A 72089-nucleotide genomic window follows, 5' to 3' on the forward strand; every position below is an offset into this window, starting at 1 on the left:
TGCTGGGTCACCGCAGTGTGATTATGAAAGTCTCACTTTGCTGGTCTGCATCTGGCTCAGGATTCCTGTGCTCAAATAGGCATCCACTGCCTTCCTCCTCATTCACATCTCAGTGCCTCAGAGAGACCTCTCTTAATGAACCTCTCCACTACTGAAAAAAAGTATGTGCGTCAGGGTTGGGGGAGACAATTGTGTAGCAGGCAGAAGACAATTCTGAGAACAATTTTCTCTCCTTCCTCCTTTCCATGGTTTCCAGGAATCTAGCACAGGTCACCAGGCTCACATGGCAAATGCCTTTAACTGCTGAGCCATGTCACCCCCCATCTCCCTTTAGAGTATTTTTACTCGACTTCACGCTGTTACCTCCCTCTCCTTTTTACAGAAGTTATCACTATCTATAATTTGAGACCTGTGGTGGTCTGAGGGAGGACTACCCCATAGACTTGGGTCTCTGAACACTTATTTCCCAGCTGGGGGAGTCTGTGAACCTTTAGGAGGCAGAGCCTTGCTGGTGGAAGTGTATCACAAGGGGCAGGCTTTGAGAGCTTGTAGGCTTGCCCCACTTCCAGTTATTGCACTCTGCTTCCTACATATGGATAAGGATGTGATCTTTCAGCTTCTTGCCCTATCCTCCTGCTGCCACACTGCCTCTGTCATTAGGGACCCTCTTTCTGGAACTCTAAGCCAAAAAGATCCTTGTTCTATAAATTGCCTCAGTCATGGTATCTTTCATTTTGTTTTTAATTTCTCTGATGGGCTTGATGTTAACATTAAAACAGTTTCTGATTTTGACTCCTAATACAGTACATTGTTGCACACATTTACATAATATTTGCAGAATCTCTCTTTTCTAATTTTTTCATGCTGGTTGTGACCCGAAGGAAATTTCTTTATCTTTTTTTTGGTTTTTTTTTTTTTAAGAAAACAAACTATCTTTTTTTCATTTTACATACCAATCCCAGTTCCCACTCCCTCCCCGCCTACCATTCCCTTCACCTTCCTCCCCACCTCCACCTCCATCCACTCCTCAGAGAGGGCAATTTTTTTTTATTACAGCAACAGAAATGCAAGCACGATGTTTACATAAATCCATGGAGTTTACGTTTTAGTGGGGGAAGGACAGGTGACAATGCTCGTATGTAGAAAAAACAAAGGGCGATGCGATTCACAAACAGGGGGATTGCCCAAGCACAAGGTCTGAGTGACATGAAGGACTGAGTTATATGGAGACTTGCAGGAACAGACTAGCTAAGGGGGACAGAAAATGCAAAGCATGATTATACTGTTGTGAAAAGGCAAGAGGTTATCCCAATGAGTGAGGAGACAGAGGCGAGATGACACGGATGGGTGGCTTTGGAGGCTGTGGCTAAGAACTGGCTTTTATCCGAGTGAGATGGGAAATTGCCATAGGCTTTGAGCAGAGGAGTAACATGGCCTACTTTCAAAGGGTCATCCTGATGGTGGAATTTGCTCCAGTATGTGAAGCAAATATGGAAACTTCCAAGGGTGAGTAATTTTCCTACTCTAAAACCAAGAGTAAGTATAACTTAAGTGAAAGGCAAGGAAGGACAGTAACCTGACTGTTGGGGATGTGACTCTAAAGTTCTGAGGTGTGTTCCAGGCTGGAGGTATGAAGTTGTGAATTATCATGGTATTTGTGTTCTTTAATGTTAGAAATGCGGATAAGTTCCCTGAGGAGGGAATGTAGATAGAATGCTAAAGATCGAGGCCTGGAGCATGCTAACACTTAGAGACCAGGAGAAAGAGGAAAGCCCCAACAAGGAGGAGGAAAAGCGGGGGCAATAAGGTAGAACCAGAACTCTGTAAACAGTGCTGCTCTGGTTCGAATCTGAAATGACCTCAACGAGCTCAAAATACCCCCACCTGGTGGCACTATTTTGGGAGGCTGTGGAAACTGTGAAGAGGTTGGCCAGAAGGTCACAAAGGGCAGGACTTTGAAGGTTATGGCGTAGACCTTGGCTCTGCGATGTGAGCGCCACGTGAGCAGCGCTCTTCTGCCACGTGTTCCTCTGCGGCTGGGTCTTCTATCACATGTTCTTCCGAGGCAGGGATGTTCTGCCCATCCACATGGGGTCAAGCAACTATGGACTGAGCCCTCTGAACCAGGAGCTAAATCAAACCTCTTTACATGGTTTCTGTCTGGTATTTAGGTCAGGGAAATACAAAAGCAACCAAGAGTGTCTCAAGGCACAATGGGGGCTATAATGAGAAAAACTAAATGGTAAGAATTCAAGTTAGGACAGGTTGGTATGTCCTTCTGTGAGTTGATTTAGGCTTAACTCGCAAGGGCTTTCTAATTGAGCTGCCCGTAAATAGATCAAGTTGCCTTACGAAGTAATAAGTAAGGCCCTGGCTTCAATAAATCCTGGGAGATTGGTTGCTGGGTAGGTGAGACCTGGCCTCCTCAGGGCTCAGGCATCCTGAAGGGAGTTGGACTAGACAACTCTAATGCTCTTCTGAGAAGAGAACTGAAAGGGCTATTTGTTATACTGCAGGGGTTAGGGGGGTACTCAGTGGGAAAATAAGAAGCAGCAACTCCTGAGGGAGGAAGCAGCATGAGCAAAACTCCCAAGGTGGTGTGTGTGTGTGTGTGTGTGTGTGTGTGTGTGTGTGTAGTTGGGCTGGCCAGAAGGGAATGGAGTGTGAAGGACAAGGAGGGAGGTTAGGCTGGAGAAGGATGGAGGATTAGATAGTGGAGAGCTCCCGCAGGGCCCAAGACACTTGCCAGCACTTATTGAAGAAATGAAACATAAATAAAAGAGATTGTAGGAGCCAAAGGAGGTGCTGACTACTTGGTTCCCTTGAGCCAGTTTTCTTCTGACAACTTGGCCCAAGATTTGTTGAGGGCAGGCGTGCCCAATGTTCTGTGCTCTCTGTCCCAATCGGCACTGGGGAAGGTATCCAGAGATGTTTCCTTAATCACCAACCACATAGTTAGCTCCTTGAGAGTTCCAGGGCCCTTTCCTGGGGGCTAGTTCTACTGGTTCACTGCGAGGATGAGGGCAACAGCCTTTGGTAGAAGCAGTAGGTAACGTTGTTTATGAGATGCCACTGGATGGGTTCCTCCCGTCCATTAACAGGACTACTCCACAAACATGGCCCCTGGAATGCCTGGTGGACAGAACCTGGTGACCTTTCCTTTAGAGAACAATGAGGCCTGGGCCTTCTGAGGACTCCTATTGGTGGAGAGATGTGAATTTCTTCTCCCCAGAGCGATAGGGCTGGACGCTAAGGCTGACCTTTATGGATTCCCAAAAGGAGGACCTGAGCCTCCCTGGCAGTAAGTAAGGGACCTCTAGTCCCTGCCCCTCACTTTGTGCCCTTACACATGGGTGACAAATAGGGAAAATATTTTGCATGAACAAAGGAGTAGTGGCTGCTTGGAGTGTTAAGCAATTAGATGATAATCTTTTCTAGAAACATAGGACTCCTGAAATGTTGACTTAGCTCTTCCAATTTCTAGACCTAGTGTTTCTTATCTGTAAATAGCTAAAATGGTCCTTCAAGTAACTTGGAAGTCTAGCAAGAGAATGGGGGAGGGAGGGAAGGAATTGAGAGAGTAATGGTGATGAGGGCAAGAGAGGCATGAGGCCTTACCTGAGCACATTGGATTTCTTTCTCACTGCCTTAGTGTGGGTCTCCTTGTGCGTTGGATTCCTGGGGCTGTGTTCCTCGCTAATAGGCAGCTGCATACTCTTTCTGCATTGGAAGAAGAACTTGCAGAGAGAAGAACAAGCCCAGCAGTGGGTGGAAGTGATGAGAGCTGCCATGTTCACCTACAGCCCACTGTTGTACTGGATAAACAAGCGGCGTCACCACGGCATGAATACAGCCATTAACACTGGCCCTCCCTTTGCTGGCACCAAGACTGAGACCGAAGTTCAGAATTCAGATTCTTTATGGGAGCTGGATATCTCTGAAGGTGGGAACTGTATTGTGCAAGACAGCAGTCCTAGGGGTGAAACCTCTGGTCCATTGCAACATGCTTTGGTGGTTCCAAAGCAGCCCCAACCTTCAACAATGCCACAGCCTCGGACTGACTCCCTAATCCCACTACCCATTTTTCAAGAGGTGCCCTTTGCCCTGTCCCTCCGCAACCTGCCTCCCATGCTGAACCACTCTGTCTCCTACCCTTTGACCAACTGCCCTGAAAAGAAAGTTCATTTCTGTTCCCTCCCCATACTGGTCCAAGAAACAAACTGTTTTAATGCCAAGCCCTTTGCTTCAGAACTGTAGTCTCCTCTCATTGAGGCTGGGAGCTGCAGGTACCAAAGGCTCCTTTTGGTAGAAAGCAGAAATAACCTCAAGGAGTTGGTATTGGCAAAGAGGTTAGAGCCATCTGGACATCACATCAATAAATTTTTTTTTTAAAAAAGTCTAAGTCTCTCCCCTGTCTCATTAGTTCCTAGAAGGGCAATGTCTTTAGCATGTGACTATAGCACTTTGCAAATCAATCTGCTCACGAGTTTCACTGTTGCATGTTCCGGGAACTGAATGAAGGTTAACATTTGGGAGACATGCTGAACCAATACTTGTGGCTGGACTCAATATCCCTCCATCCAGTATTCAAGCCCAAATGAGTGCTAGGCTCTGACCTAGGTAGGCCTCCAGGCATTGCTGTTCAGCAGGGTGGGAAGCACAGGGGCCATAAGAGGAGAGTTGTTGAGGGCTGTGGTGACCCACGCTGGCTATGTCATAGGCCTAACAAATGCCATGACAGTATAGCTGGACTGTTTATTTGCCATGTATTGATTTTTAGCTGGCTGTCTTTGTCTCTTATTTCTAATATCCCCAAGAAAGGTGCCAACCAGCTGCTATTCAGATCCTCCTGTCAGGAGATGCAGACTCGGGTTCTCCGTGCATATGCCTTCACTGTTGCATGGCTAGCTAGCTCTCCAGTTCACATTTTCCTGGCATCTAACTTCCTAGTAATTCTACCATACCCCATGGTGTATTTGCTTAGCCATGTCTTGTTAGGACACTGGTTAAAAGCATTAGTGTGTGAAGGTTGTCATTAATTGACAGACTGGTTGGTCAGCGCATCTTCTAGAATTACACCTAGTTTGTATCTTATCCTTTCTTTCCTCTTCTTTCATCTTCTTTTTTTGAGATGGGGGCTCACCATATTCCAGGCTGGCTTGTGTATGTTAGGCTACCCTTAAACTCCTGATTCTCCTGCCTCAGTCTTCTGAGTGCTGGATTTCAGGTTTGCATCCTCATACTTGGCCTTATTGCTTATATCTTTAAATTTTTCTTTATGTGTATGGATGTTTTGCCTTCATGTATGTCTCTGCACACTGAAACCAGAAGAGGGCATTAGACTTCCTGGAATTGGAGTTACAGATAATTGTGGACCTCTCTGTGGGCGCTGGGAATTGAACCTGGGTCCTCTGGAAAACCAACCAGTGCTCTTAACCACTGAGCCACTTCTATAGCACCATTTATATATTTCCTATAGATAAACATGGCTCCTCAGAAGTGAAGATTCATTACATGGGAATGTTACTATCTTCTGCAAACAGGCCTTAAACGACTGACAATGATTAACATTACCTATAACACTACCAGTTTTAAGATTAGGATGGCTCAGCCACAGAATAGGAATTTCTCCTTTTCATCCCCTGCTCCCCCGGACCCCAGCACCAGGGATTGAACATGGATTTGTGCATGCCTGGCAAGAGCTCTATCACTGAACTATGTATCTCCAGACATCCTTTCACAAGGGAAATGAGTCAAACCCATGTTTGTAAATGGTGAGTGGAGGGGCCTCAGATTTTGTGTATGTATGGTAAGGGAGAGGATTCCCAGAACTTGATAAATATGTATTTATTTTTTTTTTGCGTGTATATAAAAGTCCCAGTCCTGTCTATACAAACTCTCTAGCAATGGGTTTTAGGCCCTTATCTTTCTTTTTTACTTCCTCCAATCCAATGGAACTTTTTTTTTTTTTAAAAAAAAACATGCTCTTTATATTGAATCTGAAAACATAAACAGGTCCACGTGGAGCTTCTGATGGGCACCAGTGCAGCCTCAGGCCTCGCCCCACCTTGCTCCCTCTCATCCTGAATCTGCCCAAAGCCTGAGCTCTGCAGCCTTCACTACTCAGGTCAAACACTGTAATCCTTTCATGTCTTCTTTGAAAAACAAAACAAGCAAACAAAAAACCAACAATGAATTTCATTAGGGATGCTTACCAGTGGCTACACTACTTACAAAAATAAATGTCCCATCCAGGACAACCATGAACTGCATTTAAGTCCTCAGGGAGGGGTGGGGGCCTCATGAGCTCCTTTCCTGACCCATGACCGGATGTTGGCAGGTCCAGTCTTTTGTAGGTGATCACAACTACAGTGGGTCTGAGAGCACAAAGCCATATCAAGTTCAATGTTAGTATTCTATACCCTCCCCTACTTCCTCCAGCTCGTGTATTCTGTCTACCCCTTCTACAATGGGCCTTGAGCCTGGAGAGGACATGTCTCAATTATGGATGGACATTCAACCCTCACTTTGGGTGGTTATGAGTCTCTATAGTACGGCCTATGACCTTCCCAGCCACAGGGTTTTAGTTGGGCTTATGATACTAGTCATGAGTTCCCTTAAGTGGGCACATCTTGCCTGGTGGTTGGTAGCACGGTACACAGGATCTACAGCTGACTGTTGATGGCTTTTCTCTCCCCGCAGCCTGGAGAGACCTCCATGCATTATGAGGGCTACCTATCCATTAGGAAGGAAGCTTCCTGCCCAGTTCCAACTTGATTTCTGTCCTGTGAACAGAGTATGTGGTATCTTCAGCAAAGGAGTGTTGCAGGCGGGTCCCACAAAGGGGTCTGGCAGGTAGCCAACAGCAGAGATAATTCTTGCAGGGTTTTTTTTTTTTTTTTTTTTTTTTTTGCTTCAGGAGCCTTCTTGACAAAACATGGTAATTCCTAAGGCAGAGTCTTGAATACTGTCTTGTGATACTATTAACTTTTGATTTCAAGAGGAGGCAGAAAGCAGTTCACAAAAATAGGGATTAAGACAGGTTTTTCTCCCTTTAATAATCAGGGAAATGGAAGATTTTAGTCAGACACAGTGAGAGAAAGGAAATGTTTTATTTAAATTAAAATGGCCATACTGATAGGAAGTCAGTAAAGCTCAAATGAAATCATGGAAACCTTGAATCCACTCCCTAAACAGAACCAAAATTGCTTATACATTACCAAAATAGCTCCATTAATATAAAGTAGACTTACATTTCTTAATATGAGAAAACAACAAGGTAGGTTAGGTTCATATAACAAACAATACATGCTCTCTCAAGTCTCAGGAATACCCAAATGTATTCTGGCTTGACTATGAGAGAAGGGACCACATCTAGATGGCTGGTAAGCAAGCCAATGAGGTGTGTAGCAAACAAAAGCTGTCACTAAAAACAACTCAACAGGCCATTATGAGTGTGAGCCTATCACAAACAAAATCTTCAACTGTGACCGCTGGGACCAGAGAGGGAGGCTGATAGGGCTGTGTGAAATGACAAAGAGAAGGCTATGGTGGAAGGGGAAAGAGCAGGCAGTGAAATCCGACTGTCCACTCCTCAGCTCTTTCGCATCAGACTCATTCAAGTGCCAAGCGTTGTTCTGCTTCTTAAATGTCACTGCAGTCATCTCTAAGCTAGGCCCTTTTTTTTGAGACAAGATCTCACTGTGTAACCCAGACTGGACTAGAACTCATTATTTTCCTGCCTCAGGCTCCCAGGGGCTGGAGTGATAAGCATGTACTACCACGAATAGCTTGAGGAAGATTATTCAGCAAATATAATGCTAGATGGTACACAGCAATGAAGCAAAGGGCCAAGGAACAATGCTTTAAGAAACTAAGGTGGTAAGCACTCAAGAGCTGCTGATTGGCAAGGCCACAGGATTTAAACCCAAAGCCAAACTCACCACCACCATCCGGTTCTTCTCTTAGAGGTGATCTGTGGCTGGTGAAGCCTGACTAAAACAAGGCACCGATGCACAAGTTAACAGCATACAAATGAAAACCCCAGTCTGCACTGAGTGATAGGCGTCTGAGGCTCCTAAGCCAGTGAGTCTCTCCAGTTTTTAGCAAAGGAGGATAAGATACCTACCTCTACCCTGGAGATCTGGTAATGCCTCAGGCAGGATGAGTTATCATAGGCTAGAGGACAGTAATGGATACCTCTGGTCAACTTGGTAGGGTAGGGTAGGGGACAATGCATGGCTCGGGGGTAAGGCTGGCAGACAAGCTTGAAGGAGGAAGAACAGAAGAAAGACCAAGAAACAAACCCTGCTTCTCCCCTGAAAGCATATACCACAAAGAGTTAAGGTGTCTTGAAAGTATCTGCCTACAAATAAAAACTTAAAACTAAAAAGGACAAGCTACATTACCCTCAGTATATATCATATAAATCAGTTCTCAAAAAAAAATACCTTCCAGGTACAGACATACTATTTATGTTACAATATATACAAATATAGCAGAATAATTCAATTTATTGCTAGAACTTTATTTGGTTATTACAAAATCTGTATGGGTATATACCTATATATTAAAAAGAGGGGAGTACAGAAGGCAGCCAGAAGAGCAAGAGTTACCTTCGAGTTACGAAAGTGCCAGGCTAATGTTGAAGTGTATTTTCAACCTTTCCAAGAAAGTGACAGCCTAGATGGGCAAGGCAAATGTTAAGGCAAAAACTTTAAAGAGGAAGAAACATGAGATAAGAAGACAAACACAAAAAAACTTTATCTTGCCTTCACTGAGTTTTAATATGTCTAGGGAAAAGAAGTCAACACCAAGATGAATAGCATGTAAAGGAAATAAAATACAAAAATAAACCAAAGCAAACCCAAACATCTTTAAAGGTTTAAGGGTACTAGACTATCCACAGCTGACGGGGCAACTGGAACACAATTACACAGGAATGATCAGTACTAAAGAAGCCCGCAGCACCGCAGCTTCTCCAGTGTTTCCCTGACTGGCTACGGTGAAGGGAGGTTCTGTGTGGTCTTCCTCTCATGTTGCCAGAGACACCTAAGAACAACACTGGAAGTGTTCTCAACATATAGTGACATTGGTGATTTCCTTCTAGTCAGACCTTTTGTGACTTGCTCACAAAGTATGCAAACGGGGAAGCATTGTACTTGTTTTTTAGATCTGGAAAAACTGCCAACATCACCGGAAGGCCCCTGCTCCAAGCCTGCTTGGCACTGTGGCATCCTCTGGACAGAGAACCTACAGCTACTTCTGAGTGGACACCGGTGAGCAGAGCATAGGATTTCACATTTCATTTGACTGCATTTGCCTTACAGTGTCCTGACAAGAAATAAAACAAGTTCTTGGTTAGCTCAGAGGTAAAATTCCAGATGGTGTTGTTTCCTGAGTCAAAACTCAGAGCTGTTCTCTAATGCTCTGCAACCACTTTGATATAGTGACCAGGGACATGAGCCTTTGCCTTCCAGACTGGAGATGGTGCCACAGGTAGGCAGTTACAACTTTAAGGTAGTCTTGAGTGTGTTGGTAGAGAAGACAAAATCTAGCCTGCTCGAGGGGAAAACGTAATTCCCCACCGAATAACCTTTATGCTCATAAACCTTGAGAGATAATTAAAAATGAGGGAAATCCCAACAAGACTTTTCTGATTTTTATGTTAGGAATAGAAGCAATAACCTGGAGTCTGATTTTCCTGCACCTGGAGCTGGCATCCTCTGCACAGCTTCCACTCAGTGAATTGATGCCCCAGCTCCCAGACCAAACAAACCGGATGGTGGCACCAAGGCCTTTGAGGGTTACCTGAACGAGATGTGAACAGCTTCAGCTGCCACTCAGAGCAGACTGTCAATCACACACAAATCATTTGTTCATCCTGTTCAAAGCCCTTCTTCTGACTCAATACAATATGCACAATCTTTCATTTTATGTATTTATAAACAGAAAAGACTCATCTTTCAAAGAAAAGACATATTCTGAGGCTCTATAAAGTGCAGCTAATTTAAGGCAAATTCATATGAAATATAAACAGTGACTTATTATCTCTATATATACACTTTGCAACTTTAAAAGATAAAGTCTCTTCCCCTCAAAAACAGGAAAGAGATAGAGGGCTTTATTATTTTTCTCCTGGCAACTTTTAAGTTACAAGATATTTCTGGCTTCAGGAAATCATAGATTTCCAAACATCATATTATAAGTATTTTTTTTAAAAAAATAACTTTTTTAAATAGCATTTTCAAACATGTTAAAAGGTGGCAATGTGTCTGCTACAACAGTGTGAAGGGCTGGAAGGCTGATGGATAAGTCAAGAGGATTTTTCTTTTAGGTAAGTAGATTTTAGGTAGTCCAGGGTACAAATCCATTTCAAAATATGCCTGTCGATACTAGATACCTAAAGCTACTCTTAGCTCTTGGAAGGAGTATCTTCCATCTCCATTGGAATCAAAGGCTCTCAAGCTCTCCGGTCTTGGCATGCCAGAACCTAGGGAATTCCAGATTTCCTGATAGGTCAGCATCCCATCCACCGCATCTTGACCAGCCTTGTGGAATAAATCCTGAAGGTCTGTTAAACAGGAATTAAAAAGCAGACATTAGATGTTTGTGCACACAGTTAAAAGTAGCTTCAGCTGTTTCCAAAGCATTAAAAGAAAAGCTACTTTGCCAGGTGTGGTGTCAAATACATTTAATTGTAGCATTTGGGAGTGGGTGGGTAGAGGCAGGCAGATCTCTTTGGATTTGAGAATAGCCTACATAGTAAGTTCCAGGCCAGCCAAGGATACATGGTGAGATCTTTTCACCATGCAAACAAACCTTTCCCCTACAAAACAAAACAGCTCTCCCAACTTTGCTTCAAAAAATGTTCTTTGGGGCTGGAGAGATGGATCAGAGTCAAGTTTCCCATCAGGTCCAGGGGACCAAACGCCCTCTTTTAGTCTCCAAGTACACCCCCTCCAATACCTAACAGTTAGTTTCCTTCCTCTTCTCTCTGCCCCTCTTTCTCTCTCTCATACATACACACCAGAACTAGTTGCAGATTTTGACTACAAAAGATAAGATTTATGATCTCATTAAATCAGAATGACCAGGCGGGAAGATGGCTCAGTGGTTGAAGTGCTTGGCATCAAGCAAGAAGACCAGAGTTTGGATACCCAGAATAGAGGCAAGTGCTATGAGGGCATAATAGCCTTTCTGTAATCCAGCCTCAGAAAATGGTGACAGGATCCCCAGAGCAAGCTGGCTATGGAGACTGGCCCTACCGACCAACTCTGAGTTTGGCAACAATAAATATTTTTTTAATATTCATTTTATTTATTATGTATACAATATTCTGTCTACGTGTATGCCTTCAAATCAGAAGAGGGCACCAGACCTCATTACAGAGGGTTGTGAACCACCATGTGGTTGCTGGGATTTGAACTCAGGACCTTCAGAAGAGCAGGCAATGCTCTTAACTGCTGAGCCATCTCTACAGCCCCAAGTAAAGAATTTTTAAACATTTAGTGACCAAATGTTAAATAAGAGTCATATGTTTAACAAGTCTGAGGTGTTTTGGGGAGTGTTAATTTGCAGGACACAATTGTACTGGCACATGCACGTACACTTTGTGGTGGATGTGCTTCTGGGGGTGTTAGTCTGCAGGACACAATTGGACTGGCACATAACATGTACACTTTGCAGGGCATGTGTCCCTATGCCACACACTAGCAAATGCTGCACTTTGCTTTGGATTTGAGACTATTATATGCTGTGAACTGCAGTGTTTTTATTGTATATACCAAGTTTTCTCTTCTTATAGAAACATAATGGTTTGTAGAAAACAAAGGCTTTTAATATTTTCTTGCTATTATTCTTTAGCATGTATCAAATCAGTACATCTTTTGATTGCATTGTGTTAGAATGTTTGATTTTTAAAATTGCTATTTGAGTTGCTGACTTGAGTTTCCAATTTCTGAAATGGTCCTAAAGATACTTTTGCTATATTGTACTACATATTTATGTGAGCTGCATTCTCAGTACTGCTGATTATAAAATACAAAGATCAACCAACTTTGAAAAACACTGAAGTGTATCAAATATGGTTGGCTACAGATTTTCATGTTACCTAGTAGGACTCTTTCTACTATGTAGCATTGTCTTTCTGGATCCAGAAATTAAGTAGCTCAAGAATCAGGGACTTGAGAGAAAGATAAACACAGGAGGGAGGAGGGTAAAATAGGTAAGGATATCTGAAAAAGTCAAAAGGAATCATACTATTAACTACTTATCTAAACAAACCCTATAATATACATATGTCTTGTGTAAATATACATATATAGTTTGAATAAAATTTTCTCACCTGGGCTGATAATGCTCTCTCCAAAAGCCAAAGACCATCTAGAAAAACCTCAACATCAGGCATAAGAAGTTCTTTTTTGGTTGGTCGGTTTTGTTCAAGGACTCCCCAAAACATACAGGCTATTGCCACTGCTCTTGGTTGCCTTCCTCCCACCCCAGAGGTGGATGGTAATCCATAATGCTGAAAACACTGTGCACTTCAGATGCAGAGTCCAAAAGCCCTTGAGGTGGAACTGACCCAAAAGCCTCCTTCCTAAGGATTAGCTTTTTTAGTACCAGAGGTGCCAATTAAGCTTCCAAAGGAAGGAAGCCACCAAGAGTGCTACCCTGCTTTGATGCCTATGAAACACAATGATGACCAGCATGGCATAAGAACCTCAAGAGTGCTGTAGTGGCATGGATACCTTGCCAATAACCATCAGCTCTCTAACTCGACTTAATAATAGCTGCTTAAGTTAGGAGGGAAATTATGCCTAACATTGGAAACTTAGTCAACTACCTATGATGCGGGAGAATTGTCTGTATTCTGTCAATCATATTTTAATAAAATGCTGATTGGCCAGGCAGGCAGTATAGGCGGGAAACCAGACAGGAAGTAGGGGTGGAGCAAAGAGACTGGGAGTATTCTGGGAAGCAGGAAGCTCCCTCCTCCATTCTTGCCCAGACCACCGAAGAGGCATCATGTGAGCTGTCACACTGAGAAAGGTACTGAGCCGTGTGGCTAACATAGATAATGGATTAATATAAATTACAAGGACTAATAAGAAGCCTGACCTAATGGGCCAATCAGTTTATAATCTTATGGAGTCCTGTGTGTGATTTTCCTTGGGGTATGCCGGCTGTGGGGTACCAAGTGGGACAGAAACCCCAACTAGCCAGCCCTCATGTTACATACCTAGGCCTAGTTAAGTTACAGACTTTGGAGGAGAACCTCTAACCAGCATAATTCCTAACAATACACAGGTAAGGGTAGTAGAAATTTCCTTTATCAAGGATAGTTCTATTGGCAACAAGCAGAAAGCATTAGTGAAAACTACAACCAATAAAAATGCAGAGTTGTGAAGCCCAGTCCCAATGGGTACAAAACAACTCCCATATCTAAGGCTCAGGGAACACTGCAGAAGACACACCATAAAGTCTTTTTTTTCTTCTGGTTTTTTGAGACAGGGTTTCTCTGTAGCTTTGGAACCTTGGAACCTGTCCTGGAACTAGCTGTTGTAGACCAGGCTACAACACAGAGAGATCCGCCTGCCTCTGCCTCCTGAGTGCTGGGATATAGGCATGCACCACCACCGCCCGGCTTTATAAAGTCTTACCAATAGACATGTTTAAATATGAACTGAACAAGGACAACAACAGACATGCCAAAGTGGATGGGGAAAGCCCACGAAGCTTCAACCATACAAAAGAACTCCAGGCAACTAAGGAGTGCAGAGAGTAGGAGAAATAGACTTTCCAGGGAAGAGCACACCAATTGGTTATCTAAGACCAAATGGTCACTCCTGAAAACACACACATGAGTAACATTATACAGACTGAGCAGGTTATATTTAGAAACACACACACACACACACACACACACACACACGCAACAATTAATGAATAAAAGAGGCCATAAAGTTGAAAGAGAGCAAGGAGGGGAATATGGGAGGTTTTGGAGGGAGGAAAGAAAAGGAGGAGTTGATGCAATTATAATCCAAAAATAAAAGAAATTAAAAAAAGATCAAGATCACAAACTACTTTATGGCCACTAGCACAGCCACCATCAAGAAACGTAGGGAAAGTGGACTGATTCATTATACATGGCTACTGGTAGACACATTCTGAACAATGGTTTGGCAGTTCAAGAATTAGGTGACCTAGAAGCTGAAAAAACCTTCGACAAAATACAACACCCCTTCATGATAAAAGACTTGGAGAGAGCAGGGATACAAAGGACATACCTAAACATAATAAAGGCGATATACAGCAAGCCACAGCCAACATCAAACTAAATGGAGAGAAACTCCCAGCGATCCCACTGAAATCAGGAATAAGAAAAGGTTTGTCCACTCTTTCCATATCTATTCAATATAGTACTTGAGGTTCTAGCTAAAACAACAGAAGGAGATCAAGAGAATGCAAATTGGAAAAGAAGGATTCAAACTCTCACTGGGCTCCTGGAGCCAGAAGAGCAGATGGGACACTTCCTCCCAGTGCCCAACACTAGATGGAAAGTCTTTTTCTTTCTTTCTTTCTTTCTTTCTTTCTTTCTTTCTTTCTTTCTTTCTTTTCTTCCTTCCTTTTTTTTTTTAAAAGAAAATAACTTATTTATCTAGTGTGGTGTCACATGCCTTTAATCCCAGCACTTGGGAGGCAGAGGCAGCCAGCCTGATCTACAGAGTAAGTTCCAGGATAGCCAGGGCTGTTACACAGAGAATCTCGCAAAACACAAAACAAAAAATGACTTATTTAACTTTATTGTACGTGTACTGGTGTGAAGGTGTCAGATCCTCTGGAACTGGAGTTACAGACAGTTGTGAGCTGCCATGTGGGTGCTGGGAATTGAACCCTCATCTTCTGGAAGAGCAGCCAGTGCTCTTAACCACTGAGCCATCTCTCCAGCCCCAGAAATTCTTTTTAATAGAGAGTAAATACAATGACTACCCTTACTCTCCAGAAGACAAAGGAAAACTACCAGAGGCAGGAGAAAAGAACATTTAAGCGTTAATGAATTGCAGCATGTAAGCAACTCATTCATTCAGTTACACAATCATGTCTACCAGGCTCTGAGCTGCAGGTTAGGGAGTGAAGAGGACAGATACTTTACTCATGGAAGCTAAATTTTGTTTCTTCCCAGGGAACTTCAATAGAGTAGCATATGCAAAGCAGGAACAAACGAAACAAATCGTAATGTATAGGAAGTGTCTATTCCAGGCCTGGGACACAATGCACAAGGGCATCTAAGGTAAAGTGAAGAGCCAGTGAAAGGTATGTGACCAGAACTGGGTGATTTTCCAGACAGCCTAAGAACCACAGGAGGCCTCAATTTTACAATGAAGAGTAGAAGGCCTTACTGAAACAAGGCAAACATCATCCTGTGAAACTCATGGGTATTTATTTTGCTCATTGCCCTCCAAGAGGGCCCTGAAAACAGTCAACTTTGACTTATTTTGCTAATCTCAGAATTGTTTTGGCTTTTTTATGTTCTCTGCATTAGACAACATATCCACGAGGAAAGAAAAGACTTTCTTTGGAGACACATTCTTACTATATATACCACAAGCTGGCCTCAATTTCTTTATCTTTGTGCCTCAGCCTCCTGAGTGCTGGTATTAGAGACCTGTGCCACTGTGTCTGGCTCAGACTGTATCTTACAGTGTATCCCCATTCTTTGACTGAACACCTTAAAAAACATTGAAAGACACTATGGAGGCTTTGGAGACAGCCTCAGTTTGAATTCTGTCTCAACCAATTAGCTGCTGTTCAGACTTCTGTAGCTGGCCCAATAATATTACATATAAAATGTGTGTGTAATGTGTTCCTGTGTGTTTGCAGGCACGTGGAGGCCAGAGGACAACTTCAGCTGTCACTCCTCAGACAATGTGTACCTTCTAAAAATTGGTATTATGTGTGGGCATATACATGTCACGTGTGAAGGTCAGAGGACAACTCCAGAGTCATCTCTCCTCTCTCACCTTAGTTGGTTCTGGGGTTTGCACTTAGGTCACCAGGCTATAAATGCTGTTACCCACTGAGCCATCTCTCTGGTCCCTGTTCACCTTTTTGTTTTTGAGAAAGTATTTCTCACTAGCTTGGAACTCAACAAGCAGGTTAGGCTGGCTGGACACTGAGCCCCCAGGATCCGCTGTCTCCACATGCCCAGTGTGTGCCACCACTCCTGTTTTATGTGTGTTTGTTTACACGTGTTCTGGGAACCGAACTCAGTCTCTACCACCTGAGCCATCTCTCCAGTCCATCAGATAGGCTTTTATTTTTAAACAAGAAAACATTAAAAAACTATAACAGTTACAGTGTTGAACATTTCCATCATTAACGTTACCTTTGATGCTAGAAATCCCTGGTAGGGAGATAGGTTTTAGCTGGGTCTCAATTTGGTCTCCAAGAAAGTGTGAAAATTTTGGCAGCGTTGACGGATCTGATGTGAAGTTCTGTACTTGCTCTGTGACAAACATACACACTTTTATTACAATCAGTTCTAACACCAAATTAAACTAGTATTGAACGTCACCTTTTAGGACAATAGCACACATATTCAACTTCAGAGTAGCTGAGAGTTAAAGGCATGGACTGAGGGATGTTTGTGGACAAGTCAGGAGGAATCAGTACTACATTAAGGTCTGAAAAAGAACCGTGCACAGTTTGAGTAGCCCTAATCTGAAATGCCCCCAAATTGAAAGCTTTCAGAGTATAGACACAGGTGGAAAATTCCACACAACTTCATGTGATGGTCACAGTCAATTAAAGGTGACCTAATAATACAAATAAAATTAACACCATGCCACATGTATATGGATAATGCATATATGAAATATGAATGAATTTTTTTTTCGAGATGGTTTTTCTGTGTAGCCTTGGCTGTCCTGGAACTTACTCTGTAGACCAGAACTAACAGAGATCTGCTTGCCTCTGTCTCCCGAGTGCTGGGAATAAAGGCGTGTACCACCACTGCCGAGCATGAATGATTTTTGTAACTCAAAGATAACCTGCTAATACCCCCCAAAAGGAAAGAACCCCAAATTGATAATACTTTAGGCCCCATAAGTAAGAATAGGATATTATTAGATAAGGAATACTCAAGCTATAGTACAGCCTCCATCATTTATGCTAGATACTAAGACTTTAGTTGGATAAGTCTTTTGACTTTTTGGGAAACAGGCTGTTAAGTCTGATCTGGGGGCCTGAGCCATGTTACCATAAGATAATGTTAAGGGAAGGCCTTCAATGTATTTCTGTTTCTTACAGGAGAGAATCTAAGGGAATATCTCCTACATCTCCAAAGCTGAAGAATGCTTGAGGCGGGGAGTTTAAAGCCAATACTGTCTAATACCGTGTTCTATCCTCACAAGGCCTAAATCAGTAGATGGTTAATTAATGCATCTGATAATATTGATTGTGTCCTTACCTACAGCCAAGTGGCCTAAAAATGGAATAATTTCATCATTACATGTTAATGACTTTCAGGAGGACTAATATTTATTTTTAAGTAAATTTTATGCACTCACAATAACAGAAACATAACATTTAGGGCTGGTTTAATATAAGCTATGACAGTAACATTTTTGCCTATAATTGGATGCAGACAGCATGGAGAAGTCTATTTCCAGCTAAACATTACCCGTTCTCCCCTTAATAGACTGGAGTACAAATCAAGTACAAAATGGGCTTTTGCTAAATGAAAGTGAAGTGCATCAGCCTCATCTCTGTGCGCTCAGGCATCACTCACTCGCTTTCATCAGTGCTGGCGGACACCGTCCCTACTCCCTGTGCGGGAGGCAGGCAGGCTGCCCAAGCCTGCGTGAAATATTCAGAAGCCAGCTGGCTGCTCACCTCCCTCTGCGGTCTCCGGAGCCCTGTTGCTTCCAGGTTTGTTTGTGAGAGCACTGATCAGCTGCAGTTTTTCTCGCAGCTTGGACACCTGAGAATTTGAATTATCTTCTTTCTGCTCAAAACAAAGATCAGAGAGATTTAAGGTAGAAGTGACTCCTAACTGGAGACTCGGCTGTATTCCCAGAACACATTTCGCATGGAGAGTCTGACCTTTACCAGGATCCCTCTAAAGTCAGTAATGGATGGGCAAACACTGGGCTGTCTTTGGGGCAGCACTGATGAGTGTGTAGCTGGATTTATGCTAGACCATTAAGGACACATTATGTTCTCCACGATCTGTTTCACCATGAACATCCCATTGACAGGGGAAGGCACGCACGTGTCAGCAGAAAAGAAAGATTTTCTTCTCTCAGTGAAGAAAATGTGCCCTTTCTCAGGTGTCCATGCCACACCTGCTTCCTAGAAGATGGGGGCGACTGTTTCCTGGAGCTATTTTACACTAACTAAAAAATGGCCTCAGATATCACCTTATGATCACGTCATCTGAAGCAAAACTTAAAAAAAAAAAAGGCAGAGGAACTCAATCAAACCACAAGCTTTTTTACAGGATCCGGCCAGTACCCCTACTGTAAAGATCCAACTGGTGGCAGGAACTGTCAGAGACAAGAAAAAGGAGTTGGGATATTTCTAATTTAAACTGTTACCCGAGTTTGCCTTCTTTCCAACTAAATCTAGAATGGCATATAAAAAAATAGATTTAACTGCAAAGAGGAAAGCCTGCTTTTCCTGTGGCTAGTGTCTGCTTACTGTATGAAAAGGCCTGGTCCTATGTTTAGGAGAACCACTGCATCTCATTTCTTATACTCAGAGTTTATACATCCCTTTCCTATCTTTACTCCTACCCTACTAGTTACTGTGCAGTGAATACTTAGTTTATTTAGGGAAATACAATATGGACATATGAATGAAACTAGATACTAAATGTTTACTGCCAGGAGAAAATGAATCTGGCTAGGATGCTTTGATGAACTAACATGAAGAGACTGATCAACTGGCATAAAACGCAAAGGATCTAAAAGTGAAGCCAAGAGATTTAGGCAGAAATACAGTGCTATGTTCTGACCTGACTGTTAAAATGTGACTTACTATGGAAATCATGCTGTGGGATGTTCTTCTGTATACGTGTTGCTTTTATTGGTTGGTGAAAAAAGCTGTTTTGGCCAATGGCTTAGCAGAGCAAAGTCAGGTGGGAAATCCTAACAGAGATATAGAGAGAAAGTAGGTGGAGTCAAAGAGGCACCATGGAGCTGCTGAAGGAGACAGAAGCCGGATCCTTACCAGTAAGCCACAACCTCATGCCGATATACAGATTAATAAAAATGGTTAATTTAAGAGGTAAGAGTTATTTAATAAGAAGCCCAAGCTAATAGGCCAAGCAGTGTTGTAATTAATATACTTTCTGTGTGATTATTCAAGTGAGTAGTCACTGCCTACAAATTGCGTGCCAACTGTGGGGCAACTAAATCCACATAAAAACTGAGAGAGCTTGGGAAGGAATTCTAGACACAAAAGAACAGAGTTAAGCACAGCTTCTTGGTAGCTGCATTTTTTTCAGATAGGCTCTGTTTGCTGGCAGCAAGCAGAGGTGCAGCTCCTCTAAGAGAAGGCTTCCTGACTCAGTATTAGCAGTAAAAACTGCATGGCTTCTTTAAGAAATGGCAGCTTCCTGATTTGTGCTGGTAGCGTGAACTCTGGCTCCTTAATGAGGTCCTGCACTTAAATGGGGTTTGTAAGCAGCATGCTACAACTTGCTTAATGGTAACATAGACGTGCTGCATCCCTGGAGCTGGGGCAATGAGCACGGCTCGCAGGCAGAGGCAGTGAACGTACCTCCACCATATTAAAAGGCCAAGAGAGGCGGAACCAGCATCCAGGGCTGCCGCAATCACACTGCTTAACATTTTAAAACGTTACTTGTCAGAAAAGAATTTCAGATATAAAACAGGACAAATTCAGACATAAAAGACCTCTAAACGAGACACAGTGTGTTTAAAAAATGTACGTAGGTTTGAGAGAGGAAAAAGTATATAGACAGTTATAAAAAAATAGTTTTAAAAAATAAAACAAGTCTTTACAGTGATAGCAAAAGTAATATAAAAAGAGTACAAACAGTCATAGATTAAAGGAGTAAAGAAAAATAAGTCACATAAAGATGGAATATATACCGAGAGTCTGGATTATGTATATTATTGTGTTTTCTTTGACTTTTTTGGCTGCAGAGAGTTATATGATTGTGGGGGCTGATAAATTAAACCAACACATATATTTTAAAAGTATCTTGACTTGGAAATTTGGGTCTAAGGATATGTTGCTTTGGAAAACAGGTTCTGCTTTTGTTTCTACAAAGGATGGGAACCTGTGGATTCCTACCAAACTAATGTGGTTTGATGGAACAAGATCCCCCTGATAGGTCTCCATGATCCCTAAAAATACTTTGCCCAACAAAGAACAGGAAGTAGTTTGGAGAGAACAACTCCCAAATTCCCAAAATGACTGTTTATAAATTATTGTTTTCATTTAAAGAGGGTTGATTATACATGATTAAAGTTCAGAGTCAATTTCTAAAAAAAAAGTGGGGGGATATTATATGGAGATGAATACTTTGCAGTGGTATGGATCTTGGTCTACTGGTAGAAATTTAAGGTTGATTTTGTTACACTGTGTTTATGTATTTATGCTCTTGTTTAAGGTAAATACCTATATAATATGGCATTTAAAATGTTTTAAGAACTCAGACTTTTTTTCAACAGTGAGACATATCTGCTTCTGGCAGCACCAATTACTTCAGAGAGGTTGATGGGCATTGAAGAAACTTATTATGGAATTTGCCTTCAATGTGACAAGGCTAGCCATTTGGGCAAGAAACTGCTCTTGCCCGGACTGCTTTATGGTATGCTATATGAATTGGATAAAAGATAAATTAGATATGAAACTTTAGATTCACAAAGACAGGATATTATTTTCCTTAATTTGACAAATATAAATGGACTAAATATTATAACTATAATTCTTGCTTGATACCTGTTTTGTTATATGTAATTTTACTATGTTAAAGTTAAAACCTTCCTTTTTATTTAAATAGAAAAGGGGAAAAGGGGAAATGATGTGGGATATCCTTCTGTATGTGTTGTTTTTATTAGTTGATGAATAAAGCTGTTTTGGTCAATGGTTTAGCAGAGCAAAACTAGGCAGGAAATCTGAACAGAAATACACACACACACACACACACACACACACACACACACACACACAGTAGGCAGAGTCATGGAGACATCACGTAGCTGCTGAAGGAGACAGATGCTGGAACCTTACTGGTAGGCTACAGCCTTGGGGTGGATACATAGATTAATAAATGGGTTAATTTAAGATGTAAGAGTTAGTTAATAAGAAGCCTGGGCTAATAGGTCAAGTAGTATTGTAATTAACATAGTTTCTGTGTGATTATTTGGATCTGAGCAGTTGGGAAATGAGCAAGCAGTCTCTATCTACACCCAGAGTTTACACATCCCTATCTTTACTCCTACTAGCTACTGTGCAGTGGATACTTAGTTTATTTAGGGAAATACAATACGGACATATGAATGAAACTAAGATGCTAAATGCTTTGATGAACTAATATGAAGAGACTGATCAAATGGCATGAAGTTATAAGACACAAAGGATCTAAAAGTGAAGCCAAGAGATTTAGGCAGAAATGCAGTACTGCGTTCTGACCTGACTGCTAAAATGTGACTTACTATGGAAATCACTACTAATTTCTAATAGTAACCATCTGTTATTTTGTGTGTGTATGTTCAACCTTTAAATCTGGCTCTTACTATCTTCTTGTCATTCTCTAAGAGAGGTTTCTAAGATTGAGAAATGCACAGAAACAGTTTAAAAACTTAATAAAAGCCTACCTTATGATGCATCAAAATCTTAAATATACACAACTTTACCTAGATACTTGCTAAGGATAAAACTGCTAGCTAAAATTACTAAGGATGAAAAAGTAGATAGAAAGCTTTCCATCAAAAGCTTGCACAATATGACTTCAGCCACGTTCATCTCCTATGAACTTCCTATCCTCTGAACTCAAATACTGTGTGTATCTCAGATGACGCTGTAGTCACTGTCACCTCTTCCTGGCTTTCTCTTCATCTCAGCAGGACTTAAAAGGCTTACGAAAGTGTTGAGAATGCAATTTAAAGGTGAAATGAGTTTTAAGCTGGACACCATTTTTAGATTATCTATGCCTCTGTCCCTTATCATTAGTTTAGATAACTGTGCTAAACTAGAGTTTCCTGGGAAGAGGAAACCTCAGCTGAGGAACTGCCTCCGTTAGACTGGCCTGTGAACAGTATATGGGACATTTTCTTAATTGCTAATTGAGGAAGGAGAGCCCAACCCACTGAAGGTGGTGAAACCCCTAGGCAGGTGGGCCTGAACTGTACAGAAAAGGAGCTGAGCAAGCCAGAGGAAACAACCCGGTAAGTGGTGTTCCTCCGTAGTTTCTGCTTCAAGCTCTTGCTTTGGCTTCCCTTGATAATGGACTGTAACCCATGTGATGTAATACACCTTCCTCCCCGTGTTGTTTTTGATCGTGGTCACAGTAATAAAAGCAGACGAGGACAATAACTGTCTTAGCTTAAAAGCCGTTTCCTTAGGAAAGCCCACCTAATCCCTACGCTTTCCTGCTGTAGTACTTACCAGACTGGCAATTAAGAATCTGTTCAGTTTTGTGGGCTGTCCCACGAAAGGGGCCACATATCTGCCTTACTCACTGTGGCCATCCCAGCTCCCAGTAAAGTCTGAGCACAAGGTAGGTGTCTGATGTCCTATTCATCCACTCACTAATATCCTAATGTACTAACCGCTCTGCCCTGGAATTTACCACAAGAGATCAAATGCTCCTCTTAGAGGGAACAGCATACAGATTCTGATGCTTTTGTTTTACTTTATGGGAGCTTCCTGTTTACTGTTATGCTCTGGGCCTTTACAGTATCAGTTCTGTTGTTCACCAAAGACTTCCTTTTCAGAGTGGCAGCCCTATTACTCACCTTAGAGGGTAAAGAAAAGAGAAGAAAAGGTTAAAGAGAAACATTAAAACTTGAATGACATGAAATACTTTCGTGTGTCTGTATGGTGTACGTATGTGTTCGTATGAGTGTGTGCGTGCACGTGTGTGTGCGTATAGGCAGAGGCTGACAATCATCAGTCACTGAAACTGGAGCTTGCCATTTTGAGTAAGGTGGCTGGCCAATGAGCTCCAGGAATCTGTCTGTCTATGTTTCCCCCCAGAACTAATGGGTTTCAGATTCATGCCAGGGTGTCCAGCTTTTATGTGGGTGCTGGGGGTCTGAACTCAGGTCTTCAAGCTTGTGTGGCAGGCACTTTATCAATTGAGCCATCTCTCCAACTGACACTTACTTAATACTTCTTAATCAAATCGGTCAAGTTTCTTGAAAGGATCTGAACCACTTTAAACACAGATGGAAAAGGAGTAGGAGAACAGAAGAGAGTGGAGACGGCACAAGAAGATATAGTGGAAACAGAGGCTTCCAAATGTCTTAGTCACAAACTTAAAAACTGAAGTATAAAAGGCAACAGAACTTCTACCCAGATCCAGGCTTGGTCTGATGCTTTGGAAGAAATAGCAGGACAGATGGCTACTATTACCAACTATCTTTGCTGGATTAAAAATAAGAAGGGGGTTGGGGTGGTAAGTTTTCACAGTAAGCCTTGAAAACCCTGCAAGGCACATTATTCAACAAATCATTCAAAGTTCTCAGTTCCTACTTAGCTTAGCTGAGTTCAAAAGGGCTTTAAGAACTAGGACTCCTTTAATCTTCACAGCTTTGTAGTAAATTACACACTCTTGTAAAGCAGGCTGGCCAGGCGGAGGGGTACAGGTATTCCTACCCCACCTTTCAAAGCCATACTCGGGCAGCTTGCCAAAGCTCGCTGTGGCAGAGCCAGTTCAAGTATTCCTTACCATGTGCCAGGGCTTGATTTTACGTGTGGGTTAGCTTCCAGCTTTAGTGGTTACTTGAATTTACACTATAGCTTCCTGTATTTGGTTTCCATCAAAAAAAGTATCATGTCTTTGTTCTATTGAACTTTTAAAAGTGAGACCTATCATTGTTAACAAAACGATCCACGTGAATCCCAGTACGACATACAGATGAAAAACAGACTCTGTTCATGAGTTATGGAAAGCAGTGACCCTCAGAGCCAGCAAGCATCCACCACCACCACCTGGCCTGACTTCACTTCTTAAAAAAAGTTTTAATTAGCAAATATTACTTCTACATCATGATGGGTTTCATTATATTTTACCCATATACATAATATATTTATCAGCATCACCCCATCCACTCCCCCATTAGCCCTTCTGTGTTCCTCCCACGCCTGCTGATCTCCTCCTCCCCCATCTAATTCCCCTTCTCCTTTCATGTTTTTCCTGTATGACCCAATTGGTTTCATTAGGGTTTGTTTATAGAAGCAAATTCATCTGTTTTAAATGATTTTCCTAACATTATATGCAAAAGGTTTCCTCTACTATGCAGACAGGTGCAGGATGAATCTGAAAGCCAAGTTCAAGGTTAAAAAAAAATGGCACAAGATTGTTGTATCTACCACTTTTACTACTTCTAACACCTGAAGAGACAAGAAAAGAAAGAAAAGGGAAGGAAAGGAAAACAAGACTTCTTTTGGAAAAACATCCAAGTTTCCCTACCTGAAGGGCCATTGGCAACACTGTAAAAGTGCATTCCTGCCAACAAGCTGTAGTAAGTTGAGTGATTACACTGACCCTTGATCTCACCCCTTTCAGACACGCATACCCTGTGCACTTCAGAGAGCTGATATATGGATGTAAGCGTACATAAGTTAAGCATAAAACAAATGTATAGCATCTTAAGTATGCCAGACACTGCTCACACAAGGAGGGGGAATATCATCTATGTACAGACAACACACACCAACACAGAGCATGCCACAGCAGATCTGAAAAGGCTTACCACGCTGGAGGTCAGGTTTGCTCTTTTTTCTGCCTTGTTCAGCGCAATCACATCACTTTCTACCAGGCTGAGCCTCTGTGTCAGATTACCGAGTGTCTCGTTCATCCCCTCGAATTTAAGGTCACTCTGTCTCTGGTATGCCACTACAGTATTGTTGATCTCTTCTAAGGAGTTTTGAAGGTACAGGATATCCTAGGGTTGAAATAAACAAATTGTGGGATCCTAAATACTGCAGTTAGACAAGCAGGATAGGAGCAATGCAACAACCTTTGCATCAAGGAGGTAAGATACTTTTCCTGGCTGTGGAACTGCCTGAAACTGCTTTGCTCTTTGTTCTATCAACAATTTGCCCTCTCTTGCATTGCTTGGCCTCAGCTAGGCAGGAAGGGGAAGAAGAGAAGTGTCTGCAAGCTCCCAGTCCAATCCCTCAAAGTGGCGAGTTTGGGAATTAATTTCCTGATGTTTACCTCACTTGCTGGCAGGAAAGCATATTGGGTTATTAACTGAAGTCCCATTAACTTAATTGGTCAGAACAAAACTACCTTAGGAACAATACCAATTACTGAATTGGCTCATGTAACAAAAGCACAGCAAGTAGTGCATTATTTAGTACAAGATTCAATTATTTTTATTGACATCGTCTAGTACTGATTGCTACTTAAAAAGGAATGATGACTATAGGTTTTGAAGGGCATTAAACTCTGGACAGAAAATCTTCCTAGAGGAGCTTTCCTTTATTCTCTTTAATGTGATTCTGAACCCAGTATCCCTGCCTCTTCCTCTCCAGCCTTTTCTCTTTAGACTTTAAAAAACACCAATTTCAAGGATATGTTTCTCAACATTCTTACCAGAGTTTTCTATGGTTCAAACCAGTCATCACTTTGGATGTTGCCTTGATTACTATATGACATAGAGCTTCAGGATAACCTGATCATTTTATGTCTTTCAAGATGTGAAGAGGAATTTACTTCACTGGTTGACATACAAGGCAGAAAGCAGAGTGCCACAGAAGAGGCAGGACTCCCAAGTACCAGCACATATCTTTATTGCTCAGTTCTCAGACAGGAAGGTGATGTATGAGGCACCTTCTGAGGCAACCTACTCGGGCACTGTATGCTAAGCCCACATTCCTCACACTGCCTCTATAGCCCACCCAAGCAAAAAGTACCTGTTTTGAACTTTCACTGTGGGTTTTATTGTCAAGTTCTGATGTAGCTGAAGATGGTGGCATGATTTGGTTGCTTCCATTGGTCTCCTTTAAGAAATGTTAACACAAATGGAAGTTAGTACATATGCAACAATTAACTACTAGGTTACTTAACCATCTCAGATGGTCTCGGAACCGTCTTGCCTCCCTAGGATGTAGCTATGGATTAATCTACAGTAGTTCCCCAAAGCTTATATTAGGACCCATATGAAAGGTGTCATGGCTATCATGAATTCTGAGAGTGTTCAGCCTGAAGTAGAGGCTGGATAGCAGCACCCAGATTACTCCAGGAACCTGAGCTCCTGCTAGTATGCCTCTCAGTTTCCTACTGGGATGAATTCTTTAGAAACTCCTCTCTCCTCTCCTCATTACCTGTACTGCACGGGAACTGCATAATCAAGGGCACAGCCAGTGAACGAGCACACGACTGGTTTCCTTTAATACACACTGATGTCTGTATCAGAGGCTGAGTCTTCCCTTTTCTCCCCGCTGCTCTCGTCTCTCTTTGCATACACTTAAGTATAACATGCTTAGATACATTTTCACCCTTTACTGGGGAAAAACTGTAAAGCTGATTCTTTTGCAGCCCACAGCTATGGTTTAGTACAATGTGCTAGTAGGAAGATCACTACTGACCGTCACGGGAAGTTAAAAGATGCCGATCCAATTACAATGATGTAATTGGCAAAACAGTGTTCCTTAAAATTTGAACTCCTAGGTATTTACCAACTTTGCTTTCATACAAATTGAAGGTAAAATTAAAAAGAAAAAGATGTAACACCCATGGTTCTAGGAAGCAGACGGTATACAATTAGGAAAAAGTATTTTAGGAAATGGGTCATTACTTGAGAGCATGTGCAAGATAAAGGAAATGGTGAGTTATGTCTTTATTACTATGGGTCACAGAGGTCTTCAGTTACCATATTTACAAAAGACCTAGCTTTCAATCCTATTTACCTTCACGGTTTGACGTACAGATGGCAGACCAATAAGTACACATTGCTTGTTGGAGATTTTTTGTTTTGTTTGGTTATTGTTTTTTTAAAGCAGGCAGAATAGGATCTGCTTAGTTCTCTGGGATCACGACTCTGACACAGGAAACGGTGAGCAGGCGCATGCTGCCTTTCTCTCATGTTTACAGAACTTACCAGACTGCTCTGCAGTGATTCCAAGGTTTTCTTGTGTTCATCCACAGTTTTCTGTATTGCCTCCACAGCAAGATGGACACTGTTTAAAGTATTGCCAATGGAAGCTACGCTCTGAATAGAAACAATGTAGGAATATCAGTTTTCCCTTTTAAGAGCTTTTTTAGTAAGTATAACAGACATGCAATACATTCACATACCCAAAATGCGTAATAAATCTGTGAAGCTATTTCCATAATAGAAGCAATAGACATTACCCCACCTCAATTTCTTCATGCCTTTCTGTAACTTCCCAAGACAACCAACCATTTATTTACTTTCTGTTACTATATCAGTTTGCATTTTCTAGAACTTTACATAAATGAATATATACTTTAAAAACTTTTTTAGTTTGTCTTCTTTTACTAAGTGCAACTGAGATTCATTTATGCCTAAGCTGCTCAGCATGTTACATGCCATTGTATGGTTTTATCAACTTGTTTATTAACCAATTAATGAATGTTTAGCTATTTTCAGGATTCGACTACTACAAATAAGGCTGCGATAAACATTCATGTGGAAGTCTACATGTAGACTTGTGCCCTCATCTCCCTTCATACTTTCGCATCATCACAATACACAGATCAACAGCTGTGCAGATCTGTCTTAACTTACAAACTAGCCTTTAAAATGGTTGTGCCATTTTACAGTCTCATTAATGGTTTAACTGCTCCATACATCCACAAATACAGGTGATGTTAATTTAAAAAATTTCCCATTCTAATGGCAATGTAGTGGTATGCTGTGATTTTAATTTACACTAAAGCACTAATTAAATATAAATCAGTATTTTAATTATTTCAACTATATTCAAACTATGAATTCCATGTAATTTATACTGAAACAATTAGCAAAGGTAGAAACATTCATTCTTTCTATGATTAGTTTCCCATATATAAAAATCAAGCCATTTTCTCAATTAAGAAAATCCACAATCTTCCCTAAATAAAATACATTTTCCTAAAAAATTATTTATAATGGTCAAATACTGGAAAAGAAACACTTAAAGAATAATCTGGGACTCACAGACAATAGGTCCACCTCTAAACTATGTATGTTAAACACCCTGCAGGCAAGCAGATAACCAGTCAATGCTGTTGACTGTCAACAGTCAGAAGTATTAAGTGAAGACTTTTGAGCAAAATTGAGTGGTATGATTTTTGGCTCTAGGAAACCCATCTGGTAGTAAGATTCTATCAGCAATGAATGCGGTTAGGTAACTACTTATTGTTAAGAATATTTCTTAAGATGAGCCTCTCCGCCAACACAAATAACTCCAATCAGACCAAATCAGACCGAATAAAAGATGCCCACATTTAATGCAGTGCTCCTGGGTGGCACCAAGAAAGCATGGCGAGGGGAAGAGAGAGAAGGGCAGACCACACAAAACCCGGAGACCACGTGTACGTTCTCTGGGGGAGCAGTTTAAGTAGCCTGTAGGCGTGGTCTTGACCTTCCCTGGGGAGGAGTCACTGTTTGGCAGGCTTTCTTGGAGATCGAGTTTGGACTAAGGCAACTCCCAGGGGAGGGGGCTTGAAATGGAGCTCTTGCCCAGTATTCCAAACATGGGTGCCGGGGCTGGGATAAGGTCTCCATTCAACTATAATATTCCAGACTCTTTGTATAAAGGGGTGTCAGTGAACTGGGGTGATGCTTTTGACCAAACACTTACTTTGCTCATATTAGTCCTAAAGAACTCAAGTATGCAGAGGGCATGATTCAGAAGTCATCTTTAAAATAAATTAAGAAATTATGCACATTTGTATGAGTGTATGTGTAGGTATGTGCATGTGAATGCAAGTGCCCATGGAGGTCAAAAGATGTTACTGCATCCTCTGGAGCTAGAGGTACAGGAACCAAACTCTGGTCCTTGGCAAGAGCTGTACGTGCTCTTAACCGATGATCTATCTCTTCAGCTGTCATGAGTTACTTTTTTAAAAAGTCCAAAAGAATGTTATTATTTGGTGGGTTTTATCCTTTTATTATGACATACTGACGATTTACAATGTAACAACAGTACTTTTAACCAAAGTTATTGTATTGTTTTGAGGTGCTCTCATATAGCCCAGGCTTGCCATATAGCAAAGGATGACTTTGAACTTACGATCTTCCTGCCTCTACCTTCCACATGCTGGGATTATAGGTCTATATCACCACAACTGGTTTTATGAGGTGCTGAGGATCAAATCTAGGGCTTTGTGCATGCTAGGCAAGCACTCACTCAACAGAGCTGCATCCCCAGCCTCCAAGGTAACATTTTAAAATCACACTGAAACAAGAATTCAAGGAAACAGGAGTTGGTAGCATTTTCAATATTTAAAAAATCACATAGCATAAATGAAAGCTAGCTAGGTTTTTGTTGTTATTGTTTTGTTTTTTGCTAGCTAGGTTTTGGAGATGAACTACAATTTTGAAACTGAAACATAGTTTAAAATAAAAGCAGAACCCAGCAGGATTTGCAAAGAGCTAACTAACATTTGGGGTAGTCTCTAAGTTACTATGCTACATAAACACTGTTGTTGCAAAAAGCTGCCAGACTCTCAAAGACACCTACTGTTAGAGAATCCTCACTGGCTGGCTGGTTGGCTGAGCCTGTCAGGACACAGGGAGATAGTGAGCTCTTGTTTGGGGGTTGTTTTTTAGGAAAGCAGCTGACAGATCATGTAAATCCTAGAATGAAACTCTGAAACTAGTATTCCTACCAACTGCAAAGTGCCTGGTACACACTGGAGAAAGCTCCACAAGTGTTTATTGAATTAATGAGAGCAAGAACAAGCCAGTATCCTTTTCTGAAGTAAGTCTGCCAAGTTGCTTCTGTAAGGCTACAGGGGCCTGCTTTTTCCTTCTTGGTCCCTGGGAATGATGGCAAGAATCTGCTTCATTAAAGTTGCCTCAATCTTTTTAATTTAAATGTTGAGAGCAGATGGCCATACTAATGAGCAAATTACAGGAACTGAGCACACAATGCTGTGGCTGTAAAACATCAAGTTTTATTTCTGTTTGTGGTTTAGCAATTTTTCACTTTGTGTAACAATCTAGGTATTTATGGACCAAGCCTGGAATATGATTGAATCAAACATCACAGGCTGACTTTTAAAAGTCAAGGACCCTAGATTTAAAAGAGCCCACAGTGCAAGGGCTCTTATTCCTAAAACCCTTCTTTTGTTTTTTGTTATTGGGGTCGCTCTTGTGTTCAATCGGAAACGATGTTCTCCCTTCCAATCTCTCTCCACTCTCCCCATTCAGCCCCAGGCATTCCTGAGTCTCATCCTTCTGAATTCCACTTATCTGCTGTTAACTCTACACAGCAGGGGTCTTAAACAAACAGAAATTATGAACAGCTGTTTGCACAGGCACTGAGGTCTACAGTGTACATACAAGTGATTGTTTAGGACGTATATAGACACCTTTAGAAAATAATAACAAACTGTTTCCAAAGTATTTTTTTCTCAAATTATACCCAACAGTGTTTACAAGTACCCTTTGTCACACAGCTGCTCCTTAATTTCTAATTTATGCATCTCATCTTAGATCATCTTTAAACAGCAAAACAAAACAAACAACTCAACTCCTTCCCAATCATGGAAAAGTTGATGTTTAGAGCAACTCTCATCCACAACTGGTCTGGGCTCCTGAAGACAGTGTAACAACAAACTGAAAAGTAAACTGCTACCTGCTAACATGGTGGTCCCAGCAGAGCAACTTGAGAACACAGACAGACAAAGGGGGATAAACTGTATAAACCATAAAGTAACCTGTTAAAAATTAAAGTCCCAACTAGCAAAGTTGTTTTGAACTCCACAGGACCCAATGGTATACTTCACACTCTTATTTTGGAGCAGCCGATATCAAATGCCAGGTTTTCAAAGTGAACTCTTAATTCCAGCATTAGGTAGTGTCCAAACACAGCACTTACCTTCTGAAGTCCCTCCACAGTGCTAGGCAGGCTAAGTAAGTCTGCAGCCGACTTGACATTGGCTTTCAGGTGGTTTACTGCAGAACTCAACAGAGAAATCTGAAAAGGATTAATAAACAAAGAAAACAGAATTTGTAGAGTATGCGCTTCCTTCACAAGCTCTACAGCTCACAGGTCAAGGTACCTGTCAGCTCTCAGGAGCAGAGGAACTACAGTGTTTTGGGAAGAGCTGAGAATCAGGAAGCAAGAGGCAGAGCCATGTGCCATTCTTTACCTTGGTCCTAGCAGCTGCAGGGCCCAGACTCTTAAATAACTCAAAAGAGGCAGTGATTACCATACAATTCTTCAATAGTTGAACAGGAAAAAACTGATGATCAAGGACCACTTCAAAACTTCACTTTGGTAAAAGAGAACACCTATTTAACTGAACTTTTGTTCCTGTCCGAGTGGGAACATATATTATAAAGTAAAAGCCCATCATCACAAAATATAGTCCACAGAACTGTATCCTGACAACTTGAATAGCACTTTCAACTACTCAGGGACTTGATTTTGGTTTAATAATGTGATTAATATTTCAAACTCAATAGCTCAACCAAAGCATTACTTTGTACCCTGAAGGAGCTCAATAAATACCCACTGACTCACTGAAGGATGCAATGAATGTATTAAAACAGGAATTGAATCAAAATAAAATGTGGCTTCCTTTCTAAGGGTAGGATTTAAGTATCTGGACTCCTATCTGAATGGGGACTGGGGGAACCTATGTAACATGCAATTTCAGGCTCAGAGTTCGCATTCTAATAAGTCTTGCAGTGTGACTCAAAACACTCTTCAAAGAGTCTTGGTGCCAGACTGCTTTCTTATTCTAAATTTTAGGCTGAGAACAAAGGTCTACCAACAACTGTACTAAAGAGTGGCTTCATAAACACCCAACTTTCTGGGTACTTGCGACAGGCCAAGCTGTGGTGGCACCGGAGGATGTGAGACACAGCGGGTCAGATTCCTTTTCATTCCTTCAACACGTTCTTGGCATTTGCTTTGTGCTGACACCTTAGCTGCAACCCTAGGGATTCAGCCAGAACATTCTGACACACAGAGTCTGAGATAATGAAGGGTTACTGTATTAGGCCACTAAGTTTGAAGATTAAATGTAACCCAGCACCAGACGATCAATATAGGTCCCAAGAGTTAAGTGACACGTGACTAGAGCTCGGCCAGCTACCTGGCACAAATGATCAAGCCAGCGGCATTTCTTTAGGAGGGAAACTGAGTGCTTACACATGCCATCCTCCCTAAGAGTTCTCAACTACATGGATCACTCACTAATGTTCTAACTCTATCCATTCCAAAACAAAAAGGTGAGACACCTCAGCCCACATGAGAAATACTTTTAGAAAGCTATAACCTCATAGAGTAGCAATTGCATCAGGAAGATTTTTCTGTTTGTTTGTTTTTTGCCATTCCTTTAAGAAGCTATGGACAATAATACCGAGGCTTCAAAGAACATAAGGAAACAGGCATTCTCGTGCACCATTCATGGGAATGTGAACCAGAAAAGGATTGTTCTGAAGGAATAGCCCTCAAAACCTGAAATGTTTACATATTTTGCTCAGTACCTTCATTTCTAGAAAACCATTCTGAAGATTACTTGTGCACAGCCACAAAGAAATATGCACACGTCTTTATCTGAACCAGTGGATGTGTAGATATATTCATGAATAAAGAATGCTGGAGTGCACCACATAGCGAATGTCTCCATTTATTCCCATACTCTTAGTATAGAACCCACGAGCTGATCCATATTAAAAGCTATGATAGTTTTACAAGTACATATGAGGTGCAGACTGTTACTGACACAAGACAACATGTACAAATGTGAAGGGAAGGGACTCCTCTCCTAGGTATGGTTTACAATTATTCTACATGCCCTATTATGTAATATCTTTCAGACACTAGTGAATAAACTCCTTTCACTGACAACTGGCCAGATCCCAAAGGGATAATAACACACTGCACTCTAGGTGATCTGGGCAGAAACTATTCTGTCCAACATCCTGAAGCTATGGCAGAGCTAGTCACAACTATCTTAGGAACATAATGGTCTCAGAGAAGGTGAGTGAGGCTGCTGGAAGCTGCCATTTCACTTAACACCAGAGAACTAATGAAAGCCAACCCAGGAGGACTAGGTTAGGTCGTCTTCTCTCTGCGTCACAAACACTGTAGGTCTAGGCTCTAGAGCGCCAGCTGCATCCCTGAGGGAGTGTGCTCTGGAGAGCTTACTGTCAACTCTGCAGTTGCTGGTCACATAAACAGTGTTTTTCTCATTTAAAGGACCTGGACCACTGGCTCAGTTATACACCCCAGACCTCTGCTCTACAGTAGAGCCAAACTGTGTGGGAAACTACAGTAAACATACATGTACAATGGGTGTACAATGGGACTGGAGAGACAAGGGGGTACTCTCCCATTGTCTCTGACCTCAAACAGATACATTTGAGAATGTGAGATTGGATTCAAGCATTACAGAACAACAAACATCACATTTTACAATCTGAAGACCTAAAAACTGAGTTACAGGAAAAAAAAAACACATTCTAACCAAAAAATGAGTTATGACTTCTATGCATATTATACGATTTTTTTTAAATCAGCAAAAATAAAAATAGCCACTGTAGACTCTTTGTTTAACATAAATTTTATACTTCAAAAGTAGAAATGCTATTTTTTTCTTTAGGATTAAACTTAATGTTCTTTAAATAGAGAGAAAAAAGTTGAGAAAACAGATTACAAAAGATAAATGATTATGAGTAGGAACTCCCTACAGTGAGTTCTGTCCTAGAACTCACTGTGTAGTCTAGGTTGGTCTTAAACTCAAGAGATCTTCTTGCCTCTGTCTCCAAATTGCTGCAATTAAAGATGTTCCCCTGGCCCTACTAATTCCTATAAAAATGGGAGGAAGGGCTGGAGAGATGGTTCGGTGGTTAAGAGCTCTGCCTGCTCTTCTAAAGGTCCTGAGTTCAATTCCCAGCAACCACATGGTGGCTCACAACCATCTGTAATGAGACCTGGTGCCCTTTTCTGGCCTGCAGGGATACATGCAGGCAGAGTACTGTATACATAATAAAAAATAAATAAATGGGAGGAAAACAGATTTCCAAGAGTTAAGTATTTCACTGCTAGACTGCTACACAGCTGTGACCTTGGGTAAGCTCTTTTACCTCTTTTGAGTCTCAATTTTTGTTTTCTTCCCACCAACCCCCAATTCTGAGACAGGGTTTCTCTGTGAAACAGCCCCGGCTGTCCTGGAACTCACTCTGTAGACCAGGCTGGCCTCAAACTCAGAGATGTGCCTGCCTCTGCTTCCGGAGTTCTGGGATCAAAGGCATGAGTCACCACCATCCAGCAAATTTCAATTTTCTTATCTGTAAACTGGGGTTAACACTTTTTACATCATGTGACTTAGGACATAGAGAAAGGAGCTCATACATGCAGTACAGCCAACAGAGTGGCCTGCACAAAGAAAACATTTAATGTATGACAGTTATTACCATCACCACCCAGATTTTCATCACTATGCCTGAGGCTGACTACAGAGTCCAATTCCTTTTGTTTTTTTAATTTTATTGATTTTTATTGAGCTCTCCTTTTTTCTCTGCTCCCCTCCCTGCCTCTCCCCTCCCCTTCAACCCCATGCTCCCAATTTACTCAGGAGATTTTGTCTTTTTCTACTTTCCATGTAGATTAGATCTAGATATGTCTCTTTTAGGGTCCTCATTGTTGTCTATGTTCTCTGGGATTGTGAATTGTGGGCTGATTTTCTTTGCTTTATGTTTAAAACCACTTATGAGTGAATACATGTGATAATTGTCTTTCTGGGTCCGGGTTACCTCACAGAGTACAATTCCTAATGCAATTAGATGCATATGCAGTCGACCAGTACACAAGTGCTTAAAAGAGAGCAGTGGGAACTAAGAAGGGCACCTAAGGTCCTCGGCAATGCTTATTGATTTACGTTATCTCTGGCTTCTTTCTGTGCCCAACTAGGGCTATAAGGAAGGACTAAAATTTCCTCCATACGCAGCCTTTACACTTATCTATCCTTTTATAAATGCAGTCCATTCTTGTTAGTGGGTAGTTATCTTTTGAAAAGCTACTGCCAACGTTGAATTAATGAATGCTAAGCCACTGTTCCTAGGTGTGGGGGCTTGGTTCCTGTCAGCTCCTCGGTCACATTTTTAGTAGCTTATCAATATAATATATAATCTTGTTTTACACGTGTTCCTGTTTAAACATCTTAATTAATGATACTGCCGACTTATTAACACTGAACACACAGCTAACAGCACTGAAAGTGATGCCTGAAAGCAGCCTACCTAACGATGAAATCAACAACAAAGGGCACAAAAATGTGAAAAGTTACAAGAAATATACCACAGAACCCAACCTATTTACAGCACGAGAACAGAACAAGAAAGCAGGGTGCTGCCTTGCTCCCCTCCAGTGTCTGGGGGTGACTCAAAGTTATTGCTGCTGTGCATACAGCAGTGGATGATCAAAAAAGCCTCATACTTACAGATTCTGAGGTTACAAATAGATTTTAACATGTAGATAAAATTATAAGGATCAGCTGTTCTGTTCTACTGAGTGTAACTGCCTCTTTCTCCACCTGGTCCACTGTTCCCTTCAGGGCTTAGCCTAGTGTTTCTGGGAAAGCTGACCCCAGTCTGGGGTGGACATTCATCTTTATGCCCTCAGCATTTGAACCATATGCTTCATGTCAAACTGTTTACTTTCCTATCTTCTCTTTGTCCATAAGATCACTGGGGTAAGGAATCACATCTTTTTTTTTAATTTTAATCTATTATAGTCTGAATGTTGTAGCTCTCTTAATAGTTTCACGATCAAAATCTCCAAGGTGGAGGCAGTAGAGGTGGGGCCCTCCAGGTACAATAGGGGAGGGCTCTACCCTCATGAAGAGCCCAGTGATGCTTCTTTGCCCTTCTGTGAATGAAGACATAATAAGAAGACACCATGCATGAAGCAGACAATGAGCCTTCACCAGAGACCAAATCTGCTGACATTCTGATCCTGGACTCTTGGACCTCCAGAACCGTGAGTAATAAGTTCCTATTGTTTATAAGTTACCTAGTCTAAAGCATTTTGTTAGAGCAGCCTGAGCAGACTAAGACGGAGCCAAAGGCCCAACTCCATAAAAGCAGCTCTGTGAACATCTGTTCTCCACAGCATGGGAGGCCCTTAAACCGCCAGGAGGAGTGGGCATGATATCAGAGGCTTCATGAATCAAACAGAAGTATAAATGAAGTTTCACGTACTAGCTTAAAGACTTTCAAGGGAAAGTTGGATTTTAACTTCCCCAACCAGATGACCTTCTTTTCCCAACCCAAATTAACCTCAGCTTACTTGGTGTTAGGAATAGTTCTCGTTAAGCAAAAGAATAGATTCTCTTGTTGTTAAGTAACTTTCAATTGTTTAAAAATGCTACTAGAAGCACCTGAAATTGACAGTTACCACTAGCTATAGAAACATGATTGAATATTATTTTTACTTTTACTCCTACTTTGCCGCAGGACAACTGCTGCTTACTTGATAGAGCACCGGATGTACAGCAGTAACTTTAGACTGCTAGGCTAAACAACTTCCGGCTCTGCTCCACCTGCATCCATCCTCTGGGTCTAGGCTAGCAGAGGACTCCTCTGCACTAGGTTGGTTTTATAACTCAACCTAGCATTTTGTGAAGCGTGGGGCTACCCATCTGCAAAGCGTTTCAGTCTGACCTTCCCCAGTTCCACACACAAAGCCCTAGGGCTTCTTACACCAGCCCAGCACCCGTTTTCTCCCTGAGCAGCCCTAGAACGCCAGTGTGCGAGGAGGGGATGGGAAATAGACAGCTATTCTTTGCATGGTCTTGCCATGCAAAGCAGTGTCATCCTTGTCTGAGATGGTTGACTCTGTCCTGCCACGTGGAACCCACAGGTTGCCCAGGAGAAATGCTCGTTCTCTCGGAGCCTCAGTTCTCCTCTCACCTGATGTCAGCCCCGTCCGTACTGTGCAGGTGCTATGTGAGTGTAGGACCACAGCTGACTCTAGTCTTTGTGTATGAAAGGAATGAATATCTGCTTTTCTTTAATAGCTGAGAGCCTAGAATAAATGATAACTGGTAAGTAGCAGTTGCTACCACCCATCGATTATTTCCTGTGTTATTAAAAATAAAATAAAATAGAGCCAGAGGTAGTGGCTCATATAATCTTAGCACTCAGGCCAGCACGGCGTACACAATGAAACTCTGTCTCAAATCCAAAACCAAAATAAAACCCCCAAATAGGAATGAGCAGGATATACAATGCCATAAGGCACCGAACATTTTCCAGGTGAGCCACTGCTTTCAGAAAATTTCATTTTAGCTACTAATGGTGTCTTAGTCTACTTCCTGTGGCCACTGTTAAATACCAGAGAGTGGGTGACTTATAAACGGGCTTGTGTGGCTCAATTCAGAACACATGACTGCATCTGAGGAGGGTATTTTTGCTTCATCACAGCACAGTGGAGAGCTTCACGTGCATGCGATAAGAACAAACAAGTGTGACAGCACAGGCTTCTCTTTTTCTTCTAGGACCATTTTGTGGTAAATGTTAATTACTCACGAAAGGCTCCACTTCCATATACACTTGACACGTGAACTGGGAGACACATTTAAACCACAGCATCTTGTCATGCATGTCTACTGGGCCAGGTAGACATTCTTACTGTAGGTTCCAAGTAGAAGCCGCTTTCCTAGACCACTGAGTTTCAATCTTCAACACTAACTATCCTTCTCCCAGAATGTGGCTGAAAGATGCAACTTGATAAATATTTACAGGCCCTTTTATCCTAACAGGCTTCCTACTGGCTCATTCTAGTACTCTGTGGACTCCATCCTCAAAAGAATGTTCTCTTAATCCCAACAAAGATGACAAACCTAATTTTAAGTATTTTGCATGTATATCACTCATTTGGTGCTTGAGTTTTCTTCTCAATGACAGTATTTTTTCCCAACTAAACTAAAAACAATAACAAAAAGCCAAACTAAAACAGCAACAAACAAATCAACCCAAAGTCCAGACCTGAGAATGGGGCTAAGATCCCAGTGGAGTAACGCTAACTACCTGTGAGAATCTTGGTCAGCATCCTTAGACTAAACACTTTTCTTGTAGATTCTTTCTTTTGGGACAGTGCCTACTGAGCTATGCACAACTCTGAGGCTGAACAAGTTTGTCTAGACTTGCTTGTATGGCCAAAGCATTTACCCGACTCTATGACTGTTTCTAAGCTAGTCTGGCTGACTGTGAGCTGTTGTAGATCTGACTTCCCACCTACAACATTATAATCTAGCGCTAAACCTCTAAGTGTGTAAGCTCTCTGAAACAAAATGCATCTACTAACAGTAGGTGATCCCCTTTCCCTGGTAATTAAGATGGTACTTCTTATTTGATACCTACACTACTCTGTAGAAAAAACTGGCTCAAGTATTTATAACTCCCTCTATAATGCTCTACCTCTGTAGAACTCCGTGCATGTGTAAGAAGAATTAACATTTAAATACTTGGTAAATGCATTTTAAATTTTGGTAAATAATTACTATTTTAACATGTTCTGCTCACAACAGGCAAACTCCAATTTAAGAAGACAAAACCTGAATTTATAAATTTATACTAAATGCCAATCACAGCTTACACAGGAATAAAGTCACACTTTTGCTACCTGTTTGTTCATTTCTGTGATGTTGATCCAGACTCTGCTCAAGCCAAGCTCCCCAGATTCAATCTTCTCAAGTTGTTTCTGTTTGCTGAGAAGTTCCTCATTAAGTTTGGGGATTTCCTGGAATGAGCTTTTCTGATTAGATTCCACTGAAAGCAAAATAAGAACAACTGTAAATAAATATCACATTCCCTCTGGTCCCAAGATGGGAGAAAGAAAAGGATCAGAGGGCAGGAAGAAGAAAGATTAGTGAAATTAGAAAATGCAAATTCTGGGATGATAATGACTTAACCCAGTTACCTAACTACACTGGAAAAAGAGAAGGGAGGCCAGAGCTACGCTGTTATTTACATAAGTGTGTGTGTGTGTTTAATTTTATTTATTTATTTGGTTTTTTTGAGACAAGGTTTCTCTGTAGCTTTGGAGCCTGTCCTGGAACTTGCTCTGTAGACCAGGCTGGCCTCGAACTCACAGAGATCAGCCTACCTCTGCCTCCTGAGTGCTGGGATTAAAGGTGTGCGCCACCACCACCTGGCATAAATGTGTATTTTTAACACTAAACCTTAAGTTAGGTTACTTGGCTCAATGACAGAAGTCTTGTTTGGTATGTGCAAGGCACTGGGTTCTATCTCCAGGACCACAAAACAACAAGGATAACGAAGACAGGTGTCTAAAAACTGTAACAAAAACCATGAGCAGAAAGGGTTAGATGATTTCAACTTTATAACTTATTATTATTTTGAGTAAATTATTCGATTTCTTTATCTGGAGCAGTGTTTAAGCTCCACTTCCCAAGAGTGTCAGAGTGACGCGAGAGAAAGGAAAGCATTTGCACAACTGGGCAGGCATACAGTAGGTGGTAAATAAATGTTAAGTCTGACCAGTTTCCAGATTAGTCAGTTACGACTTACAACTCCTACCCGTGGATGCTCAAGGTCATTAGAAACTACACCTCTAAATGTTTATTTTCTTCTACTTTAAGTTGGCCGACCGTGAGGTGGTATTCAGATACCGAAGTGAGGGCTAAGATTTTTATTTTTTCATAAATAGCAGTGTTTTCATAAACGAACACAAAAGCTCAAGAAGAAAGGAAGATAAACACGTTAGATGACGCGGAGGGGGACATTAGGGCTGTGAAACGACAACTCCTGTGTGGTTAAGGGATTCGAAGCCTGAGGCAGAGGCAAAAATGCATTCTCGTCTTTCTTTAAAAAGCATTTTTCCTCTTAATGGAAAATAAAATATTGATAATGGCTGTTCCTCCAGAATAAAACCTACATCATTTTTCTTCAGGTCACAGACTTCCTGATTAGTTACAATATATATATTTTAAAACCAACACTGGATACGGGGCCAATACAAAATCATTTATTAAAACGAGAGTTCCAAGACTTGTGAAGTCTGTTTCTGTATGGTCTGCATTCAGAATATCATCTTAGGCACTCAGTAAACACTTGTTACCTAAATAAGCCTGGTCTTTGCTGGCCTCCCAACTACATTTCTCAGTACTTTACCCTCCTGGTCAATCCAACAAAGAAAACTCAAAAAGTAAAACACCAAGACAGCAAGCACACTTAACAGCAACAAAATTCCATGGAAAGTGAGGACAGTGGTGATATCCCTTTAAGCAAGCCCACTGTGGAACAACTCAGAATAATGAAATTAGGTATTTTCATTTATTTTTTAGAAGTAGCTGCCAAAGGACTGCATTCTAAGTAACAGACTTCCCTAAGTGCTTTTAGTGTAGCATTTGATTTACACGTTTGCAGAACATATCCATCTCTGGCGGTAATAATATTTCACTGCTCATTCTAACTAATGCAGCTCTGTGTCACTGAATTGCTTATTCGGTTTCTGCTGGGTTGTAAAGAAGAGCCCATCCTACAAATGCCTTCCATGCTCAGGTGGTCAAACGTCCTCAGGAGGGAGGGTCTCTCTTTCCTAAAGTCTCTATGCAATAAATAGAATTTAGAGGTGGAAGAAGTAGGACAAAGACATAAATAATCCGAGTTACAACTATCAGCTAATGAACACATAAAGCTGCCAAGCCTGAGTCTTGGATCCTGAGGAGTCTATGAGCCAAGAGGGGATCATAATCATTATCTGACGTGGGCTTTTTAGGAGAGACAAGCCAAGTTAGGCACTTCTGTTACATAAATGGAAGCATGGCAAACAAACAACTTATGATTACTTATTCATGTTCTTTCACCATGAAAAGCAACTCATTTAAAATTTAATATGTGGAATCTCAAAAGAATTTACCTAGTTTTTATTTTTTCATTTTTTTATGATTAGGAAATGGAAATTTCTACATACACCCTTCCAACAACACAACATAGACAATGTCGATAGTAATGTTTTGCATTCATACAATAGCCTTATAATTTGCAATAAATTTTTTTAAAATATTTATTATTTATGTATACAATATTCTGTCTGTGTGTATGTCTGCAGACCAGAAGAGGGCACCAGACCTCATTACAGGTGGTTGTGAGCCACCATGTGGTTGCCAGGAATTGAACTCAGGACCTTTAGAAGAGCAGGCAATGCTCTTAACCACTGAGCCATCTCTCCAGCCCCCAATAAATTTTTATGTAATTATCATCAAATGACATGTTATTGAGCCTCTATTGTGTGCCGGTTCTGTACTTGACACTATCTAATACAAAAGACTTTGAAGTTCTCAGTCTAGAGGTGAAGGGAGGATTACTATAAATGTTCATAGATATGATTACAGAGTAATGACCAAAGTGCTTTGGTGGCAGAAATACATCTTTGTGTGTCACGGGTAAGAAAATACATCAGATAGACAGTGATTGTTGTAATTTTAGAGTGAGTAACAAGAAGCAGTCAAACCACGTGCTCACAGGACCAATCCTCTTTTTGGTATGCTCAAGATGTCGGGGACACATCTTTGTGCCTGTAGTCACACAAAAGCATCTAACATGTTGTACAAGAGGTCAAGCTACTACTTTTCCTGCGTGACCAAAAAAGGAGATGCCTGATATAAGGGTACTTTCCTTCTCTTCCAAGTTCTTTTCCTTTTCTCTAATGTTTCATCACTGACAAAGAGAAAGCACTGGAGATAAAATTTTGCTTTGAATAACTGTGGAAGTCTTTTGAAATAATTGTTTCTGGAAAAAGGAATACTGAATTAAGTTTCAAGGCCAGGGGCTGGGGAGATAGTTCAGTGGTTAAAAGCACTGGCTGCTCTTCCAGAAGACCTGCGTTCAGTTCAGTTTCAAGCAAGTTCACAACAGCCTGTAACTCTGGCTCCAGAGGATCTGACAGTCTTCTGACCTCTATGACACTGCATGTATGGTATACAGACACATGCAGACAAAATATTCACACATAAAAAATGCATGGCTTAAAGAAAAAAAGTGTTTCAAGGACTCCAGGATAAAGCTATTCCTTGACTGCAAAGAAAAGGTAAGTCATTGTCTTTGCTTTCTGTTCAGGTACTTTCTCAATATCCCTGCTCTTCGAAGCTTTCTTGGATAAAAAACAAAGGGCTCTGATTTCTCAAAAGGCATTAAAGTTAAGCAAACAGGTGTCTTATCTGAGTCAGTGAGCTCCACTGTTTTGTTGATATAAGAAGAAAAAAGAATCAACTTACTGAGATGTGTTTAAAGTAGAAGCATACTTTTAAAAATATGATTATTTAAATGTAGTAAAATTATTCTATCTAGTTAAAATAACTGTTCTTTCTTTAAAACAAACAAACAAACAAACATAGTGAGCTGTCGGGTGGTAGTGACACACACCTTTAATCCCAACACTCAGGAGGCAGAGGCTTGTGGACACCTCTGGAGTTCAAGGCCAGCCTGGTCTACAGAGTGAGCTCCAGGATGATGTGGGCTATTACACAGAGAAAACCTGTCTTGAAAAACAAAAACCAAAACCAAAATACAAAAACAAAAGAAATAAAACACACACACACATACACACCTAGCGAGGAATCAGCCCATAGCAGTCCAGCTTATGGCACGAGTATGCCAGACCCCAGTCTTCCCTCCCTCTGGAAGTCCTTATTTATCTTTCCTTCTTGTTCTTGTGTGTAATTGTGGTGGTGGTGTTCTTGTGCCATAGCATGCATGTGGAGGTAAGAGTATACCTCAAGAGAGTAGTTCTCTCCTTCTACCATCGGGCTCCAGAGGAAACTCAGGTCATCAGGCTTGATGGTAAGCACCCTTACCCACTAAACAATCTCACTGACTACTGGCATTTCCACTGTGGCAAGTCAAAGCCAACAAAACAACTGGATTGACAATTCCAGTTTTACTGCTTTACTCGGCTGGCTACCACACGCAGTTTGGGCTCCAGGAAAATCTTCCTCAATGATAGGAAGCTGACCCCCAACAGTCTAGGCATATGGAGTTGTATCACCTGAAAACACTCTTTTTAGGGGCTAGCACTAACAAACTATCAGGTCTACTTCAGGTCTACTACATGTCTCACATTTTCCAAACAAGGAGATCCATGGCAAGTCCAGCTAAGGTATAAGTTACCTTGGTTTCTTGTAAATACAGAATAGCTGCAGCAGGGAATCTCCAGAGGGCAGAACTGAGCAATGTATGAAATGTATAAACACATAATCACTGTGTGATCAAAGCAAGGTGTGGCACAAGCCTAGGTCAACTAATCACTGAGAGCTGATGGGACAGAAAGGTGTGACAGTGTCACGTACAGTTCAACACGGTTTCCAAGTTATGATTATTATTTACATACAAAGAAAATATAGGCTTAAAAAAATTCGCAATATTGCAAAAACAAGAAAACACATTGAGAAACTCTACAGAATGTACATTCTTTTTTTGTGCTGTACTTTGATTCAAAGCACATATAGGTCAGGATGATTCTGGCAAAGGATTGTGGGCTTAGCCAATTGCATTCCTAAACCAGAAATTCAGAAGAAAATCAAAGTAGATATTAAAACATTTTAAAAAGCATCATCATGAGAGACACCAACAACACTCCGAGGAGTAGCTGTCACTAGGTCAAGTCCAAAGCTCGAATGGCTGTCAGTCAAGAGAAGCTGAGTGAAGGAAAGCAGGAGGATGTGATTTTCTAGGCTTAATATGGCTTTCCCAGGCTTAGGAGGCAAAGTAAGGGCTCAAATTCCGGTTCTGGAGTCAGAGTTCTTTGAGGAGCTGTGGTCAGTTTCCTGATGTGCTATTGCTGTTGAGGTCTGTGATTAAGCTGAAACTTGTTCCTTAGCTTAGAAAATCAACTCTTGAAATCCAGAACCAAAAATTAGACTGTTGTTAAAAGGAGAAAATTTGTTAAGTTAAACCTGTTGAAACCACTCTGCAAGCACAGAAAAAGCAGTTTGTATGCATAAAACTGGACTTCATTATTAGAACACAGGATGTTTTCTAACTTGAGAAGTCTCTTAACCAAAAACCTCATTCACAAGACAAATATCTGTTAGCTGTGTTGTATTCAAGGTAAGGACTGTTATGATTACTATACTTTTTCATGAATGTGTAATGTACTTCAAAGGATAAAAGAGTTTCCTAAAACTTTAAAATGGTGACATGCATGGTATCTGAAGTTTTTTCCCTCTGCAACAGATGTCACAAACAAGCATCCTATGGAAAGAAGTCTACTGGCTAACTACTCGTTTTTGCTTTGTGCTTGAACACCACACACACACACACACACACACACACACACACAATCAGCTCTTCCAACATCTACTGAACTTTTCATAGACTACTGACCCAAGCTGTACAGAAGGAATTAGTGGGCCCTTTGTAGACATTTGTCAAGCGTTCACAGGTCCTGGAACAGTAATGTAGTACAGCAAGCTAAACATATGGATTTGGGCATAAAGGGCAAGAGGACCAGGTAAACACCAAACTGCTAAACAAGCTACTTAATTGTTCTAAGCTTGTTTTTGTTTTGTTTTGTTTTTCAAGACAGGGTTTTTCTGTGTAACCTTGGCTGTCCTGGAACTTGTTTTGTAGACTAGGCTGGCCTTGAATTCACAGTGATCTGCCTGCCTCTGCCTCCCAAGAGCTCTGGGATTAAAGGTGTGCACCACCATGTATGTCCAGTTTGTTTTTTTGCTTTTAACTTTTTTTTCTTTTTTTTTTTTTTTTTTAAATTGTCTCCAAGGTCCCTTAGAGCAGCCCATACAGGTAACAGGCTGCATACACTACCAAGGAGGCTGCTGTTTGCAACCACTGCACACCATGCTTTTAACTTTTTATTACATATTCATTCATTCATTTAGTATGCGTATGTGGGTGGGTGGATGAGTACATGTCACAGTGTGTCTGCGGAAGTCAAAAGACAACTTGCAAGAGTCAGTGCTCTCCTTCCAGCACACATGATCCCTGAGACTGAACTCAGGAGATTAGGTTCGGTAGCAAGTGCCTACACCTGTGGAGTCATCTTGCGTACCCAGCTTCTGTTTTTTTCTTTTAGAACACAAACAGTAATACTCATCTTTACCAGCATGTGTATGGAGATAGATAGATAGATAGACAGACAGACAGACAGACAGATAAAGAGAGAGAGCAAAAACAATGCCCACATCAGAGGACAGTTTAGGGGGATGGTTTACTTGTGACTTGGCACAAGCAGACAGTCCACAAATGGTGGCTCTTACAGTGACTGTTGTCCAGTCCTATGTTCTTACACAGTGTTCTGAAAGAGGAAATCATCTGACAGATGCTTCCACATTTCAGTCAACCGGTCCTGTGAGGTAGAAGGAAACAGCATGATGTTTCATCAGCTGCTCCATAATGGGAGCTCAGGCTACAGGTGGGGTCTAAACAAGGCTCTGGGCTCCTGGTCTACAGCTCATCCTCTGTGCACTGAGTTGACTACAATGTCGTAATTTCAGACTCCTGACGGCACATAGCACGGAATTTGTTCACAGGTTGAAAACAAATAAGTGTTACTACAGTTGAGCTGACAGTTCAGAAAGTCTATAGAACAAAATGTGTAATTGCCTCCCAGAATGGGCAAATTCCTCATTCAGCACGGACCAATTTTTGCTAAAACTTGAAAACCACTTGACCACTTACTTGTTCTAAATTTTTCCTTGAGGGCGTCCAGATCCTCCTTGAGAGCCACCTGCATCCACACCAAGCCGACACAGGCCACGACACAGGCCGCGAGGATGACAAAAGCACAGAGGGGATAGCAGATCTTGCAGCATCGTAAGTACTCTCCCCTGTCACCAGAATACATTCAGTGTGAGCAAGAACGCCGTTGTGAGAACAGCTTTACTAGCGACAGTATGTGTTGCCATGCGACTATCTTCTCTAACGAGTAACCAGTAGATTTACCAGGGGACACAGGATAATACATTCATATCTAATAGCAGGAGGTTGAAAATGACTGAATAATATGACCGATGGAAAGTTCTATTGGGTACAAAGGTTTCAAACCACACAGGGAACAAGGAGTTCCCATGGCTCATGGGAAGTATCTGTGGGCTCTGGATCACTGCAGTCAATTCTGGAGGGAGGTCTTTGGCACTGAACTCAGTTTGGAAAGTCTGAAAAGACAAGCAGGCATAGTGGCACATGCCTGTTATCCAAATATCTGGGAGGCTGAGGTAGAAGGATTGCAAGTTCTATGACAGCTTGAGCAAGTTAGTAAAATCCTACTTTACAAAACAGTGGGGAGAGTTTGCTTGGTGGTAGAGAATGTGCTTTTCTACTGCATATGAGAACCTAGCTCAGTCCTTAGTATTGAGGGAAAAAAAAGATGCTGGGTGGTGGTGGTGCACGCTTTTAATCCTAGACCTTGGGAGGCAGAGGCAGGTGGATCTCTGAGTTCAAGGCCAGCCTGGTCCACAAAGCTAGTTCTAGGACAGCCAGGGCTGTAGGGTTGTTACATGTGTTACACAGAGAAACCCTGCCTTGAGAAAACAAAACAAAACAAAAAGAGTGGATGGAAAGAAGGGTAAAAATGAGTGTCTATGTAATTCTATCCCTGCACTGTAATTTACCTATCTCTTTCTCAAATATGTGCTCACTTACCCCAGGACACCTTGTTTCATTTATTAAAACTTCATAAACTTTTGACCAAATTTTACAGCAAATGGAAGGAAAGAAACAAGACCTGTTGGGTTAAGTGGATACCTGATATTCTTTAGCCTGCTGCCTTAGGAAGACAGAAATAGAAACATGCTAGATTTCACACCAAACTTCGCCTAGCCTTCAGGCCTAAACTAACCCCACAGGGTATCAGATGACCTTCACAACACAACACAAAACACAAACCCAATGGTCATTAACTACCCTCTGACAAAGTCAGGTAAGGAAACCAAAGTCTTAACAAAAAAGACACAGTGATTATGAAAAAAGACAGAGATTTGAACACACTAAAAGACCAGAACCTTTTGGCACCCAGCTCTGTCTAGCATTTGTTTCCATATCCCAACAGAACCCCCTTTTCTTTCAGTCTGGTCTCTGACAGGGCCCAAACACTGGGGTTTCCTTTAGCTGCCTCACAAACCCCAATCCTAAAAGCTCATTTGTCTGAAGGTTCATACTTTCTACAGTACGCCCCTCACCATATTCTCCCATCACCAATATCAAGCTTATTAAGAAACCACGAAATAATTATCAGTCTTAAGGTCCCTTGACCTACTTTTTAAAAGTACCTCGCCTCCAGGGTCCCTCTTCCCTGTCCATTAGTAACCTTTTACTCCTTCTTGGGCTATGGGCCCATTCCCCAAGTTCACACTTCCACCCTGGATTTGGAGATCTTGCGAGACATTAGATTTGAACTTGCCTTCTCCAACACCCTTTCTCCCTCTTTGTTTTCCAAGGCCTCCGTTTGCTTCCCAAGGCCTCTCCTCTCCTCATCTATTTGCCCAGCTTAGTGCAGGAGGCCTTTTGCCCATCTCAGTCTTCACCAACCACCCTTCCACTCACTTGACAAAACGAGAGCGATTTCCAATCGCTCCGAACTCCTCTTCTTCCTCTGAGCTGGTCTCCGACTCTGAGTCAGGGGGTTCAGTGCGAAGTAGGCGGTGGCTGCTTGGACCTTTCTTGGGCTTCTTTCTCCGACTGTCACCAGCCAGGCCGATCAGCGCATTAAGCTCTTTGCGTTTTTTCATCTTTTTGTGCGGGGTGAGTGGAGCGCCCACTCCTGAGCTGCCAGGTTCGTACCCGACGCCCAACTCTCTCGCTGTCTTGGAACTGCCTTCCAGGGTTGGAAATCCTGGGCCAGAGCCCCCTGATCACTCCCACCCAGAGGTGGGACTGACCAGATCTACTGGGGGCTGGAGAATGGACCCCAGAGGAAATTGGACGCAGATGGATGGGGGAAGTTACATAGAGATGGCCAAGGAACTGGTGATCAAATGGATAAATTCCTGGAACAACTATTACCTGCCAAAAGGAAAATAAAACAAAACAACCCGCTAGGTCAAGAACAAGACTCTTAGCCCTGTAGGCAGCCAGTATTTCTAGGAGTGCTCTAGAAGCTGAGAAAAGATACACAAAACTAAGGTACTCTGGATCTCTGGGACAAGATTTCCAAGGCAGAGGGAAAATAAACTTGTTCTCGAACGGGAGGACAGGAGACTTTGCAGAGCAGGCAGTGGGTACTCGCTAATCCGTGGCTGGAGAGGTGGCGGCAGGAGAGGGCACTGACACTGCCTGGGCGCCTTAGAAAACGCCCAGGCCAGGAAGCCGGCTGGGATTAGGGATGATCACCTTTTTGTTACTTCTGTCCTGAGTTTGAAAGACCGGCGAGAGAGGAGCCGGAGCCTGGGTAAACTCCAGCCTGCTGTCGGGGCCTTGGGGGGCGCGGTGTTGAGGTGATACCACCGCTCGGTCAGCCTGAAGTGCTCCGAGGGTGAGGTGTTCCACCGCCGGCGACTTCCGCAACTCACACACGCCGCGGCCAGCCCAGCCGCACCTCCGGCCCCTGCTCCGGCCGCGGCTGCTCAGGACGCGCAGGCGGTGGTGGCGGCGGCGGCCGCAGGCAGCAGACCCGGGCCATCGCTCCAGCCCCAGCTCACTTCCCTTTTGGCAGCGGCCCCGGGCACAGCCTGCCAGTAAGCCGCGCCCCCATTGGGCGCTCCTGGTGACGTCAATCAGGAGAGCGAGAGCGGTGCTGGGGAGGTGGAGAGTTAAAGGGGCCGCGGCTCCGGCCCGGGTTGGGTCTGATGTCAGGTTAGATAGGTCCCGCCTTCTGGACTAGGGACCGAGGGAGTCTGTAGTTCTCTCGAGCGGAGGCGGAATTTTGCCTGCCGAGGGGCTCTCTATCAGCTGAAAAGTTCTTCAGAGGCTCCACTCCTCTTAGGCTGTCTAGGCTTGCAGTTTTAATGGCCCAGCTGAATAATTCATCCGTCCGTCCGTCCATCCGTCCATCCATCAACAAAAGCAACATTTCAAGCCTGTTCTAGTTATGGGGATGCTGCAATAAACAGAATAACCAACGTCTTTGCTTTCCCTGAATAGAATTATAGAATTGCCAATTTTAGCAAATAAAACACAGAGCACTAGTAAGATTAGAATACCAGATAAACAGCTTTTGTGTGTGTATGTGTGTGTGTGTGTAGTCCGGGCCAGCCTTAAGTTTGCAGAAATCTGTCTGCCTTCGTCTCTTGAATGCTGGCTGGAATTAAAGGTGTGCATTGCTGTGCCTGGATTAGCTATTTTTTTTAAATTATAAGAGCCCTCCAATATCTACAACAATCTCATATTAAAAATAATTGAGCTGGGCAGTGGTGGCACACGCCTCTTTTAATCCCAGCACTCTGGAGGCAGAGGAAGGCAGATTTCTGAGTTCAAAGCCAACCTGGTTTACAGAGTGAGTTCTGGGACAGCCCAGAAGTAACACAGAGAAACCTTGTCTTGGAAAAAAAAATCAATAAGCAATTCTTATTTATTTGAAATTCAAATTCAATATTTTATCTGCCTATTCACTCCAGCATGTAGTCCAGCATGAAACAACAGTAGGTACACACATTACATGTTAGAAATCCAGGAGTGTTATGAGGGAAACAGAAAAAGGAGTGCTTTTTTTTTTTTTTTTTTTAAATAAAGGGATCTTTGGGCAGAGGTCCTCAGGAAGTAAGGGAGTGAGCAAAACAGTGGTTTCAGGAAGGCATGTCAGAAACATATAGTTTGGCAAAAAGAGTGATAGGAAATGAAGTTAGAGAGACATCAGGGTTAGACCTTGCAGGGTCTTACAGGAGTTTGAGAAACCATTGAGGAACATACACTGACTTTTCAGTTTATAAAAGATGACTCTGGCTACTGTGTGGAAAAAATGGAGGAGGAGGAGGGGAGTAGGAGAAAGAGGAGGAAGAGGAGGAAGCAGAGCAGGAGGAGGAGAAAGAGAAGGACCCAGGAATTTCTCCAGCTTGGCTAGAGATGAAGAGGTTAGACGGGGATGGGGAGGATGGGGTAGTGGGGAGGGTGGGGAGTGGAGTGGGTGGGGGATTGGGGAGTTGGGGGATGGGAGGGTGGAAAGAGTGGGGTGGGTGGAGGAGTGGGGGGTTGGCAGTAGTGGAGATGGCTAGTATTTAGTATGCTTCTTGAAGAGAGAGCTAGGATTTTTTTTGGTGAATTAGATGAAAGGGATTAAAAAAATGGGTGGGAGGAGCCATGGGTGACTCTGGAAGCTTGCAATGGTGCAATGGGAAGAGCTTTGTCATTTGTTGAGAGGGAGAAGGTTTGGGACAAACTCAAGAAGTCAAGCTGATATCCACATTTGGACTCCAGTAGACTGCTTGATCGTTCCAGAAGGAATTCTGGGTAGATACTGGCCTGAAATATGAGCTAGAAACTCATCAGTCGTCAATGATATTTGTAACATAGTGCTTTGAGCTACCTGGAAGAAAACGGCAATCACACTACCCTTACTAAAGATTCTCGCCTACAGCTTAGATGTGTGTCTTGATTTGTCTTTAATTGCTTAACCCAGCAAAATGCACCTAATTACAACCTCCCAATAGATATGCGATGGCAAGTTTACATAAGAGAACGGTTGCACGGATCTGGGGCCAGAGCTCTGTGATCATGAGATCTGGGGTAAAATCCCACCTGTAATACCAACTCTGTCCAGATGGCGGCTGCTTGACTTTCCTGGGCTGTACCCCCACTCTGCACCTGAAATAAACATCGACGTCACAGGGTAGACAGCAAGAGACGGTGACTGTGGTGACGCTTTTGTGGTACGGATCCTCCATTTTTATTGTTCCTTCTTGTTTCTAGAGCTGCTCTGACCAAGTATAGCAGCTAGTATCCATATATGCCAAAGGTCCAGGCAAATGTACATTTTAGCTCTCTTAAAATGAAATGAAAATGCTCCATTTGTTTCCTTGGCACCACTGGCTCATTGTCTAGTAGCCGTATGTGGCCAGTGACTATAGGGAAGCACAGGCTCATCTCATTCTACCATCATAAATAGTTTTATGGGTCAGCTCTTCCCTGGTGATTCCCTGATGGACTGGAAATGGACAGATGGGGTTCATCTGTCATCAACTTCATGAACCGTTTCATAGACACATCCTACCTACGGTCACCAGAGGTAAGCGAGGTACCTCTTCAGGGTGGAGGGTTTTCTGTTGTAGAGGTTACATCCGTACCGAGGGAACTGTGACTGAGGATCTCAGGACAATGGGACAGAGCCAAGGATGTTCTGGTGGAGCCGGTCCTTCTGCTGAGTCTGCTTTTGGTTTCTCTGCCTGTTTGCTCTTCTGTCTATCTCTGTTCTGGAGACCACGCCTCTGTGTTGGGCAAACATCCCCCAGGATCCTGAGTCACCCTCTAACACTGCATGCCTGCTAGTTCTTTCTTCCAGAGCACTGGGCTACTTCTCTGATCACTTTCCTCAGAGATGGGACCCTCATGTCCAGGGATCAAGCCAACAACCTCAGAACCAGGGCTCCTGTCCCGGGTGGCCCATGCTGCCCTGCTTCACTGCACTAGGACTTTACAAGGCAGTGACCGTTTCTCCTTTAGGGATGCTCATTCTGTCACCCCAATCCTCTGGATTTCTGTTGGCCTATTTAAAACTTGTCTGAAAAGCAATGTGTGTAGTGGTGGCAATGGTGCCACTGCTGTTCTGAGGCCTCAACATTTTTGTCTGTAAAATGGGATCACTAATATTTCTTGCCCAGTCTTCAATTTAGTACTCTCTTGATGAGGCAGCGGCATAAAAATGCTTTGTATGCCATGATGTGACATGTAAGGTGGGTGACTGTTATCTGCCACATGCTTCTAGCAGTTCTGGGCTGGGGGACAAGGGGCAAGATCATTGTGGTCAAAATCACAGCCTGTGCAAATGGTGAATCCATACCTAAGAGCCATGATACCTTGGAAGACTCCCCAGAGGGAATCTTTTTCATTTGGGGAGGACGAGAGTGGGCAGCGTGCCCAGGATTCTGGTCACAAGTTGGATGCAGGTCTCCCGATTCCTGGGCTGAAGCTCTTCAAGATCTTAGAATCCTCTTCCCAGGACCTAAGTCTTCATCTGAATGCGCCACTGGCAGCTGTGTGATCTTAGACAAATCTCTAAGCCTCTCTGAGCTTCAATATCTATTTCTGTCAAGTGGTTTTAATTAATAGCACTCACGATTAGCTACATAAGTTGTGAGGAATAAAGCATTTTTATTTCAGGCCTTAGTTTGAAAAAGGAGACAAGCTTTCCTCTTCCTGTAGTTTTCTCGGGCTGTCAAGCATGCTTTCCTCTTCCTGTAGTTTTTCTCGGGCTGTCAAGCGTTTATCACTCTCTGTTTAGTGCTGTCACCCGGGTGATATGACTTGGGCGCAGAGTGTGGACAGTTACAGGACTCTGTCCTGTGCCTGGGCAGACACACCTTCCCTTTCTCTCCCTCTTCCTACACCGAGGCCCCACAGGAGTAGAAGGAAGGAGTGTCTGGGGAGCAGGGAAGGTCTAGCTCAGAGGTAGAGGTTTAGAAGTGATAAAAGTCAGCTCTTTGTACGAGCCAAGGCTTTAAATAACCCTGTGTACACACAAAGCACACTCGGGGATACAATAATTCCCAGATGGTCACACAGAACACTAAGCCTGTGCTGGTCACACACTCAGCAAGCAGGTCTTGACTGTGCCTAGCCCACGGGGTAGCTGTGCCAAAAGTCATGTGTCTGGCACATTATAAATGTCCACAAACATCAGCTGCTCCATTAATGTGAACATAAATTATTAAATATATTGTCCATTCATCAAACGTGATTTGGATGACACTTCCATTGTGGGGATACATCTCTGTTTACCTAACATAAAGAGAAACTGCCTATGGCTGCAAAATCCCCATTGGCATTGTCTTTCCTGATGCTTTGCTATGGATGTAGTGGGAGGAAGCAATAGAGAGGAACATGTGTAAGAACTTAGGTATTAGTCCCCACAGTAAGTGAATCTTCCTTAGATAAACATCTTATCTTTGATCTGTGATGCAAATAAGACTTGTCAGGGAACACACAACAAATCAATGGCTGCCCCTGGAGTCTGACTTTTCGCACCTGGTACAGCAGAGATTGTTGCCTGGCACCTTTGTCTGCCGCTCATCTAAAAATATACCAGCAGCTGAAGCCTCTTACCTTTCCCAGGATGGCCTCAACCCCCTCTTGTCTTTTTCCCCCTCCTGTGCCAACAGCTGCATCCTCTACCCAGATGATGGGCCTAAGGACAATGGGAAGAGGAAGGACTGAATGGTAGGAAAGTGACCAAGCACTAAGCTAAACAAAGGCTTCTCCCGTGGACCCCAGGCAGCTGGAAGCAGCTGCCGGTTCCCAGCATTATTGGGGCCGGCAGGAGGACTGCCCTTTTCTAGGTACAGCCTTCTTTGAATTGCTGCAAGCTTCTGGGCCTCTGTTCAGCATTAGCTATGGTCTCCCCATCTATGAACCGTGTTTTTGGCATCTAGAGCGGAGTCCAGTGGGGGAATCTCAGGGACTGCTGGCTGAAGTGACTAACTGGAGTAGGTGAGACTAAAGAATGTCCAGGTGTTGGTGTTGGTCTTAAAGGTCCCATCTGCCTGTGGACCCACACATCTTGCTCCCAGTGAGCTGCTCCTTGTTTGCGTGGTCTTAGGAGCTGCCCTGAGGACACTGGAGCCCTGCTCGTGCTCTAAGGAATCAGGTAAAGGGCAGCCTCACAGCCTCAGGGCGCTCGCCACAGGAAGGTTTATAGTGTGTATGTGGATAGCAAACCTGTCGTGGCTAGGCTTACTTTAGGATGAGTATAATAAAAAGAACCTGTATCAAGGCATCCATCCAACCTGCCTGGCCTTCACACCTGGCTTGTCCCCTGGGACGTGGGACTCCAGATGGCAAGCAGCACTGGGTGCTCATCTCAATGACCTTAGGCACATTCCTCTTCCGCCTAGAGCCTGTTATCTCATCTGTGAGTTGGAACAAGCAATGTTCCTTTCCTGGTAGTGTCTGTGGCAAGAATTTAATTGAAGTGGTAGGCACGAAAGCCCTCCCTTCCCTGAGTGGGGAGTTGCTAGCTACAGTTAGTGATCTGGGAAGGAGGGAGGCAGACCTCTGCAGAATCTCATTTGAACTAGGGAACTTGACACAAGCTAGAGAAAAGGGGAGGGCTCTTTTAACTGAGGGAAGGTCCTGACACCGTGTGTGTTTGTGTTTGTGTAGCCTGAATGATGTTTGTGGATGACAGTGAATGGTGGGGGACCACCTGGACTCCTGAGTTCTTTTCTGAGGGAACTGCACGGATTCTGGGAGTCTAAGCCCCAGTTCTCTGTCATAAATAACATCCTCTCTTGACCTGAGGAGATTGGAGTCAGGGAGGCAAGAATGCAGCCCTCTGCTGCCCTCTGCTGCTTTTCTAGGTAACTGCACGTCTCTGGTAGAAATAATTCCCATCCACATGCAGTGAAAACTCTCTCAGTGGGTCTACCACATGGGAAAAGGCTCCTGCTGCTTAAGGCTCCTGGTGCGGTGTGGTACAGTGTGGGCTGGTGGTGGTGGAGGCGGCGGCGGCGATGGTGTGTGTGTGTGTGTGTGTGTGTGTGTGTGTGTGTGTGTGCACGCGTGTGTGAAAGAGAGACACATTCACCATCAACAGAGGTATGAACAACACTGTGATACAAAATACAGAAAGACAGGGATGGCATCAGGAAATTTTTCAAATGGTAACTTTTATTCTTTATTCATTCATCACTTTATATATTCTGAACTCTAATCTTTCATCTGATCTACAAAAGAGAAAAATCACACAAGATCCTTGCCTACGTGGTGCATATATTCCAACAAAGAAAAATAATTTTTAAATAAGATGGATAAATATTTAAGTGGTAGATAATGAGAATTAGAGAGAAAAAAGTGGAAAAGGAGGACAGTGAGTATTGCCAGGAAGACTTCAAGGCTTGAGGCAACATTTGAATCAAGATCCAAGGGAGAGGAAGCTTAGCTTCTGACACTATTGAACAACAGGTGTACGGCTTTCAGTCTTTCAAAAATAAGTAGAAATAACTGGAAAACATACAAAAGAGCTACCTAGACCTTGGGTAAGAGTTATCATAGGAGTGTGGTATCCAAGGGAGGAGAATAAAGTAAACATGATAAGAGCTTTGTGCTCATTCACAATGCTCAGTGTCCAATAAAATGGTAACGTGAACCCCATGGAATATGGAAGACATAACCCACAGTTCTGAGAAATGTTGTGTGATGTTTTACTCTTTTGAGGGGATCACCACCCAGCTCCCAAATAAATCACACACAGAGGCTTATTCTTAGTCATGAATACCCAGCCTTAGCTTGGCTTATTTCTTGCCAGCTTTTCTTAAGTTATCCAAACTATCTTTTGCCTCTGGGCTTTTATCTTTCTCCATTTCTGTACACCTTTCTTTACTTCCTTCTCCATGATTTGCTGTGTGGCTGGGAGCCTGGCCCCTGATGTCCTCCTCTTCTTGCTCTCTTTTGCCTCCTCCTGCCTCACTCCTCCTTCTATATATTCTCTCTGCCTGCCAAGACCTGCCTATCCTTTCTCCCGTCTTGCTCTTGGCCATTCAGTTCTTTATTAAGACCATCTGATGTTTTAGACAGACAATCACAGCTTCACAGCGTTAAACAAATGCAGCATAAACAAAAGTCATACACCTTAAAGCAATAAGCCCCAAGAGAGAAAAATCATGCCACAGAAATAGGGATCAAGGGTAAAGTGCTTACCGTGCAAGCATGAGGAGGAACTGAGTTCAGATCCCCAGCATCCATGCAAATAGCTGGGCATGGTAGCATGATTTTTCTCTCTTGGGGAAAGCTTTGCCCTGAACAAAACTATATATGAACAGAAGCTATCCATAATGTTGGAAATAAGGGAGGGGGTGTCCTAATGGGCCTTCACTTCTGTCTTAGTTAGGGTTTCTATTGCCGTGAAAAAACACCATGACCATGACAACTCTTATAAAAGAAAATATTTAATTGTGGTGGCAACTTACAGTTTCATAGATTCAGTCCATTATCATCATTGTGGGCATCATGGCAGTACAGGCAGATGTAGTGCTGAAAAAGTAGCCAAGTGTTCTACATCTTGCAGGCATCAGAAAGTGGTCTGAGTGCTACACCAAGTGAAGCTTGAGCAAAGGAGACCTCAAAGCCCACCCCCACAGTAACACACTTCCTCCAACAAGGCCACACCTACTCCAACAAAGCCACACCTCCTAATAGTGCCATTCCACTTGGGTGCCATTTTCTTTCAAACCACCACAGCTATCAAGCTAGGGGCATCGTGAGCAAGTTTTTAATGATAGAATTGGGGTCAGATGGTCAATTATTACTAGCTGACATGCTTTTCTTGATAGGATTGGTTGATGACAAGAGGTGATGATTAATTCCTTATACCTATTTTTGCCCTTAATCTCCTGATATAAAAAACTATTGATGAATGACCGGTATGTATCCTAAAGATTTAAAGTAGAGCTGACTGATTCCTTTTCATATATAAAAGTTTAGGTTTGTGATTCCTTTACGATTCCTTATGAGATTATCTTACAAGATAAGTAATAAAGTAATTGGCCTTTTCTTTGTAACTGCAAAGTGCGGCCGGCCAGTGAAAGACCTGGCCAAGAATACTTTGTTTACCCACACAGTTGATCTTTAATGAGTTGCTTGCATATGAATGTACATGAGTTCTTGCAATAATTTGGTTTTCATCTGTAATACATAATATGTTAATCATGTAAGGGATATGGAAAACATGCTGATTTTTTTTTACCGTTTGTTTTGTATTAATAGTAATTACTCACTTGAAAAACAGAATATAACCACATTGTAATTTTTATATTGCCTGAAAGATTTCCCTGGGGTATATAAGCTGTAAAGGAAAGAATAAAGATGGAGTTAAAATGGGTTAGAAGGAAAACATCAAGAGAGGCAGAAGGGATATTTCTGGAGAGAGATAAGAATATAGAATGGAGGATATAAAAAAAATAAAGAAAAGGTCTGAAGGTGAGTGTCTTTTTCCCTAACCCCCTCAGATAGAAAAATCTTAGTATACTACAACACCATGGATTCCTTTTGAGCTCTGTGCTGCTGGAGGCTGGCCCCCAAGACAGCAATAGATTAGAGTATGGAGGACCTGCAGACAGGCCAGGAGGTCAAGGAAGAAGCAAGAAAAAGCATGTTGTAGGTTAGGTAATGTAAAAGGGTTTTTGATCTGGAATGTTCCCTATTCCCAGGGCTCCTCCAGAGTCAAAGCAGAGAGGGACCTGTCCTTGGTGCTGATGTATAAATCCCAAACCTGCAATTGTGTCTTCCATCTCAGGACTGGCAAAGAGTCAACAATCCAGCATCCCCTACTGATGATGACCAGTTGCCCAGAGACTTTAGGACCTGGTAACATGGTTTAGAGACTTAGGGTTCTTTTAGTGACCTCATTTCTTTGCATATTCTCCAGTCATAGTTGTTTGGATGGAGTCCAGCTAGTCAGATGGACTGAGAAAGGGAATGGGGGTGGAGTGGGGGTGGAGAGGGCTCAGACGTAGTCACTTTCCTAGGCTCCAACTATCACTATGGATGATTACTTAGTCTTGTTTCTCATGATGCTTAGTTCCCATTCAGATCAGCAGTGATTCTCAGCCACCCATAGGCTCAAACTGACATTTTGTCATTGTATGTGAGCACTTGTTTTGGGGATGCCTTCCTTAGATCCTCCAAGGTTGATTAGGTGTCTTTTCTTATTTCCTTTAATTGACACTATGAACACAACTAGCTAATCTTTAGTCTTGGCTCTTGAAGCTGTCTCCATTGGTCTTTACATAGATCTCTTCCTTTCACCTCCCTCCCTTCTCCTCCCTTTCCTTTCTCCTGTCTCTTCCTTTCCTTTCGTTTTCCTCCTCTTCACTCTCCCCCCACACATCACTTCAACCCACCCCAACAATTACTATCAACCATAATTTATGTTTGAGCATTCAGTACCTTTCTCTATGGCAAACACCATCCTAAAGTTTGCATTTGCAATTTCTTTTATTTAAAAATATATACCTAGTATTTTTGAGTTTTAGATGCTATTGATGTTTATTAAAAGATCATCTTGTTGTATGCGGTATTCTGTGACTCACATTTAATTTCAGAATGTTAGCAATACTGATTAAGTTGTTATGTTCATTCACTTTTTCTGAAATGTAGAAAGTATTCTTTTATGTAAACGTATCACTATTTTCTTGTCAATGGACATCGACAATGTTGTTGTCACTACTTTGTTACTATAAGTAGACCAGCTAAAGTATGATTGTACATGCTCCTTGGTATACATATCCTTTAAGATTGTATGATTTTATTAATTCTTCGAGAATTTTATATATACATACAATGTATTCCTTTTTCTAACTCCTCCTGGATCTATCCCTTTCTATCTACCTGCCTTTCAACTTCATGAATCCCTTAAACTTTAAAAAAATTGTTGTGCTCTGTATAGATGAATATGGAGCCTCCTACAGGGGCATGGTCTACCCACCAGGCACTACATCTATTAAAAAAGACAGACCCTCCATCTACTAAAAGCCATCAGCTACCAATAGTTCCTGAGTAGGAGCCAGGGCTCATGAACCCTCCTGCCTCCATGCTGGAATGCTGACTGACTTGATCTTATACAGACCTTAAACAGGCAACCACAACTTTTGTGAGTTAATGAGGGCATTGGTCTTGCCATGTCTCTAAATCCTCTTTAATCCTAGTTATTCTAGGTGAGTTAATGAGGGCATTGGTCTTGCCAGGTCAATTCTTACTGTAGCACATAGAGTTTACAGCTGGCTGAAAATGCTGGTGACTTTTCTCTCAAGGTAACCTACATAGCACTTTGGATACTATGAAAGCTAGCTAGCCGTGAGGAAACTTCCTGATTGGTGCCACTCTGAGAGGATATGGAACCTTAGGGAGGTACAGCCTTGCTGGAGAAAGGGCATCACTGAGGTTGGTTTTAGGAGGGGGGAGCTATAGCATCATCCCATTTCCTGTTTGCTGTCACCATTGCCTTTCTGCAGTTGAAGATGTGATCTCTCAGCTTCCTGCTCTGGTTGTCTGCTGCCATGACTCCCCCAGTGTCGTGGACTCTTCCTCTGTAACCTTAAGACAAAACAAACTGTTTCTTTTATACGTTGCTTTTGATCATGGTATTTCATCACAGCAAGAGAAAAGACTTTAATACAGAGAAAAATGTTGAAGATTAAGTCTAAGTTCAAATCCAAGCTCTGTTTCTTCTATGTAAAATTTGGTAAGTTGCTTAACCTCTTTGAGTCTTGGTTTGCTCATTTACAAAGGAAACAATGGTTGTATCTATCTTGTGTTAGGAGAGAACTAAATGAAACTACTTATGCAAAGTGCACAGCATGGTGTTCAATAGGTACTTCTTATCCTCACATGTTCACTCTGGGCCAGGATTTACTGCATACCATAGACTTAGAGGCAGTTAGTCTGTGTTTTCAAAGAACTCGTGGGCTACTAAAAAAGACTGACAGTAGCTGGACAAAAGCCATACAGTATCAGCAGTGCTATGAGGGAAGAGTAAGGGTTGAAGAGTGGAAAAGAGAAATTTTAGCCCTAATAGGTGAAGAACTGTTCAGAAATAAATTATTATAATGAGAAAGAAGAAGCTGTAAGTTTGTGCACACAATTTTTGCCTACATAAAGTGAAATAAAACAAAAACCTATAGAAAGATTATTAAAATTATTATCAGAGTATAGCAATGTAATGTAGATATAAGGTTAATAAACATCATTGTATTTCTATATATCAGCAACAAAATCTTACCACTGAAAGCAGTATTTAAATCAGGGACTGTGGCAAAGCCCGTAATCCCCGTGCTAGGGAGAGTAAAGCAAAAAATTATGAGCTCCAGACCAGAGTAAGCTATATAGTAAGATCCTGCCAAAATAAAGGAAGGGAGGAAGGGACGGGGTGATAGGAAAAGAGGGAGAATGGGAGGGAGAGAAGGAAGAAGACATATTTCCTCCCATTCTGTGTACTGTCTCTCCACTCAACTGTTTCCTTTGCCATACAAAATCTATTTAATTTCATGCATCCTATTTGTCATATACATGAGGAACGAAAACAGGGAGATTAGGGGGAGGGAGGAGACTATCAGAGATAGGGCGGGGAGATTTAAAGGGAAGAATGGGAAAGGGATGAATACAGTCAAAGTAGGTTATATACTTGGAAGAAATTGTCTGTATAAAATTCAACAGGGTGTAAAATGAAAATATACTCATAAAGTATTAAAATTAAAAGACAAATAGGGAAAGCAGCAGGAAATACTATCTAAAAGAGGTCGTCTGTAGCAGCAACTCAGTTACTACCACTCGCAACTCAAAATGTTCTTACAGCTCAACAACTACAACCGTCACGGGCTGAAAATGTGAGCAGTCTAAAATGCACAACACACCTAGCCTACTGAGTGTCCTGGTCTAGCAATAAAGTGCACCATGGACTTGGTCCTTAACACTGTGACCCCATAGCTGACAGGAGCTGGAGCTTACTGTCACTCCCTGCTATCAATAGAGAACATCAAACCACACAACCCAATCCGGGATGTGATCTACACTAGATGGACGTCACTCTCCCAAACATCTGAAATTCAATTTGAAAGACTTGTTTTTAAAAACAGCTAGTCTGTACTTTTAAAAAGATATTATTGGGGGCTGGAGAGATCACTCAGCAGATATTTTTGTCTGTATTAATGTCTTTTCTCTTGCTGTGATGCCTTTCTCCAGCAAGGCCGTGCCTCCTAAGGGTTCCATATTCTCTCAAACAGCACCACCTAGTGGGGACCAAGTATTCAAACACAAGGGCCCGCATGGGACGTTTTCATTTAAACTAGTGCAGTCAGTATTCACTGCTTCTGCAGTGAAGTTCATTAATGAGTGGATAGATGGGAGGAAGTGCGGGCCACCTCTAAGAGTTTTAGGAAGATCTCCTGGGGTCTCTCATTTCCAGAGAGATTCGATACAAGCTTACCAGTTCTGGATATCTCAGGAAGTCCTCTTAGTTGCCACGCAAACTAGGGTATCATTTTGCTTTCTGTTTTTGAGAACAGTACTCTGCTAGGTGCTCGGAGTCCAGTTGATGATCACAGGGAGGTCAGTTCTAGGAAAGCCTTCCCATTTCAGGCAGCTTGGGAGGTGTGAGTTAAGATTTTTCCTGGTTTCAGGAGTGACAGGCAGCTCTGATTCTCCAGGGATCTATTCTCCCACAGACCCCAGCTACAGATTTGGATTTGAACTTGGGTTTAACTCTGTGTCCTTGCTGGAGGTGATGGGCTTGCAGGGCAGAAAGAAGGATTATGATAAGAGGTACAATGATTGTGCACCTGCAGGTCTTCCTGGATGTGGCCTTTGTCTTTGAGGGGCTGAAAACCTGGGAGCCCTGAAACAGGCTGGTCAACAGTGCTGTTTGATGTTTTATTCTTTTGACTTTAGAGGGGCCCACCACCCAGCTCCCAAATAAACCACACAAAGGCTTATTTTTAGTTATGAATGTCCGGCCTTAGCTTGGCTTTGTTTTTTTTTTTTCAGGTTTTCTTAACTTAAATTATCCCGACTACCTTTTGCCTCTGGGCTTTTATCTTTCTCTATCTCTGCTTATTTTTCTTTACTTCTTTCTCCATGGTTTGCTGTGTAGCCGGGTGGCCCCTGATGGCCTCCTCTCCTTGTTCTCTTGCTCCTCTTCTTCCTCATTTCTCCTTCTATTTATCCTCTCTGCCTTCCAGCCCCGCCTGTCCTTGCTCCTGCTTTGCTATTGACCATTCAGCTCTTTATGAGACCGTGAAGTGTTTTAGACAGGCAAAGAATCACAGTTTCACAGAGTTAAACAAATGCAGCATTAAAAAGCAACACACCTTAAACTAACATTCCCCAACAAAACAGAAGAGCTTTCCTTGACTTCTCTGGGCACACATAGTCTCCATTCTGACTTCTCTGGGCACACATAGTCTCCATTCTGACTTCTCTGGGCACACATAGTCTCCATTCTGACTTCTCTGGGCACACATAGTCTCCATTCTGACTTCTCTGGGCACACATAGTCTCCATTCTGACTTCTCTGGGCACACATAGTCTCCATTCTGACTTCTCTGGGCACACATAGTCTCCATTCTGACTTCTCTGGGCACACATAGTCTCCATTCTGACTTCTCTGGGCACACATAGTCTCCATTCTGACTTCTCTGGGCACACATAGTCTCCATTCTGACTTCTCTGGGCACACATAGTCTCCATTCTGACTTCTCTGGGCACACATAGTCTCCATTCTGACTTCTCTGGGCACACATAGTCTCCATTCTGCCCGAGTACCTTCGTGAAGTGTGACTCTCCTTTTCTACTGGATTGGAGCTACTCAAGTGCAGGGCCAAATTGTCAGATCTTCCTGAAGTTTCACATACAGTACCCAGAATGGTGGGAGAAGGAGCATCAAAAGTACTTGACTTCGAGTATTTGAGGTTAACTTAGGATGTCTAAAGTGCCCCATAGGCATCATCATTTGGGAGTCACAACATCTCTGGAATTGTTATTCCATATTACTGCTAAGCAGACAGGCTCAGAGAGGCAAAGGGCTGCATGAAATCTTATACTGCTGCTGGGTAGCTGGAGCTATGTGTGCTACACCACATCTACCTCATTGGGGATTTGGGTAGCCAGCAGAGAGATGATGTCTGGCTTTAGCATTCTGCAACTCTTTCCCCAGTGGCACCTACTCCTTTTGGTCAGCAGATGGAAGCACTGAAATGTGGAAACTTCTTGCGTAGCCTTGTTTAGGTTCTTCCTTATTGGATGTGAGCAGAACTTCAGCAGAGTTTTAGGCAGGTAACAAATGACACATTTACTGAACACAGTGAATCCAAGTCATAATCACACGTATCACACATAGCCTGGTTTAGGCTCCTCCTTACTAAATGTGATCAGAACTTCAACAGAGTTTGAGGTAGGTCATAAACAACCCATTTACTGAACACGGTGTATTCAAGTCATAATTACATGTATCAGTGCAAACCTTCAACAACTTTGCCTGGCAGAGTGTTTTTAGAAAGTGTCAGCTGTCTGTGCCTTTGGAGTTAGTATATGATTAGCCTGTGATTTGAACCAGGTTTTCTGATTCTTAAGGATTATTTCTGCCTTAGTAGGCCCAGAACAAATGTTAAGTAACTTCATGGCACAGAGTATGCCTGAAGCCTGAGATCTGCAGCCTTCACTTCCTTAGAACAAAAATTGGAATTCTTTCATATCTTCAATTTTTAAAAATTTCATGACCCACTGAGTTTCATCACTGTTGATTACAGGACCACGGCTGAAAGATTGCTTACAGGAGCATGAGTACCTTACCAATGGCTGAAGAAAATCTCTTCTCCTCATCAATCATTAATTATATACAACTCCTCAGGGAGGGACAGTTCACCATGAATCCCTTTCCCTTCTAAGCCCTGTGTTGACAGGCCCAATCTTACATAGTTGTTGTGTGGGCAGTCACAGCTGTTGTGAGGTCAGGACCAGAACTCAGTGTTTCACATTGATTCTTTACCTATTATATTTTTCTTCTGCGTTGTTCTCTGATCCTTGGATGGGTGGAGGCTGATGTAGATGTTTCCTTCATGGATCAGTATTCATTCAATAGAAATTTGTTGTCTGTACTTTGTTATGAGTCTCTACAATCACCCCTGAAGACTGCAGGAAGAAGCTCTCTGACAAAAGCCAACAGTTGCATTCCTCCACAGACATGAATAACACAGCTATTTAGAAGCAAATTTGGTAGGCACATCCTGTCCATTTAGCCAAACAACAGCTATTGCTTCCCCAGTAGGTCATATGACTTCCTCAGCCAAGAGGTTTTGACCCAGTTTAGAGGATCATAGTTCAGGAATTTTGTTTTGTTTTATCTTTGTTTTTAGATCTGACTGCTTATTAGTTACTTTAAAAACCTTATTACTTTTTATTAATTTTTTCTTACAATGTATCATGACCATGCTTTCCCCCTTCCCCAACTCCTCCCAGATCCTCCCTACCTCCCTACTTAACTCCATGCCACCCTCCAAAAAACAAACAAAGCTAGCAGAGGGCCATCGGAGGGGTGAGTTTGCTTCGGGCCCGTGGCAGGGTCCCGGTGAGGAGGAGCTCGGGCGTTCCCCGACCCCATAGACTCCCAGGTCACCCTGCAGTGCTGGCTCCCCTCTCCGGCCTGCCATCCCAGCTCCCATCCAGGTACGAATTCCTATATTTCTCCCTTCCCCCTGGGGCCATAAAATTTCCCCAGCTCACCTGCCTTGCAAGCTGGGCCTGCATTGTAAGCGCATCCCGGAAAGAGGGAGTGCCTGTGCTTCAATAGTGCCTGAGGAAAGGTGGGCATTCTGTCAGTGAAGTCCCTGCCCAAGAAGGGAACCTGACCCGGTACCAGAAGTTCCAATAGAGAGCATTTGAAGTAAGAGATGGGCAGACGCTAAGGCAAGACCTCATCCAACAATCTGAAAAACAACATGAAAACACCAGATCCCAAGGACCCTACAATAGAAGGACTTGAACACCTTAACCCAGAAGAAGTGGAAAAAAGTGCCATTATGAAAGCAATAGAGTCCCTTAAACAGGATATGAATAACTCCCTTAAAGAATTGGATGAGAAATATAACAAAAAGTTTGAAGAAATAAGTAAATCCGTGAATGATACCCTGAGAAACCAAGAAAAAACAATCAAACAGGTAAAGGAAACAGTTCAAGAACTGAAAACTGAAATGGAGGCAATGAAGAAAACACAAACCGAGAACCGGCTGGATATGGAAAACCTAGGTAAACGAACGGAGACTACAGAATCAAGCATAACCAATAGAATACAAGAGATAGAAGAACGAATCTCAGATTCTGAAGATACCATAGAGAAAATAAATGCTCTGGTCAAAGAAAACGGCAAATCCAACAAATTCTCTTTACAAAACATTCAGGAAATCTGGGACACAATAAAAAAACCAAATCTAAGAATAATAGGGATTGAAGAAGGAGAAGAATTGCAGATCAAAGGCCCAGAAAATATATTCAACAAAATTATAGAAGAAAACTTTCCCAACCTAAAGAACGATATTCCTATGAAGGTTCAAGAAGCATACAGAACACCGAATAGACTGGATCAGAAAAAAACATCCCCTCGCCATATAATAATCAAAACACAAAATATACAGATTAAAGAAAGAATTTTAAGAGCTGCAAAGGAAAAAGGTCAAGTAACTTATAAAGGTAAACCTATCAGGCTTACACCGGACTTCTCTATGGAAACCATGAAAGCCAGAAGATCCTGGATAGAGGTACTGCAGAAACTAAGAGACCATGGATGCAAACCCAGACTACTATACCCAGCCAAGCTATCGTTCACTATCAATGGAGAAAACAAAATATTCCAGGATAAAAATAAATTTAAACAATTCGCAGCCACAAATCCAGCCTTACAGAAAGTAATAGAAAGAAAATTGCAACCCAAGGAATCCAACATTGCCATCACTGCCTACAATAACCCAGACATTTAACGACCCTTCACAACCACAACTCAAAGAAGAGAACACACAAACTCTACTACTACACACACACACACACACACACACACAAAATAATAACCGGAATCAACAACCACTGGTCATTAATATCACTTAATATTAATGGTCTCAATTCACCTATAAAAAGGCACAGACTAAGAGATTGGATACGAAAACAGGATCCAACATTCTGCTGTTTACAAGAAACACACCTCAACCACAAAGATAGACATCTACTCAGAGTAAAGGGTTGGGAAAAGGTTTTCCAAGCAAACGGACCTAAGAAACAATCGGGTGTGACCATTCTAATATCTAACAAAATCGACTTCAAACTAAAATCAATCAGAAGAGATGGAGATGGACATTTCATACTCATAACAGGAACAATTAATCAGGAGGAAGTCTCAATCCTGAATGTCTATGCCCCTAATATAAAGCACCCACTTATGTAAAAGAAAAACTTTTAGAACTCAAGGCAGTCATCAAACCACACACACTAATAGTAGGAGACTTCAACACACCTCTCTCACCAATGGACAGGTCAATCAAACAGAAACTCAACAGAGAAATAAGAGAATTACTAGAGGTAATGAATCAAATGGACTTAACAGATATCTATAGAACATTCCACCCAAAAAGGAAAGAATATACCTTCTTCTCTGCAGCTCATGGAACCTTCTCAAAAATTGACCACATACTCGGAAACAAAGCAAACTTCCATAGATACAAAAAAATATTAGTAACCACCTGTGTCTTGTCGGATCACCACGGAATAAAGTTAGAATTCAATAACAATTCTAACACCAGAAAGCCTACAAATGTGTGGAAGTTGAACAGTCAACTACTGAATCATCCCTGGGTCAAGGAAGAAATAAAGAAAGAAGTTAAAGTCTTCCTTGAATTTAATGAAAATAAAGACACAACATACTCAAACCTATGGGACACAGTGAAAGCAGTGCTAAGAGGAAAGTTCATAGCACTAAGTGCCCAATTAAAGAAAACGGAGAAAGCACATATTGGAGACTTAACAGCACACCTCAAAGCTCTGGAAAAAAAAGAAGCAGACTCTCCCAGGAGGAGTAGAAGATTGGAAATAATCAAACTGAGGGCTGGAATCAACAAAATAGAAACACAGAAAACAATCCAAAAAATCAACGAAACAAAAAGTTGGTTCTTGGAGAAAATCAACAAGATTGACAAACCCCTAGCCAAACTAATCAAACGGCAGAGAGAGAACACCCAAATTAATAAGATCAGAAATGAAAAGGGGGACATAACAACAGACATAGAGGAAATTCAGAGAATCATTAGATCTTACTACGAAAGTTTATATGCCACAAAGTTGGAAAATGTACAAGAAATGGATTGGTTTTTAGATAAATACCATATACCAAAGTTAAATCAAGACCAGGTGAACAATCTAAATAGACCTGTTAGTCACGAAGAATTAGAAGCGGTTATCAAAAACCTCCCAACCAAAAAAAGCCCAGGGCCAGATGGTTTCAATGCAGAATTCTACCAGAACTTTCAAGAAGAGCTAATACCTATACTCCTTAAGGTATTTCACAATATAGAAACAGAAGAGTCATTGCCAAACTCCTTTTATGAAGCTACAGTTACCCTGATACCAAAACCACATAAAGACACAACCAAGAAAGAGAATTACAGGCCAGTCTCACTCATGAACATCGACGCAAAAATTCTCAATAAAATCCTGGCAAACCGATTTCAAGAACACATTAGAAAAATTATCCATTATGATCAAGTAGGCTTCATTCCAGAGATGCAGGGCTGGTTCAACATATGCAAATATGCAAATCCATCAATGTAATCCATCATATAAATAAACTGAAAGAAAAAAACCATATGATCATCTCATTAGATGCTGAAAAAGCATTTGACAAAATCCAACATCCCTTTATGATAAAGGTGTTGGAGAGATTGGGGATAAAAGGATCATACCTAAATATAATAAAAGCTATTTACAGCAAGCCGACAGCTAACATCAAACTGAACGGAGAGAAACTCAAAGCCATTCCATTGAAATCAGGAACAAGACAAGGCTGTCCACTCTCCCCATACCTCTTCAATATAGTGCTAGAAGTTCTAGCAATAGCAATACGACAACATAAGGGGATCAAGGGGATTCAAACTGGAAAGGAAGAAGTTAAACTCTCGTTATTTGCAGACGATATGATAGTATACATGACCGACCCCAAAAACTCTACCAAAGAACTCCTACAGCTGATAAACACCTTTAGTAATGTGGCAGGATACAAGATCAACTCCAAAAAATCAGTTGTCCTCCTATACACAAAGAATAAAGAAGCAGGGAGGGAAATCAGAGAAACTTCACCTTTCACGATAGCCACAAATAGCATAAAATATCTTGGGATAACTCTGACCAAGGAAGTGAAAGACCTATTTGACAAGAACTTTAAGTCTTTGAAGAAAGAAATTGAGGAGGATACCAGAAAATGGAAAGATCTTCCTTGCTCTTGGATTGGGAGGATCAACATAGTAAAAATGGCAATTCTACCAAGAGCAATCTATAGATTCAATGCAATCCCCATCAAAATCCCATCAAACTTCTTCACAGACCTTGAGAGAATAATAATTAATTTTATATGGAAAAACAAAAAACCCAGGATAGCCAAAACAATCTTATATAATAACGGAACGTCTGGAGGTATAACCATCCCTGACTTCAAACTCTATTACACAGCTACAGTATTGAAAACAGCCTGGTACTGGCATAAGAACAGAGAAGTCGACCTATGGAATCGAATAGAAGACTCAGATATTAACCCACAAACCTATGAACACTTGATTTTCGACAAGGAAGGTATGCAATGGAAGAAGGAAAGCATCTTTAACAAATGGTGCTGGCATAACTGGATGTCAACCTGTAGAAGAATGAAAGTAGATCCATATCTATCACCATGCACAAAAATCAAGTCCAAATGGATTAAAGACCTCAACATTTATCTGACCACTTTGAACCAGATAGAAGAGAAAGTGGGAAGTAGTCTACAAGACATAGGCACAGGAGACCACTTCCTAGGTCGAACCCCAGTAGCACAGACAATAAGAGAATCAATGAATAAATGGGACCTCCTGAAACTGAGAAGCTTCTGTAAAGCAAAGGACATCGTCAGTAAGACAAAAAGGCTACCTTCTGACTGGGAGAAGATCTTCACCAACTCCTCATCAGATAAAGGCCTGATCTCCAAAATATATAAAGAACTCAAGAAACTAGACAATAAAACTCTAATTAACCCAATTAAAAAATGGGGTGCTGATCTGAACAGAGAATTCTCAACAGAAGAACTCCGAATGGCCAAAAGACACTTAAGGTCATGCTCAACATCCTTAGCGATCAGGGAAATGCAAATCAAAACAACTATGAGATACCATTTTACACCGGTCAGATTAGCTAAAGTCAAAAACACCAATGATAGCCTATGCTGGAGAGGATGTGGAGAGAGAAGAACTCTCATCCATTGTTGGTGGGAATGCAAACTTGTACAGCCACTGTGGAAATCAGTGTGGCGATTTCTCAGGAAACTGGGAGTCAACCTCCCTCAGGACCCAGCAATTCCACTCTTGGGAATATACCCAAGAGATGCCCTATCATACCACAAAAGTATTTGTTCAAGTATGTTCATAGCAGCACTATTTGTAATAGCCAGAACCTGGAAACAACCTAGGTGCCCCTCAATAGAAGAATGGTTAAAGAAGGTGTGGAACATATATACACTAGAGTTTTATTCAGCGGTAAAAAACAATGACATCTTGAATTTCGCATGCAAATGGATGGACATAGAAAACGCTTTACTGAGTGAGGTAAGCCAGACCCAAAAAGAGGAATATGGTATGTATTCACTCATAAGTGGATTCTAGCCATAATTAAAGGTCTTTGAGCCTATTATTCGAGATCCTAGAGAAGCTAAATAAGAAGGTGAACCTGAAGAAAATCATGTACTTATCCTCCTGGAGATTGGAAATAGACAAGAGTCCCAGGTAACCTCGGGTGCATGGGGGGGTGGGTGGGAGGGTTGTTGGAAGGGGAGAGGGTTAGAGAGAAGGGAGTAGGGGAGGAATGGGGAAAACTCGGGGGACTGAGATGGGGGGAGGGAGGAAGGATGGATATGGGATCAAGGAAGAATATATCTCAACTAAGGGAGTCATTTTAGGATTTACAAGAGACTTGATTATAAATGGGATCCCAGGTCCAAGAAGAGATCTCCAGACTGTTCTCTAGACAGTGGAGAGGGTGAACCGGCCTTGGCCTATAACCATACTGATGAAGATTTTGCTTATCACCATAGATCCTTCATCCGATGATGGATGGCGATACAGACGGAGACCCACATTGGAGCACCGGACTGAGCCCCCCATGGTCCAAATGAGGGGCAGAAGGAGGAAGAACATGAAAAAAACTCAGGACCGCGAGGGTTGCGATCACCCACTGATACAAGGGGACTGATCTAATGAGAGTTCACCAAGGCCAGTTGGACTGGGATTGAACGAGCATGTGATCCAACCAGATTTTCTGAATGTGGCCGGATTCTCTGAATGTGGCTGGCCTGGAGCCTTTCTGAAAAGCCACTGACAATGACACTGGGACTTGTTTCCTCTGCATATACTGGATTTTTGGGATCCAGTCTGTTTGGATACTCACCTTCCTGGACCTGGAGGGAGGGGGGAGGAACTTGAACTTCCCACAGGGCTGGAAGCCCTGACTGCTCTTAGGGATGGAGAGGGAGGAGGAGGGGGAGGGGGGGGAGTGGGAGAGTGTTGGGAGGAGGGGCGGAAATGGAAACTTTCATAATTTAATAAACTTTGAAAAAAAAACAAACAAAAGCAACCAAATACAAAAAAGAAATACTCCCCCCACCATGGCAGAAATATAAAAACAGAAACCAAAATATACGAGCCAAAGATCAGTAAGATAAAAAATGCCCTAAGAAAACAAAATGAGACAAAGTCTCCAAAGACACTGTTGAGTTTGTCTTGTGTTGCTCATCACTGCTGGCTATGAGGCCCACTCTGAAGTGTGGTCAGTACACCCAGGGAGACTCCCCTGGGGAAAACTGATACCTTTCCTTTGCTCGCGAGTGTCAGTTGCAGATATCTTCTTGGTTAGACTTGGGATCCTCATCCGCTTCTCGCTCTCAGTGCTGGGACTGTATCTGGCCTGAACTTGTGCAGGTCCTGTGTGCTGCCACCGGATCTATGAATTCAGGTGTATCAAATGTGTTGTGTCTGAGAGACAATGTTTCCAGGAGTTATCCGTCATCTCTGGCTCTTACAATCTTTCTGCCTCTTCTGCATAGATTCCTGAGCCCTTAGACGAGAGATTTAATGAAGATAAATTTATCAGAGTGCTCCAAAGTCTCTCACTATTAGAGACTTTTCTTGACTGGGCTCAGACTTCGAAGTAGAAGTTCTCAGGGAGGACAGCCTATGTCTCCCCACAATCTGTTCCTGGCATTTTCTCTGACTTTCTTCATTCCCTTAGCCAAAAGTTAAACATATTCAGCGGATTTCTTCTAGTTTTTCTTAGTGTATGTTTCTTCAGAGCAGCACATTAGCGTTTGTGTTGTAGGATACGTAGAGTCACAAGATATTGGATCCTGGGGACTTTGGTCCTGGGCTTCTCACCTTTTTTGTTTAAGGTTTTCTGAAATATATTGGTGGACATCATCTTCTTTAGAGAGATTGAAAAGATTTAGGATTCTTCTAGCTCTTCTGATCTCCAGCTGCTGACATACAGCAGTATAAGTCAGTCTAGCAATAGCCTTCATACATATATATTACACACACTCACTCACACACACACACACACACACACACACACACACACACGCACACACAGTTGAGAAGACTAAAATCAGCATCAGCCATGCATCCATGAACAGACTTGGTGTCCTCTCTCCAGTCTTCTTGGTCTGCAACAAAAAACTTCCTTACTCCACAGCAGGCTCACCTTGCTTCATGGGAAAACCTTGTATGTCCTTCTCATGGATTCAGACCACACGGCCACCTCACTCTTCATCCAGAGAATCAGCAGCTACTTCTGTGGCCATACACTTCT

The 72089-nt window shown here is 42.2% G+C and overlaps 2 protein-coding genes and 1 pseudogene across 2 annotated transcripts; 1 reads left to right on the top strand and 2 right to left on the bottom strand.

Moving 5' to 3' along the window:
* The first annotated feature begins 3175 nt into the window (after positions 1 to 3175).
* Positions 3176 to 4390, top strand: Tex38 (testis expressed 38). The gene is made up of 2 exons (XM_048443896.3): positions 3176 to 3301; positions 3653 to 4390. Exons 1-2 carry the CDS (start codon positions 3265 to 3267, stop codon positions 4255 to 4257), a joined length of 642 nt encoding a protein of 213 aa, XP_048299853.3. The 5' UTR covers positions 3176 to 3264; the 3' UTR covers positions 4258 to 4390.
* Positions 4391 to 7093: 2703 nt separating this feature from the next.
* On the bottom strand, positions 7094 to 49011 carry Efcab14 (EF-hand calcium binding domain 14). Its single transcript, XM_048443903.3, has 11 exons — positions 48711 to 49011; positions 47925 to 48383; positions 46062 to 46210; positions 39025 to 39170; positions 31264 to 31362; positions 27312 to 27422; positions 26125 to 26211; positions 24957 to 25148; positions 17896 to 18007; positions 16388 to 16507; positions 7094 to 10573 (listed from the first exon to the last, which is right to left on the bottom strand). The coding sequence occupies exons 2-11, from the start codon at positions 48107 to 48109 to the stop codon at positions 10395 to 10397; spliced, it is 1380 nt and encodes a 459-aa protein (XP_048299860.1). The 5' UTR covers positions 48110 to 48383; positions 48711 to 49011; the 3' UTR covers positions 7094 to 10394.
* Positions 45132 to 45281, bottom strand: LOC148122714 (small nucleolar RNA SNORA70; annotated as a pseudogene).
* Positions 49012 to 72089: the final 23078 nt, after the last annotated feature.

The sequence above is a fragment of the Myodes glareolus genome, chromosome 3 (assembly GCF_982192425.1).
Source record: "Myodes glareolus chromosome 3, mMyoGla1.1, whole genome shotgun sequence".
Lineage (NCBI taxonomy): Eukaryota > Metazoa > Chordata > Mammalia > Rodentia > Cricetidae > Myodes > Myodes glareolus.

What these genes read in the sequence shown, in the direction of transcription:
- Tex38 (XM_048443896.3), top strand. Translation starts at nt 3,265, where the DNA reads ATGGATTCCCAAAAGGAGGACCTGAGCCTCCCTGGCA. An exon ending in GGACCTGAGCCTCCCTGGCA is followed by an intron (nt 3,302 to 3,652) that starts GTAAGTAAGGGA and finishes TCACTGCCTTAG; the next exon opens with TGTGGGTCTCCTTGTGCGTT.
- Efcab14 (XM_048443903.3), bottom strand. Translation starts at nt 48,109, where the DNA reads ATGAAAAAACGCAAAGAGCTTAATGCGCTGATCGGCCTGGCTGGTGAC. An exon ending in AATCGCTCTCGTTTTGTCAA is followed by an intron (nt 46,211 to 47,924) that starts GTGAGTGGAAGG and finishes TTCTGGTGACAG; the next exon opens with GGGAGAGTACTTACGATGCT. An exon ending in CAAACCTGACCTCCAGCGTG is followed by an intron (nt 18,008 to 24,956) that starts GTAAGCCTTTTC and finishes TGTTTTGAGCAG; the next exon opens with AAAGAAGATAATTCAAATTC.